The following is a 72,089-nucleotide window of genomic DNA, read 5'->3' on the forward strand; positions in this document are numbered from 1 at the left end:
GGAGATGTTGGGTAAAAGTAGTGGGGGAGGGGGGTGAAGAGCAGGAGTGCGGTTGCTCTCTTTTGGTGGTGTGGGTTTTGGTTAGGGAGCTTTGGATTACCAGCAGGAGGGAGCTCGCATTGCAATCTTCCGTTTCTAGCCTTGGAAATATGGGTGTTGTTAAACTCACGGGAGCTTTCTTTGATATAGGTATAGTATACTATATGTATATACCAGTGACGTGCGGTGAGGTTGATACCTGGTGAGGCTCAGCAGGGCAGCGGTCGGCCTCGGTGGGGGGGGGAATTTGCATCGCGGGAGCAACCAAGCGCCCGGGTCTGCAGCAAAGGCACTTGGTGGCTCCCGCGATGCAAAGTGCCCCGCTGCCCCCCCGCTGTCCCGGCCTGCATCCGCTGCTTCTCCAAGCTCCGCCGCTGGAAGTCCCGGATCGCCTCTGGGGGAAGGCTGAGTGAAAAACGGAGCGAAGCTTCTCTGCGGCCTCCCAGCGCTGCCCAGAGGCTCTTGCAGGAGCATGTGTCAGCGGCCGGCGGCCTGGAGCGGCCCCAGTTGTGAGACAAGGGAGCACTTAAAGCAGCTGCTGCCGCTGTCGCCACCACCACCCCGCCGGGCGAAGGAGGGGTGGTGGCGGCGGCGGCAGCGGCTGCTTTAAGTGCTCCCTTGTCTCACAACCGGGGCCGCTCCAGGCCGCTGGCCGCTGACACGTGCTCCTGCAAGAGCCTCTGGGCAGCGCCAGGAGGCCGCAGAGAAGCTTCGCTCCGCTTCTCACCCAGCCTTCCCCCAGAGGCGATCCGGGACTTCCAGCGGCGGAGCCTGGAGAAGCAGGCCGGGGCAGCGGGCGGCAGCATCGGGGATAGTGGGGCACTTACTTTGCATTGCAGGAGCCGCCAAGCGCCCAGGTCTGCAGCAAAGAGGCAGCCTCCTCCTTCTCACCCACTCCTCTCTCCTCTGAAGCACGCCCCACCCAACATAAGCGTGCTCAAGAAGACACGATTGGCTGCTTCCAAATCTGGAGGCAGGAGAATGAGTGCCTCTTTTCCATCTGAACTTCTTTGCCTTTTAACTCTTTATTAACTTTTAGAAGGCGAAAAATTCCTTATAGAAAAGAGGCCCCGAGTTCTCTCGCCTCCTGCTTTGGTTAACACTAAGCAGACCCCAAGCCACTGTGACCTGGAATCTGGTAGCAACTATCTTGGCTTTAATTATTTAAAAAAAATATTTAAATTTCTTTCTTTTTCCTGAGGAGACTGGTGAGGCTCCGCCTCCCTTGCCTCTAGTGACTGCACGTCCCTGGTATATACTACTATAATATAGGTCAGGAGTCCCCAAACGTGGCAACTTTCAGACTTGTGGACTTCAACTCCCACAATTCTCCAGCCGGCATAGCTGGGAATTGAAGTCCATAGCTGTCTGGAGAATTCTGGGAGTAGAAGTCCACAAGTCTTAAAGTTGCCAAGTTTGAAGACCGTATAGGTTCTTCTGCTTGAGCAGGGGGCTGGACCAGGAGACCTCCAAGGTCCCTTCCAGCTTATTTATTCTAAAGCTTATAAAAGCTCCACTCAATGCTGGTCAAGGTTTGGCGAGCAGAAGTTTAGCCATTGAAACCACGTAAGCATTTAAAGGCAGAATATCTGTGTCATGCAAAATAATTGGCAATCTGAAGGAGATAAGATTATATTGTATGCCTTTGTATGTGTGGATATGTGCACACATAAATCTTGCAGCAGGGTTAACAATGACCAGAGCACCTCTTGGTTAGCATAGCCAATAAGAAACTTGGCCAATAATATTAAGGGAAGTATGAGCAATTATCTATCCATGGTTGCTTAAAAAAATGACACCAGAGTTTCTTGCCATTTCTGGATGGGGACTGGATGAAAACAGTAATACAAATCTTAAAATTGAGATTTTATTTTAAAAAAAGGAAAATAGATTGTACTTCAGTTTTGCTTAGATGTGTGATGTGAGTCAACCATTTTTGATATTTAAACCGCCAAATCTTAAAGCCTATGCAGATGGTTTGGAAGGGGTTAGTAGAAAAGCTAGTGTTGATATTATGGAAATTAATGAAACTGAAAATTACAATGATGTTATTGCAGAGATGTGACTATCCAACTAAAGTTGTTTCTCTGACATTCTAAGACTTAGATGTCTGAGTGATATCAGGATCTTTTTTTGATGGAAATTCCAGAATGGGTGATAAATCCATTTTCAGATAGTGAGGAAGATGGGGTAGTGGAGGAACAACTCATAGAGCTGCAAAATGACATTCAGCTGAAGCCAAAGTTTAAGAAATCGTACCAAGAGTTTTGGTTACAGAAAGAAATTTCTAATTGCTATCCTGCACTATGGACAGTGGTTAAGAAGCTCCTTGTTGCATTTCTAACATCATATTTGGTGGAACGTGGCTTCAGTGTGGTCATCCAACTTCTCTCCAAGCAAAGAAATCGACTCCAGATTACTGAATGTGGTGATTTAAGACTCCTGCTAAGTGACTTAAAACCAGACATTGGGAAATTGGTATCACTTCATCAAGCACATCCATCACATTAAGAATTTACTGAACAGTGAAGTAGTTATTAAATTTTACTGAATTTATAAGTTACTAGTTACTAAGGTTCTTGATAAATGACTATCAGACTTTGAAAACCTGATATCACTGGATCATGTTCAACAATTTTGTTGAATTAGCATTAACTAAAAAGGTTTTTAAATTGGATTTTGAATAAACGTGCAGTTAATTGTTGCAATTTTGAATTTTACTGTTACTATCTTCCTTCCGTTGTGCAAACCGCCCAGTCACATGATTCCCCCAAGCCACGCCCACCAAGCCATGCCCACAGAACCGGTAGTAAAAAAATTGAATTCTACCATTGGGTGGGGGGGGCACTGAGGATCAGTTTGTAGCACCAAGGGGGTGGTGGACTGAAAAAGTTTGGGAACCACTGCTGTAGATCAAGGGATTTAGCATAGGGATGAAGAAGGCATACAGTACAGCAATAATTTTATGCTGATGTTCAGAATAGTTTGAGCTGGGTTGCAAATAAACAAACAAACCTGTTCCATAAAACATGGTCACAACAACCAGATAGGAGGGGCAGGTAGAGGTAGTTTTTTGCTGGTCTCCCAATGAGTTAACCTTGAGCACTGTTGAAAAGATGCACATGTAGGAGATGAGGATAATTAGAAAATTTATCAAAATAATGGTTCCAGCACCAGTGAAACCATATATTTTAGGGGCAATGATGTCTGAGCATGAGAGCTTGAGGAGTAGGAGATCACAGAAAAAAATGATTGATTTTATTGGACTAGCAGAAAGACAAAGTCCCTATCAGGGTGGTATAAATAATGGAATTCAGGAAACCAGCTATGAAGGCTCCTCCTACCATTTTGAGGCATTGGGCATGGGACATGAGGGAAGGATACAGCAAAGGATTGCAGATGGCCACATAACGGTCATACACTGTTGGGGGTTCTGCATTTGGCTATGTAAGAATTGCCATTAATTTAGATATTTGGGGCAGCTTTGCAAAATAATAGAACAGTCTCTTTCTATAATTGTTTCATGAGGATATGTAAAGACATAATGGGTGTTAATATATGTCACTGTTTAAATCTCAGAAACAAACTCTTGGTTATGCCTGGATTATGAGAGGGATACAAGAACATTGAAAGATAGAGATATTCCAACAATTCCAATATTCTGTTGAGAATAACTGTAATGCAGAATTATTGTGGGGGGAAATGGGGGAAGTACCACTGTGTATGGAAGGAGGAGGAGGAGGAGGAGATCACTCTCCATTCAAAAATATCCTGCACTTTCACACAGAGACCCCCTATTCAAAGGTACATATGTATCAGTCATCAAATTTATCATTCTCTCCCCAAAACTGCGTTATTCTCTGCATCACTTGCATCTGTAGTCAACTGATATAAAACAGTCAGGCTGTATCACAGAGATAATTTCCTTTATCTCCCAATTTTCTCTCCGGCTCCCCCTCTCTTTCTCAGGCATGTAACAAGAATAATGATGAATGAATTGCTTATAGACAGCCTACCTGTATGAGCAGGAGGTAACTTGCGTGATAATAGAAATATCTAATAATATTTTCAGAAATACTCTCTTCCTGTGCCTGATTGTATTTGCATCCTTAATCTATCATATGACCGTGTCACTGTATCCCTTCCAGTGCACAGCTGATGTTATTATGCTGGATATCAAAAGTGCTATTGCTTCCTTCCTTGGATACCTTAAATATCTTTTAAAAAAACAACCTGCATGGGAGTTCAAAATTTATGGTGCCTGGGGAATAACATGAATCATGGTCCAATCTCTCTGCAGAATTTGGTGTATTAAAAAGCTAGAAAATCTTTGGATTTTTAATGGCCAAAATGAGGCTATTTCTACAGGTCTCCCAGAGGGGACAGTTCAAATTCATCACCTGATTCATATGATATTCAAAAGTTCCCTCTTTAGTTTCTTAATTGGTTACCCAAAGGATCATGGTAAATGGCTCTAATTTTAGATTGATTGTCACTATTCAATGAATTAAGTATTGCTATCTCCCAAATTGCCATTGAAGATTGAATGAAAAGTCTTACCTTTATCTCCATAAATATACTTTAAATGGGGATATTTTAAAAAATGAAGCAAGGAAATAATTCTTGAAATTAGCTATTTTGTTATTTGTGTTTATGTCTTTACATGATCACCATCATTGACTACACATGTCTACCAATGTTGGGCACCTAGTAGATCATCTATCAGAGGTTTATGCCCAGAGCAGTATTGCATTACCAACAGATAATCATTCATGATGCCTTTAAACATTTCTACCATATTCTCAGGTAGTCACTTCTATTATTGAAAAGGCCTTAGGAATTTTTTTTTTGATGTCCAACTGAAATCTGCTGCCTTGTAATCTAAATACATTGTTTCTTGTCCCATCTTCATGGACAACTCTGAACAATTCTGTACTGTTTTCTATATGATAACTCTTGAGATGCTAGAAGATAGTACTTTTCTTCATTGGAATATGCAAACAATACCTTCAACCATTCTCCATCAATTCTTCCTTTCATAATACTATCTATTGTAAAAGGCCATTAAATTTATTTACCATTTTAATAATAAATTACAACATTTTAGAAGTATTTACAATATTTAAAGTATTTAACAGTTTCAAAGTATAATACAATTGTTACATGGTAAAGTAGAAATTGAGGAACATATCTAGGTGGACTGAAACCTTCTTGACTTAATAATTATTTCAAATGCAAAAATAGATTTCTATCCATTGTTTTCTTCAGTGAATCCTTCACCTCCTTGTTTCTCAGACTGTAAATTAAAGGATTAAGCATTGGGATGTTGAAGGCATAAAACAAAAGAAACAGTTTTATTCTGATCCTCTGAATAGTTTGAACTGTATATAAAGAGGCTTGTCCCATAAAATATGAATACAGCAATCAAATGAGAAATACAAGTAGAAAAAGCTTTTTGACAGCCGATCTTTGAATTAATCTTAAATATTGTAGGAAGGATATGTATATATGAGGTCAGTATTATCAGGAGAGAGCCCAGCATATTAATTCCAGCACAAACAAAAATATATATTTCAGATAAAAAGATTTTGGAACATGAGAGTTTGACAAGTTGGGGGATCTCGCAGAAGAAATGGTTGATTTCATTAGAGTGGCAGAAAGATAAAGTGCCTACCAAAGTGGTGTGAATAATGGAGTTCAGGAAGCTGGCTATGAAGGCTCCTCCTGCCATTTTGAAGCATTGGGTGCGGGACATGAGGGAAGGATACAGTAAAGGATTGCAGATGGCCACATAACGGTCATATGCCATCAACCCCAAAAGAATGATCTCTGTACTTGCAAGAACAACAAAGAAATACCCGATGCCCATGGCTGCCAGGAAGGGGCATCCTGAAAACTAGCCTCCCCAAAGTGTTCACACAGGATCTCCATGGTATTACTTCCAGGGCTGGTGGAGTAGCTCCACTCCCCCTCTTCATCCTCAGTCCAACGTCTCTCACTCCATCCCTGCATTGGCAGGGACTGGTAATCTGGGTCTTCCAGTCCCAATCAATGCGGAACTATGCCACCACTCCCCAGATGCTTGGGACCCAGTCCCATTCCAGGAGCCCCTTTGCCTCCCACTAGACCATCAGTCTGATTCTCATGTTCCTTGGGCCTCAACCCCCCAAAAATGATCTCTGTACTTGCGAGAGCAACAAAGAAGTAAATCTGAATGATGCATCCTGTGAAGGAAATGGGTTTCTTCTCTGCCAGAAAATTTTCCAAGAGGAACAAAAGACCAACTGCTGATTGACAAACTAATCCTAAAGAATTCAAAGAAAAGACAAACCAACCTGTTCAAGGCTTGGATAGACTATAAGAAAGTGTTTGATTCAGTTCCCCATAGCTGGATCAAGAAATGCCTGAAAATATTTGGCATCAGCAGCAACATACAAAAATTCATGGAAACTTCAATGAACCTCTGGAAAATGAAGCTTATAGCTAATGAAGAAGTACTGGGTGAAGTTGAAATTAAACGAGTCATTTTCCGGGGTGATTCCCTTTCACCTCTACTTTTTATACTCTCAATGCTACCACTGACAATCATTTTGAAGAAGATGAACTATGGATACGAACTTGCAAAGAAAGGACTGAAAATTTCGCACTTGGTGTACATGGATGATTTGAAGCTGTTTGGTAAAACAAAAGCTGAACTGAATTTATTAATTGAAAGCACAAAAGAATTTAGCCAAGACATTGGTATGCAGTTTGGAATTAACAAATGTGCAACAATGGCAATCAAAGCAGGCAAGGTCATAGAAGATGATGGAATAGAACTTGAGAATGAAGAAATGATAAAAGCAGTAAAACCAGAAGAAGGCTACAAGTACTTGGGGATTTTAGAGGCCTCTGACTTAATGCATAATAAAGTCAAGGAATTAACATCAGCCAAGAACATTCGACAAATTTGCAATATATTAAAGTCCAAATTGAATAGAGGAAACATCATAAAAGCCATAAATGCCTGAGCTATACCTGTGATTCGATACTCTGCAGGAATAATTGACTGGATCCAGATGGAGTTGGACAATTTCGACAGAAAAACAAGGACGCTTATGACAATGAATCATGCATTGCACCCTAAAAGTGATGTTGACCGATTATATCTGCCAAGAGCAGAGGGTGGTTGAGGACTCTTACAAATAAAACAAACTGTGGAAGAAGAAAAACACAGCTTGAATGATTACATCCAGAAAAGTGAAGAACCAATGATTAAGGAAGTAAATAAAGGAGGCCTTTTAAAGACAACTAAGTCAAAAGCTGAATATAAGAAAGAAGTAATTGAGAAGCGAACTGAAAATTGGAAAAACAAAGCTATGCATAGCCAATACTTGAAAAGTATTGAAGGCAAAGCTGACCAAAAGCTAACTTGGAACTGGTTAAGATCAGGAGCACTGAAAAAAGAAACAGAAGGCTTTATTATGGCAGCTCAAGAACAAGCCTTAGCCACAAACTGCATAAAGGCAAAAATTCAACATTTTACCACCAACAGCAAATGTCGCCTCTGTAATGAGAAAGACGAGACAGTCGACCACTTGATCAGTGTGTGCAGCAAAATTTCACAAATTGACTACCCACAATGCCATGACCGCGTTGCTAAGATCATTCACTGGAAATTGTGCCAAAAGTTTGGATTTGAGTACAGCAAAAAACACTGGGAACATCAGGTTCAGAAGGTTTTAGAGAATGAGAAAGTCAAGATCTTGTGGGACTTCAGAATTCAGACTGATAGGCACTTGGCCCACAACACACCTGACATAACAATAGTTGAAAAAAAGTATGGTTCATTGACATTGCAATACCTGGAGATGCACAAATTGAAGACAAACAGCAAGAAAAAAATCACAAAGTACTGGGACTTGCAAATTGAAGTTGAGCGACTATGGAAAAAGAAATGGTATGTTGTCTTGATTGTAATTGGAGCCCTTGGAGAAATACCTAAAGGGCTACCTCGCTATTTGGAAATTTTAAATTTATCAGACTTGAACATTCTGATTCTACAAAAAACCACCCTACTTAGAACAGCTTATATCCTCCAACGTTACCTTAACAGCTCCTAGGTCCTTGGTTAGGACTCGAGCTGTTGAGCTACCAACCAGCCCCAAAGGCTGTGAATCTCACCAAAGATTAACATAACAACAACAACAACAACAACCAAATAAGAACAACAAACACCTCCCAAAACTCCATCCCAAATCCTCCATCATCATCATCATCATCATCATCATCATCATCATCATCATAGAAACTGATTCTTAAATATGATTCTATTGAAGGGATTTTTTACTAATAGATCCTAATTTGTCACTTTAGACAATAATGTTATGAGTCTTTCTCAATCTGCAAATATAAAATCAATGTCATTGTAAAGGAATACAGCAGCAACTGAGGCACTAGATCGGATTGCGCCTTTGCAGCCTCTCCGCGGCAGTGGATCCAGGAGGGCACCTTGGTTTACCGAGGAACTCCGGGAGATGAAGCGCCAAAAGAGATGCCTAGAGTGATGTTGGAGGGCTAGCAACTCCGAATCTGACCGAACACAACTAAGAGCCTATTAGAACTTATTTAGTGGCGATACGAGCGGCAAAATGTACGCATTTTTCTGCTCTTATTGCGTCCACAGAATCTCGCCTGGCCGCCCTGTTTAGGATAACCCGCTCTCTCCTGAAAGGGGAGGATGTGGGGGAACCCTTACAGGGAAGGGCTGAGGAATTTGCTCAGTTTCTGTCGGACAAAATCACTCAGATTCGGACAGACCTTGACTCCACTTGGACAGTACCAGCGGAGATGCCGAGGGAGGGCCTTGATCAGACTTCTTGGAATGAGTTCCAGTTTGTCACCCCTGAGGAAGTGGACAAGGCCATGGGAGCGATGAGTGCCTCCACCTGTTTACTGGACCCGTGCCCCTCCTGGTTGATCTCGACCAGCAGGGAGGTAACACGAGGCTGGCTCCAGAGGATCACGAACAGGTCTCTGCAGGAGGGATCTTTCCCGCAACCTTTGAAGGAAGCAGTGGTAAAGACCCCTCCTTAAGAAGCCCTCTCTGGACCCAGCTATCCTCAAAAACTATCGTCCAGTCTCCAACCTCCCTTTTTTAGGGAAGGTTGTTGAGAAGGTGGTGGCCCTTCAGCTCTGACGGACCTTGGATGAAGCAGATTATCTAGACTCCTTTCAGTCCGGTTTCAGGCCTGGATACTGCACCGAAAATGCCTTGGTTGTGCTGACCGATGATCTCTGGTGGGCCAGGTAGAGGACATTCCTCTATCCTGGTGCTCCTTGACCTCTCAGCGGCCTTCGATACCATCGACCATGGTATCCTTCTGCGACGACTGGAAGAGGTGGGAGTGGGAGGCACCATTTTACAGTGGTTCTCCTCTTACCCCTCCGGCAGTCACAGTCAGTGTTGGTCGGAGGACAGAGGTCGAGCCCTAGGCCCCTTAAATATGGGGTGCCAAAGGGCTCGGTCCTGTCCCCCCTCCTATTTAATATCTACATGAAGCCACTGGGTGAGATCATTCGCCGGCACGGGATTAAATACCATCAATATGTGGATGATACTCAGTTGTATCTCTCTGCCCCGTGCCAACTCAGTGTAGCGGTGGAAGTGATGTGCCAGTGCCTGGAAGCTGTCAGGGTCTGGATGGGAGTGAACAAACTTGCACTCAATCCTGACAAGACTGAGTGCCTATGTATGTTGCCCCCCAAGGACAGTCCAGATATTCCATCTCTAAGCCTGGGAGGGGGGGGTGAAACTTTACACTCCTCAGAGAGGGTCCACAACTTGGGTGTCCTCCTGGACCCACAGCTGACATTAGAACATCACTTGTGAGCTGTGACCAGGGGGGCCTTTGTCCAGGTTCGCCTGGTGCACCAGTTGCGGCCCTACCTGGATCGGAAGTCACTTCAAATGGTCACTCATGCCCTCGTCACCTCAAGACTTGACTATTGTAACACGCTCTACATGGGGCTGCCCCTGAAAAGTGTTCAGAGACTACAATTGGTCCAGAATACAGCTGCGCGAGTGATATTGGGTGTACCAAGATACACCCATGTTACACCTATCCTCCGCAAGCTGCACTGGCTTACTATTGGTCTCTGAACGCGTTTCAAGGTGCTGGTTATTACCTTTAAAGCCCTACATGGCCTAGGACCCGGATATCTGTGAGACCATCTTCTGCCGCATACCTCCCAACAGCCGATAAGTTCACATAGGGTGGGCCTTCTCCAGGTGCCGTCGACCAGACAATGTCGTCTGGCAACCCCCCGGGGGAGATCCTTCTCTGTAGCCGCTCCGATCCTATGGAATGATCTACCTCCAGAGATCCAGATCCTTCCCACTCTCACGGCTTTCTGAAAAGCTACCAAAACCTGGCTATTCTGGCAGGCCTGGGGCTGTTGACCTCATGAATGAGGTCCAGCCCCGCCTAGATTGAGTGTATGAAGTGTTCTTTTAATCTGTTTTTTTTATTCTCTCTGATTTAATTCTTTATTTTTGGAAATGTATTTCTGTAAACCGCCTGGAGTCCTTCGGGATTGGGGGGGCCTATAAATTTATTAAATACTTAAATACTTAAAGTCAGGTTCATATTAACAGTTTGCATATTTGTAAAATATTATTAAAGTTTAATAATCATAAGCTTTAGGTACTTTTATTTGTAATATGCAGCAATATATTATTTCATGAATTTCTTTTTCAATTTTTATTCCAGGCAGTTTAAAATGCAGTTATTAATGACACAGACAAACCAGTTTTAAGCAATATCTATTTCATAAGGAGTTTAGCACAATTCTCATCATATGCAATGAAGGATGGCACATGTATGATCATCATATCTCCTTCTGGAAGATGCACTGAAGTGTCCATATTATATGATATATTTGTAGAAATCACTTAAGCAGTCTTTCATGAAACAATGGCCTATCATATTCCCTTTTTCCTTAGAAAAGATTATTAGCATATATCTTTTATGGACACATTTATCTTGATTTTGTAAAACTCATTTCATAAATGTTCCAATACCACAGACAATTTTTTTAACTGGTGAGAATAGGGAAAGTCTGTCCCTTGCTCATAGGTTTGGGAAAGATCCTAAACTGTAAAAGAGAAAGGGATCCAGAAACTTCCTTCCATCTGCCTATTGCATTATATGTATTATATGGCAGTGTGGATGCCTCACTTATGAGACATCACTTATGTGCCTCTCCATTCTTCCTCCATACTCTGGGTCCTTGGTTTCCAAATGAGATGCAAAAGTTGCTCTCATCAGAAAAGAGGACTTTGGACCACTGAGCAACAGACCAGGTCTGTTTTTCTTTAGCCCAGGTAAGATGCTTCTGATGTTTGTTGTTCAGGAGCGGCTTGACAAGAGGAATATGACATTTGAAGCCCAGGATCTGTCTGTGGGTGGTGGCTCTTGATGCACTGACTCCAGCCTCAGTCCATTCCTTGCGAAAGTCCCCAACACTTTTGAATGGCCTTTTCCTGACAATCTTCTCCAAGCTGCGGTCATCCCTGTTGCTTGTGCACCTTTTTCTTCCACACTTTCCCCTTCCACATAACTTTCTATTAATCCATGAGAAGAGAATATACATATTATAGTTATGCACACCATTCTATGATTGCTTCTGAATAAAGAGAAATAGTACATTTCTGCATTTTAGCAGATATATGTTACTGCAGCATATGTTTCCTTCTATGTGAATTTTGGATTAGTAGAAAGGTGTTTTTTCCCCTGGAAGTCATTTGCAAAACCTAATTGCACAAGATAACTGCATTGGGTAGGATTATATATTATTTTTGCCACAAAAATATTAGGAGCTTTTTTGTATGTGTGGAATTCTCCATTAATTTCTGTAAATGGAACAGTTTTGCAATGGGTTAGTGAATCCTGTGAATATAGAAAAGAATTATAAAGAGCTCCTTGTTGCATGGTATAAGTATAATCTTTGTTCTCATTGTATTTAAATACAACAAAATTGGTGACAAAAATTAAGGTATATATATACTGTATATGTACATGAATTTTCCAACATTGTTTATTTGGGTTGTGACAGTGTACATGCGCACACCCAAACCCAAGTCATTACACAAACCGCCCTATCAACAGTTGGTAATTTTTTTTCTACCTTATTTAGTTAGGTTCATCTGGTATACTGCTTACACACTGTGCATCCAGCATTCCTGCCTAAGCTACCTTCCATATTCTGAACATATGAATAAGCAAATGGAAAAAAATAGAAATTTATCTAACCTGAGTGAAAATAACACTTCCCCCCTGTAGGACCAGGAAGAAATTAACTGGACAATGGGTTACCTGTTAGATAGCTCCAAATCCATTGCTTCAGTGATGTTATTATAATATCCAGTTAATCCCCCTCGGTAATACCTAACACCCAGTGTTCATAGAAGGTTTGGCTATGCTTATTAATCTCTAGGTCAGATTTACTTTCAAAGACCAATCTGAGAATCATTTCTCCCTGCTGTTAACTAGCACTTTAAATACTTTCAGACAGTATTCTGATGGGAGCCCATAATTTAAATGACTAATTTAACTCACTAACTTGAGAGATATAATGTTTAAAAATAAAGCAAAACACTAGAAGTTTTGAAGTTTTCTTTTCTCCCGCCTTTCCTCCTCTTTCTCCCCCTCTTTTTAATGAGATATAACAGATTGTGTTTCTAATTATCAACTTTCTAACTGTTATCCTGTCTAGTTTAAATCATATAGTTTCATAACATTTGAAATATGTGCACTTTGATGTTTGTATTTTTAAATTATTATTACAATGATTAGGATATTTAATAAAAAATGTTTAAATGATTGAACATTTGAGAAGTAGCTGTTTACTTCATTGCTTCCTTGATGGTGATGATCAAAATGATAGAATACACACTGTATTTATGCACTATGTATGTATTTCTTCAATTCTGTAGGGAATTTAAGCCTCATACAAATTCTCTTTTATTTTGTCCCATCTTGCAAAAAGAGTCTTCACAGACTATATTTACATTCCACAATACTCTAGCAAATTTCAGTTAATTTAAAATGAAACACTAAATTCTGTAGGGGCTTTGCCATACAGACTGAAGATACCCTGTTCTTTAAATTTAACAGAGGTCAATAAGAAATGTACCAAATTGCTGAACTAAGTCAAAAGCAGATCAAAATAGAAACATGGCTGTTTGAAAGACATTAAAGTTGACCTTCAAAGACATCTCCCCCATATTCTTCCCAGCCCTTCAAACCTTTGATCAACTACCCCACGCATTTATTGTGCAAAAAAATTATCTGTACTGTATTTTCTGAGATTGCACTACTTGGTGCCATTGGCACCATGAAGGATGGAATCTGCCTCTTGTTCTTCTAAGAGCTTCCTTCACTTCCTTATTTCTCATGCTGTAAATTAGTGGGTTAAGCATGGGGATTGTTACTGAGTACAACACAGAAACCACTTTGTCCTGATCCTGGGAAGTGCTTGAGCTTGGCCGTGAATATATGAAAAGGGTACTTCCATAGTACAATGTAACAGTGGCCAAGTGGGAAGCACAGGTGGAGAAGGCTTTGCACCTGCCTCCAGCAGAGTGAATAGTCAACACAGTGGCGAGGACAGACAAATAGGATGCTAGAATGAATGCAGTCGTGAGCAAGACGTTGAACCCAACCACAGCAAAAAGAAGTGTCTCATTGAAATGTGTGTCTGAGCAGGCTAGGGTTAGGATTGGAGGCCCATCGCAGAAAAAGTGGTTGATCTTATGAGAACGACAGAATGGGAGATGGAATATAGAGGTGGTGTGTATAACTGCACTCATCACACCCATGAAATATGCCCCAGCCAGTAACCCCTCACAAACTTTCTGTGACATGACAACGGTGTAAAGCAAAGGCTTGCAAACTGCAACATAACGATCATAGGCCATGACAGCCAGCAGGTAGCCCTCAGTGGTAGCACAAACTGCAAAGAAGAAAAACTGAGTGGTGCATCCAGCAAATGAAATGGTCTTTTTGCCTGCTAAGAAATTCACCAGAGTTTTAGGAACAATTGTAGAAGAATAGCATATGTCTATAAGAGAAAGATGACTCAGGAAGAAGTACATAGGCGTATGGAGTCGTGAGTCAGTCCTGATTAATAAAATCATGCCAAGATTTCCAACAATGGTAAAAATATAAATAGCTGAGAAAAACAAAAAAGACAACATTTGGAATGTATACTGATCTGTAAAGCCCACAAGAATAAAATCACTTCCCATAGAGACATTTCCTTCAGACATTTCTGTGATGAAAAGTTTGCACGCAGTCTTTAATTTTGCCAGATGACACCACTGAAACTAGAGAAAAGCACATTTTTTAAATAGACAATATTTAAAAATAACAACAGGCTATAAACTGTTTTCCTGGTTTCTTCTATTGTCATTCTAAGTTGAAATTATAGAATCAACTTCAGTTCAATATTTCCCTCCTTCTCCTGTAGCCCAGCCTGTGCCAAATCTAGTTAAACTATTTACTCTTATTGTTAAAACTGAAATAATAGGAAGCACTCTGATTCACAAAAGATGCACCCTCCAATTTTCAGTTATCTTTCCCCTTCATTGCTGCTCTTCTCCCTTTAAAAAGTCACTCCAGCGTGGAATATAATGCAGAAGTGTATAGGAGACAGTGGGAAAGGTTGACTCTTGGAGGCCTTCTCTCCCGCAAGAAACAAACCTTTCTGAATGAGCAAAGCCATCACCCAGTACAACTGATTAATAGAGGTAATGGTATCAGATGCCACAGATAAAAAGGGAAAATACCTTCGAAGAGGCATGAATGGAGAGAACAGGTCTTCTCATTTTAACCATGATGAAATTCTGCTTCTTGCTGTTATGTACTTGTTTGTCTGGAACTATGAATTGATGAAAATAATTTATTCCTTCCCCAAGTGCTTCTGAATTATGATCTCACTCACTCTGGGGACTCAAGAATAATGTTCAGTGTTAAACTTGCTTACGTCTTGCTTCCAATAGTTTTTACTTGTGATTTAACTCTTTGCGGAAGGGGCCCTGGGAGGATTCATTTAGGAAAACCAGTGAAAATATCTAGATGAGGTTCATACATTGCACCTTCCTCTATGCATCTCATTGGGGACTACATATATGTCATGTTTGTGGCACAAAATGGTTTACTGTGTGCCAGGAAATAATATCATTGTGATTAGGACCAGTTGACAAAAAAGAAACCTTTAAAAACAGTCAAAAAAGTCCAACATTTGCTAATAAAATTAGGATATTTTCAGCAGCATGATGAAAAAACTGTGAAGAGCCATGTGGTATTCTGGCCATAAGGTACCTTTGTAGCTTTTCAGATGGTCATCAGCAGTTTGTAAGATATGCTTGAAGGGCTTTCTGGCAAAGCAGAGGTAATTCTGAGGCCAGTCTGTGATGTGGAACTAGGGCTGTAACTCAAAGTTGAAAACTGTGACTCTGCAGCTGAAGCTGTTTCCAGTGATAGAGGAAAGACAAGCCAATAACTGCTTTGGCCAGCCTTGAACTAGCTAATTTAGAAAATGATGTTTCCTCTATCATTAATTTTCTCTTTATCCTATAGCAGGGTTGTAGTACTCAAGGCCCAGGGGCCAGATCTGGGGCATGGGATCCTTAGATCTGGGCCATGGGGCCACCCTGGAAACAGTGAAGGTCTGACCTGCAGTGCCTCCCCCAACAAAAATGGCAAAAAAACCCATTTTTGGCCATGACAGGCAGGGGACGCAGAGCCTCACCACTGTCATCATGAAAAGAAAGAAAAATGTAAAAGGAAAAAGGCAAGAACTGAGGTCAGGCTGAGCTAGTGGCTGCCAGAGTCACCATGGATGACTCTGCTTAGTGCTTAACTATTTAAAAAAGCCTCTAAAAAGCACTTTCTACAGGAGGAGGCAGGAGAACGACATGCCTCTTCTAGTCTGACTTTAGGCATTTTATGATCACTCGAGCAGAGTTAAGCAAGGGTTAAAAGCCTAAAAATTCCTGATGTAGGTGAGGCATGTCATTATCCTGCCTCCTCCTGTAGAGGGCGCTTGTTTAGAGGCTTTTTTAAACAGTTAAGCAGAGTCATCCATGGTGACTCTGGCAGCAACTAGCTCAGCCTGACCTCAGTTCTTGCCTTTTTCCTGTTACATTTTGTTTCTTTTCATGATGGCAGGCAAGAGCATAGTTTAAATCCTCTCTGAAGCAGCTGGAAAAGGTACGTGTGGGTCGGAGGGAGGGGGAGGAATTCAAACTTCATCCTCAAGTGTAGATCCAAGTGTAGTTTGATTGCAGGCAGAGCCACGTTGCCTTTTCAAACACATGTGCGTGCTCGCGCGTGCGCGCGCACACACACACACACACAGAGCTGGATAAAACTATATAAGCCCAGCTTCACTGATTACAAGTTTGAAAAGGCAACATGGCTCCACCTGCAATCAAAGGCTTGGATCGGCTCCAATCCAACTTCTGTGTTTGTGTTTGTTTGAGAGAGAGTGAGTAAGAGAGGGAAGGGGGTATAAGAGGTAGTCCAATCCAATTTATCAGTGTGCATGTGTCTGTTTGAGAGCGGGGGAAGGAGGGAGAGAGGGAGGAAGGAGGGGGAAGGGAGAAGAAAAAGAATGAAGGAAACTTTTTCACAAAGGAGAAAAACAAATGCTATTGTTTTAAATTGGAAGTGACAATGCCTGGCTGTGGAATTCTGGGAGTTGAAGTCCACAAGTGTAAAAAAATTTGAAACCCCTGTGTCAGTGCCTCACCAGCCATAAACCTCACCACACATCCCTCATCTGTGCAAACTGTGTGATCTATAAGAAGTTTGAGAAAAAGTTTTTGTGGTCACGCCTGCTTTTCTCTCTCTGCCTGCTCCATTTAAAGTGGGAGATTAAAGGTCGCCTATTTTTATTTTTTGCAGAAAAATAAAACTGATCGTCAGTAGCCTCGTGTTAATTGGATTCATCAGATTCTGAGCTGCTTTTAAAAACCTTACAAATATAATGTGGCTCCAGATACATTTCCCCAGCTCTTCAGTCATATTTTAATTCATTAGTTTCAAATTCCAATGGCTGTCTTGCTTCAGCTTATTTGGTATGGATTCTTTGTTTTGTATTTTACTGATCGCATTGTATCAAATTGCATTTTAAGCCATTTTTCTTGTAAACTGGCTGGAGAATGTATGTACAGCTTATCCTCCTTCCATGCTATCCTCTCTCTATGGATTAATAATGTTCTGTTTTCTTCTATCCAGGGGTCTGCCAATAATGCTTTGGGCAATTCGTTCTGCCAAGGGTTTTTAATGGACTCACTAGTCACCTGGTATGATAGCCTGGACGATCTCATCCCATTTACTGTTGTACTGGGGCATATGGGACAGAGCATCGGCTAGGAAGTTCTTGCCTGCAGGAAGTACTGAAAGTACTTCAATTTAAAGTTGACACGTTGGAAAGACTGGGCCCATCAAACCTGTTTTGGAGATAATTCTGTGGTGTTTGTAAAACCTCCAGGTTCTTGTGATCTGTCCATACTTCAAATAGTTGCCTAGCCCCCTCAAGTAGATGTTGCCACATCAGGAGTGCCCATTGCACCACAAAGGCCTTCTCCTCCCAGATAGCCCACCCTCTCTTCATCGGTGTGAGCTTTTGGGAGGTGTGCCTAGGGTTGCAGTGTTCCCTGACGGTTGGCCTGTAACAAGACAGCTCCCACAGCCAAATCACTGGCATCTTCCTGCACTACAAAGGGCCGTGCTGGATTGGGGGGGTGTAATACCAGTTCTTGAGCAAAGAGAGCTTTTAGCACCTCAAATGCCCATTGACACTCCATTATCCAATCTAAGGCCTGTCCTGGTCGGATGTTTCAATATGGCAGGTTTGGTATGCAGTAAATCTGACAGGGGTAATGCCACCTGGGCGAACTCTGGTATAAATTGTGGAACTTGGCAAACCCAAGGGAGCCTTGCAACTGCTTACGTGTCCTCGGCACCTGCCACTCCATTACTGCCTGTATTTTATGAGGATCCATCTCCACCACTCACTGGAAATATGATAACCCAGGTAATCTAGTCTGGTTCTGCTGGGAGCCTGGTCTAATCTAAAATTCAGCCTAGCCAGATGGAATCATGTCTCTGAACCAAGGCCATCCAACCCCAATGCCCATGCTGCTAGGAAGGGGCATCCTGAAAACTAGCCTCCCCAAAGTGTTCATGCAGGATCTCCATGGTATTACTTCCAGGGCTGGTGGAGTAGCTCCACTCCCCCTCTTCATCCTCAGTCCAACGTCTCTCGCTCCATCCCTACATTGGCAAAGATTGGTAATCTGGGACCTCCAGTCCCAATCAATGCGAACTATGCCACCACTCCCCAGATGCTGTGGTTTCCAGTCCCATTCCAAGAACCACTTTGCCTTCCACTAGACCATCAGTCTGATGCTCTTGTTCCTTGGGCATCAACCCCCCAAAAATGATCTCTGTACTTACGAGAGCAACAAAGAAATAAATCTGGATGATGCATCCTGTGAAGGAAATGGGTTTCTTCTCTGCCAGAAAATTTTCCAAGGCTTTGGGGATAATATTGGAGGAATAACAAACATCTATGAAAACTAAGTTACTAAGGAAGAAGTATATAGGTGTATGAAGCTGAGTGTCCATTCTGATCAGCAAAATCATTCCCAAATTATTTACCACTGTGAAAAAATAGACTAGAAGTTTTGAAGTTTTCTTTCCTCCCTCCCTTCCTCCTCTTTCTCCCCCTCTTTTTAATGAGATATTGCAGGTTGTGTTTCTTATTATCACCCTTCTAACCGTTATCCTGTCTATAGGATAACAGATAGTTATCCTATAGTAGGATAGTTTCATAACATTTGAGATGTTTGTGAATTTTGATGTTTGTATTTTTACATTATTATTACAATGATTAGGATATTTAATAAAAATGTTTAAATGATTGAACATTTTAGAAGCAGCTGTTTACTTCATTGCTTCCTTGATAGTGACGTTCTAGATTATAGAATAGAAACTGTATTTATGCAATATGTAGGTATTTTTCAGTTCTATGAGGAGTACATTTAAGCATCATACAAATTCTCTTTTTCTTTGTCCCATCTTGCAAAAAGAGTCTTCAAAGACTATATTTATATTCTACAAAACTCCAGCAAAATTTCAGTTAATTTAAAATGAAACACTAAATTCTGTAGGGACTTTGCCACATAGACTGATGACACACTGTTTTATAAATTAAACAGAGGTCAATAAGAAATATACCAATGTTGCTGAACTAAGTCAAAAACAGATCGAAACAGAAACATGGCTGTTTGAAAGGGTGGCATTTCAAAAACATTAAAGTTGACCTTCAAAGACATCTCCCCCATATTCTTCCCAGCCCTTCAAACCTTTGGTTAACTACCCTACCCATTTATTGTGCAAATTATTTTTTTACCTGTACTGTATTTGCTGAGATTGCACTACTTGGTGCCATTGGCACCATGAAAGATGGAATCTGCCTCTTGTTCTTCTAAGAGCCTCCTTCACTTCCTTGTTTCTCATGCTGTAAATTAGTGGGTTAAGCATGGGGATTGTAACTGAGTACAACACAGAAACCACCTTGTCCTGATCCTGGGAAGAGCTTGAGCTTGGCCGTGAATATATGAAAAGGCTACTTCCATAGTACAATGTAACAGTGGCCAAGTGGGAAGCACAGGTGGAGAAGGCTTTGCACCTGCCTTCAGCAGAGTGAATAGTCAACACAGTGGCGAGGACAGAAAAATAGGATGCTAGAATGAATGCAGTCGTGAGCAAGACGTTGAACCCAACCACAGCAAAAAGAAGTGTCTCATTGAAATGAGTGTCTGAGCAGGCTAGGGTTAGGATTGGGGGCCCATCGCAGAAAAAGTGGTTGATCTTATGAGAACGACAGAATGGGAGATGGAATATAGAGGTGGTGTGTATAACTGCACTCATCACACCCATGAAATATGCCCCAGCCAGTAACCCCTCACAAACTTTCTGTGACATGACAACGGTGTAAAGCAAAGGCTTGCAAACTGCAACATAACGATCATAGGCCATGACAGCCAGCAGGTAGTCCTCAGTGGTAGCACAAACTGCAAAGAAGAATAATTGGGTGGTACATCCAGCAAATGAAATGGTCTTTTTGCCTGCTAAGAAATTCACCAAAGTTTTAGGAACAATTGTAGAAGAATAGCACATGTCTATAAGAGAAAGATGACTCAGGAAGAAGTACATAGGTGTATGGAGTCGTGAGTCAGTCCTGATTAATAAAATCATGCCAAGATTTCCAACAATGGTAAAAATATAAACAGCTGAGAAAAACAAAAAAGACAACATTTGGAATGTATACTGATCTGTAAAGCCCACAAGAATAAAATCATTTCCCATAGAGACATTTCCTTCAGACATTTCGTTGATGAAAAGTTTGCAGTCTTTAATTTTGCCAGATGACACCACTGAAACTAGAGAAAAGCACATTTTTTAAATAGACAATATTTAAAAGTAACAACAGGCTATAAACTGTTTTTCTGGTTACTTCCATTGTCATTCTAAGTTGAAATTTTAGAATCAACTTCAGTTCAATATTTCCCTCCTTCTCCTGTAGCCCAGCCTGTGCCAAATCTAGTTAAACTATTTACTCTTATTGTTAAAACTGAAATAAAAGGAAGCACTCTGATTCAGAAAAGATGCACCCTCCAATTTTCAGTTATCTTTCCCCTTCATTGGTGCTCCTCTCACTTTAAAATGTGGCTCCAGAATGGAATATAATGCAGAAATGTATAGGAGGCAGTGGGAAAGGTTGACTCTTGGAGACCTTCTCTCCCACAAGAAACAAACCTTTCTGAATGAGCAAAGCCATCACCCAGTACAACTGATTAATAGAGGAAATTGTATCAGATGCCACAGATAAAAAGGGAAAATACCTTCGAAGAGGCATGAATGGAGAGAACAAGTCTTCTCATGTTAACTTCATGATGAAATTCTGCTTCTTGCTGTTATGTACTTGTTTGTCTGGAACTATGAATTGCTGAAAATAATTTATTCCTTCCACAAGTGCTTCTGAATTATGATCTCACTCACTCTAGGGACTCAAGAATAATGTTCAATGTTAAACTTGCTTACGTCTTGCTTCCAATAGTTTTTACTTGTCATTTAACTGTTTGCTGAAGGGGCCCTGGGAGGATTCATTTAGGAAAACCAGTGAAAATATCTAGATGAGGTTCATACATGCACCTTCCTCTATGCATCTCATTAGGAGCCATATGTTGTGCTTGTGGCACAAAATGGTTTACTGTGTGCCAGGAAATAATATCATTGTGATTAGGACCAGTTGACAAAAAAGAAACCTTTAAAAACAGTCAATAAAGTCCAACATTTGCTAATAAAATTAGGATATTTTCAGCAGTATCGTGAAAAAGCTGTGAAGGTCCACATGGTATTCTGGCCATAAGGTACCTTTGTAGCTTTTCAGATGGTCATCAGCAGTTTGTAAGATATGCTTGAAGGGCTTTCTGGCAAAGCAGAGGTAATTATGAGTCCAGTCTGTGAAGTGGAACTAGGGCTGTAACTCAAAGTTGAAAACTGTGACTCTGCAGCTGAAGCTGTTTCCAGTGATAGAGGAAAGACAAGCCAATAACTGCTTTGGCCAGCCTTGAACCAGCTAGTTTAGAAAATGATGTTTCCTCTGTCATTAATTTTCTCTTTATCCTGTAGCAGGGGTGTCAAACTCAAGATGGGGGGGCGCAGATCTGGGCCATGGGGCCACCCTGGAAACAATGATGGTCTGACCTGCAGTGCCTCTCTCAACAAAAATGGCAAAAAAATCCATTTTTGGCTACGGCAGTCTCCTGTAACACTCTTGCAGTGAAAAAAAGCTGGCAGTGCTCGAACCATAGGAGCCTCTGACACGAGTGATGTCAAGAAATTGAGCATCAGGTTTCCAAGTAACATGCCCAACCAAAGAACACTCCGAGGCCAACAGTTCCTCAAAATTTCATTTTATTGGAGATGTCATATTGGCACATCTGGGAAAACCTGAATCTGAAAGCCCCCAGGTTCTCCCAATCCAAAGGAAAATCAAAGTCCCTTCCCCTGCACTCACATGTCCATCACATGGTCCAATCAATCCACCGTCCCAACTTGAGAAGTTCCCCAGTCATGCCTCTCCAGTGTAGGCTGAACGTTCTTGACCCCCAGAGAAAAGAATGTTGTTATGGCTATATATCTCCACCAAATCCATGCAACCCCCTCCTTTTTTCTCACAGTATTAAATGTGGCAGCCCTGAAGATCCAAAGAAAAAGATGACCCTCAGGGCTGACATCGAGTTTGACACCCTTGTCCTATTGGATTATTCTTTAAAAAAAACACCTACATTATCACTTGTTCATCAAGAGAAGTTCCTTGATGTGGTATGGCTATTTTCCTCTGGGCCACTTACCATAATTATTATCCCATTAGTTTATTTTCAGAATGACGTAGGCCATTTATAAAATATTCACTTTCTCTGGTTTTGGCAATAAATCGAAGTATACTAAGCTTGGAAGCTTTGGAGACTATAGGTGATCTGAAAATAAATATTTACCAGTAGTCACAAAGAAGAGACTATTGAGTATTGTCAGCCATGCATGCAATCAAACAAAGAAATAAAACAAGTCATTGAGAGGACAATATGTTTAATGGCTAAGGCATTGGACTTCTGCTTGGAAGTCTAGGTAATAATTCTCAGACATGGAAATTTACTGGTTTGGGGCCAGTCATTATCATTCAATCAACATTAACATATATAGTTTTGGGGGGAAATTGAAGGAGAATAAGTGCTGTTTAAGCTGCCTTGAGCTCCTGGAGAAAGAAGCAAAAGTAATGGTTTCTTCAAATCAAGCTTGATTCCTGATGATTTCATAGACACTCTGTGTGGGGTGTGATAGGATTTTCTTGAAGGATGTCAGTGCTATGAAAATTCTTTGTTGTTGCCTTCTTCCAAGATGTTTTTTAAGCTTCCTAATTTTATGACTTATAAGATTTGGGGTTTTCCAGTGTTGTCAGTGGTCACCCATTCAAGGACTAATTGTTCTGAGCATCTTTAATTTTTTCAGTTTCAGCCCAGAGCAGCTAAATGCTTCTCTGCTGCCTTCTGAGAAATGGAGAAAATGTAGACTATTAATATGAAAGGATTAGAGCATACATAGATTAAAACCTAATTCAGCTTTTGTTAATTGCTGCTGGGGTGAGCTCCAGTGTAACCTAATGTGCCAACTGCAAAGATAAAGCCTCTAGGCAAATTGCCAAGTAGCCTAGATAAAGTAACTTGTGAAATGCAAAATGTGAATTCTGCCTGTTTTGCTGTAACTTAAAATGTGCATTCTCAGCAACCTAATGTGTGATAGCATTCCCTAACAAAACTCTGAGTTATGTGCCAGAAAATGTATTTCTTTCCCCTTCTAAAGTCCATTGTTTTCAAAGCGCTGAGAAAATCAAGAGATTTGCATGATATGAAATAATGTTTCTAACACTATGATGATCTGTGCAAGCTGTGTGACCTATAAGAACTTTGAGAAAAAGTTTTTGTGGTCGCGCCTGCTTTTCTCTCTCTGCCTGCTTCATTTAAAGTGGGAGATTAAAGGTCGCCCAGTTTTACTTTTTGCAGAAAAATAAAACTGATCATCAGTAGCCTCGTGTTAATTTGATTCATCAGATTCTGAGCTGCATTTAAAAAACTTACAAATATAATGTGACTCCAGATACATTTCCCCAGCTCTTCAGTCATATTTTAATTCATTAGTTTCAAATTCCAATGGCTGTCTTGCTTCAGCCTAATTGGAAAAAGTACATAGGGTATGAAGCTGAGTGTCCATTCTGATCAGCAAAATCATTCCCAAATTACTTACAACACTTACCATTGTGAAAAAATAGACTAGAAGTTTTGAAGTTTTCTTTTCTCCCTCCCTTCCTCCTCTTTCTCCCCCACTTTTTTACGAGATATGACAGGTTGTGTTTCTAATTATCACCCTTCTAACCATTATCCTGTCTATAGGATAACAAGTAGTTATCCTATAATAGGCTAGTTTCATAACATTTGAGATCTTTGTGAATTTTGATGTTTGTATTTTTACATTATTATTATGTTTAGGATATTTAATAAAAATGTTTAAATGATTGAACATATGAGAAGCAGCTGTTTACTTCATTGCTTCCTTGATGGTGACGTTCCAAATTATAGAATACAAGCTGTTTTTATGCAGTATGTAGGTATTTTTCAGTTCTGTAGGGAATACATTTAAGCCTCATACAAATTCTCTTTTACTTTGCAAAAAAAGTCTTCACAGACTATATTTATATTCTAAAAAACTCCAGCAAAAGTTCAGTTAATTTTAAATGAAACACAAAAATGTGTAGGAGCTTTGCTGTAGAGAATGAGGCTGTTTGAAAGGGTGGCATTTCAAAGACATTAAAGTTGACCTTCAAAGACATCTCCCCTATGGCAGGGGAAAAAAGCAAAAATAAAACACAAAGTGTTGCAAGATGCTAAATCAAGAGGAGGATTCGGATTACCTGACTGGGAGCTATACTACCAGGCAGCTAGTCTCATATGGATCAAGAAATGGATAATGTTAAGAAATGGTAGGCTCTTGAACCTAGAGAGACACGACTTGCTGCTGGGATGGCATGCTTTTTTATGATATAAGGGAACTAAAGCACATGGTTATTTTAGGAGGCACTATATAAGAGAGGCTTTGTTATTAAACTGGGAGAAGGTTAAGAGGCTACACTATTTAAAAATTCCAGTCTGGATATCAACCATTGAAGCTTTTTCATATTCAATAATATACAAACAGGAACAAACAGTTAGATATGCTGAATTATTAAATACAGAGGGTGAACTCAAATCTATACAATATTTGAAACAGGAAGGTATTGAAGTTAATTGGTATTCATATGTGCAAATACATTCTAGATATAATAAAGATCGAAAAAAGGAGGGTTTTTACAATAAAATCTTAACAGGTACCAATGAAAAGGTAATTAAAAAACTCTATGGCTACTTATTAGAGGTGAAACTTCAGGAAGAACAAGTCAAAGAAACTATGCTAGCTTGGGGAAAAAACTTTGGGCATGGGATTGAATTAGAGAAATGGCAAAAACTGTGGACTCAAAACTATAAAATGACAATGTCAACTGCATATAAAGAGAACTTGTATAAGATGCTTTACAGGTGGCATCTATCCCCAACGAGAATTGCTAGAATGTCCAAGAATTAATCCGAAAAATGTTGGAAATGTCATCAGACGCCAGGCACATACTGTCACATATGGTGGACTTGTACTGAAGCTAAAAGATATTGGACTAAAATCGACATGTGGTTGGAGAAAATGATACATAAACACATAGACTTAAAACCGGTACTCTTTTTATTGTGAATAATACCAGAAACATACAATAAGGACTTGAAACACCCGATTTGTAAATGTTTTAACAGCTGCTAGAATTGTATTTGCCAAAAATTGGAAAAATGAGAAAGTACCATCACAGGAGGAAACTATTTGAAAAATAATGGAATGTGCTAAAATGAGTAAGCTTACATTTGAAATTAGAGAACGAAATGACAAGCAATATTATAAAGTATGGGACTTGTTTTACCAATGGTTAAATAAAAAAACCAGAGAATGATATTGTTTACTTATGTAGTAATAGAAATTTATAGTCATTGTTATGAAGTTTTTTCTCCCTCATTATGATATAGAGCACTATTCTCATGATACATAAAGGACAATAATGATCTCAACGTATAAGTGTGGGATGATTTGAACACTTTGGTGTAATTGCATGTAGCGACCATTTTATATTAGAAAAATCTTTGTATATTAAATGGACCAATGATGATGTAATGAACAATTAATATATATATGATTTGAAATACTTAACCACTATATGGATTAATAATTAATAATGGAAAATTATTTTTGGAATTCTGGATGATTGGTGACATTATGGGCAATTGAAAATATGAATGTATATTATAAATTAATAGGAATTCTTTGTTCTAATCTCCGCTTTTTCTCCTTGGAGATAGGTGATATTATAATACTTTAAAGACATTGTTATTTGATAGATAATTATGAATTCAAGAAAATAAGGATTGTTACAAATGAAAGAATATTAATGGTAATTTGAACACATAATGCTCAATGACAGTGAAATATTCAGTTATGTTTAATGCAAAACCAGTGATGTTATTCTTAATCTTAAGAATTGATGCACAAAAACTTGTAACCAAACGACATGCTTGATGAAATGGAGGAAAGTTATTTTTTTCTCTTGCTTTGTTTTGTATGTGTTGTTTTGTTTAAAAAGAATATATATATATATATATATATATATATATATATATATATATATATATATATATACATACATACATACATACATACATACATACATACATACATATATATATATATATATATATATATATATATACATATATATATATATATATATATACATACATACATACATACATACATACATACATATATATATATATATATATATATATATATATATATATATATATTTAAAAGACATCTCCCAATATTCCTCCCAGTCCCTCAAACTTTTGGTTAACTACCCCATCCATTTATTGTGCAAAAAGAAATTACCTGTATTGTATTTGCTGAGATTGCACTACTTGGTGCCATTGGCATCATGAAGGATGGAATCTGCCTCTTGTTCTTCTAAGAGCCTCCTTCACTTCCTTGTTTCTCATGCTGTAAATTAGTGGGTTAAGCATGGGGATTGTAACTGAGTACAACACAGAAACCACTTTGTCCTGATCCTGGGAAGAGCTTGAGCTTGGCCGTGAATATATGAAAAGGGTACTTCCATAGTACAATGTAACAGTGGCCAAGTGGGAAGCACAGGTGGAGAAGGCTTTGCACTTGCCTTCAGCAGAGTGAATAGTCAGCACAGTGGCGAGGACAGACAAATAGGATGCTAGAATGAATGCAGTCGTGAGCAAGACGTTGAACCCAACCACAGCAAAAAGAAGTGTCTCATTGAAATGAGTGTCTGAGCATGCTAGGGTTAGGATTGGGGGTCCATCGCAGAAAAAGTGGTTGATCTTATGAGAACGACAGAATGGGAGACGGAATATAGAGGTAGTGTGTATAATTGCGCTCATCACACCCATGAAATATGCCCCAGCCAGTAACCCCTCACAAACTTTCTGAGACATGACAACGGTGTAAAGCAGAGGCTTGCCAACTGCAACATAACGATCATAGGCCATGACAGCCAGCAGGTAGCTCTCAGTGGTAGCACAAACTGCAAAGAAGAATAATTGGGTGGTACATCCAGCAAATGAAATGGTCTTTTTGCCTGCTAAGAAATTCACCAAAGTTTTAGGAACAATTGTAGAAGAATAGCACATGTCTATAAGAGAAAGATGACTCAGGAAGAAGTACATAGGTGTATGGAGTCGTGAGTCAGTCCTGATTAATAAAATCATGCCAAGATTTCCAACAATGGTAAAAATATAAACAGCTGAGAAAAACAAAGAAGACAACATTTGGAATATATACTGATCTGTAAAACCCATAAGAATAAAATCACTTCCCATAGAGACATTTCCTTCAGACATTTCTTTGATGAAAAGTTTGCACACAGTCTTTAATTTTGCCAGATGACACCACTGAAACTGGAGAAAAGCACATTTTTAAAGTAGCCAATATTTAAAAATAACAACATGTTATAAATTGTTTTACTGGTTACTTCCATTGTCATTCTAAGTTGAAATTTTAGAATCAACTTCAGTTCAATATTTCCATCCTTCTCCTGTAGCCCAGCCTGTGCCAAATCTAGTTATTCATTCAAGATTATAATTTATTTCCTATTCCTGATAGATACAAATCTGACTACTGTATACTATTATTTTCCTCTTTCAGCCCCCCTTTATATCAATAATAAATCTGTTTCCCCACTCTAATTTAAATTTCTTCCCTGCTATCTAAAGTCAGATTTTTTCCAGCTGTACATATCATAAGATGCATACATCATCATAACTATTTACTCTTATTGTTAAAACTGAAATAAAAGGAAGCACTCTGATTCACAAATGATGCACCCACCAATTTTCAGTTATCTTTCCCCTTCATTGCTGCTCTTCTCCCTTTAAAAAGTGGCTCCAGCATGGAATATAATGCAGAAATATATAGGAGGCAGTGGGAAAGGTTGACTCTTGCTGGCCTTCTCTTCCATAAGAAACTAACCTTTCTGAATGTGCAAAGCCATCACCCAGTACAACTGATTAATAGAGGTAATGGTATCAGATGCCATAGATAAAAAGGGAATGTACCTTCGAAGAGGCCTGAATGGAGAGGACAGGTCTTCTCATTTTAACCTCATGATGAAATTCTGCTTCTTGGTGTTATGTACTTGTTTGTCTGGAACTATGAATTGCTGAAAATAATTTATTCTTTCCCCAAGTGCTTCTGAATTATGATCTCACTCACTCTGGGGACTCAAGAATAATGTTCAATGTTAAATTTGCTTACGTCTTGCTTCCAATAGTTTTTACTTGTCATTTAACTGTTTTCTGAAGGGGCCCTGGGAGGATTCATTTAGGAAAACCAGTGAAAATATCTAGATGAAGTTCATACATTGCACCTTCCTCTATGCATCTCATTAGGAGCCATACGTTGTGCTTGTGGCACAAAATGGTTTACTGTGTGCCAGGAAATAATATCATTGTGATTAGGACCAGTTGACAAAAAAGAAACCTTTAAAAACAGTCAATAAAGTCCAACATTTGCTAATAAAATTAGGATATTTTCAGCAGCATGATGAAAAAACTGTGAAGAGCCATGTGGTATTCTGGCCATAAGGTACCTTTGTAGCTTTTCAGATGGTCTTCAGCAGTTTGTAAGATATGCTTGAAGGGCTTTCTGGCAAAGCAGAGGTAATTATGAGTCCAGTCTGTGAAGTGGAACTAGGGCTGTAACTCAAAGTTGAAAACTTTGACTCTGCAGCTGAAGCTGTTTCCAGTCATAGAGGAAAGACAAGCCAATAACTGCTTTGGCCAGCCTTGAACCAGCTAGTTTAGAAAATGATTTCCTCTATCATTAATTTTCTTTTTATCCTATAGCAGGGGTGTCAAACCCAAGGCAGGGGGGGGGGGGTAGATCTGGGCCATAGAGCCACCCTGGAAACAGTGAAGATTGGACCTGCTGTGCCTCTCTCAACAAAAATGGCAAAAAAATCCATTTTTGGCCAGGGCAGCCTCCTGTAACTCTCTTGCAGTGAAAATAGAGCTGGCAGAGTGCCCAGACCACAGCGCCTGAACCAGTAGTAAAGAAATTAGCATCCCACCTCTGAATTGGACCTATTTTCTTGTTAGAGTAATTTTACTGGTCATCCAAGTAGCTTCCTGAGTCAGAGCAATTTAATTAGGCAGAGTCATTGGAATGTACTAACTCCTCCAGCATTAACCTCCTGAAGAAAGAATTGGTACATTCAGCTCTTGCTGTGACTGATGAAGCTGCTTGTATGGGCTGTGAAATGTCTCAAACCAATAAGAAAATAAGTCCAGTTGCCATGACTCAACCTTCAGAGAAATATACATAGGGCTGCTGTGATCTCTCTTTTATCACATAGGAGAATAGCTTGGCTCAGGATCCTGGATGTTAAAGTTTGGAAAAGAAAGCTGGTGCCTGGCTGGATAAGAGGAGACAAAGCTATGTGAAAGAAAAATATGCAACTCTTATAGAAATCTTTCATTGTTGTCGATATTGCTTGAGGAATCCATCCTCTCGAGGAGACAAATTTAAAGTACTTAGAGATCACATCCCAAAGGGCACAGGGATGATTGAAAAAGGCCCCCTCATGCATTCCAGTAGCATTTGCCTTTGAGGTCAGGAAGAGGAGTCTGTTGCCATTGGCAAGGCAACTGCAGGCGTCTATAGCTGCTCTGTTGCTTTCCAATGTCAAATGGCACTTGGTAAGTTCTGGAATAAAATTAAATTTAGCCAATCTAACTTAAAGTTTGAAAATCAAATAGGAGATCTGAAATGTGAAGAAAACATGATTCAATTATTTGCAAGTCAGCATGCAGGGCAAATTTATTCTATTCAAGAATCAATCTAGGTTTTTTGGGGGAAAAGATTTGCACATAGGCAATAATGGGGAAGCTGGTCCTTTAAATTGAACCTTGCTTCAGTTTAGAAACTGCTTCAAAGAGGTAATTTAATCAACGCTTTGTCAAATTGAATTGCCCCTTAGAAGCTTTGCAGAGCAATGCTTAGGACCCTCTTGACAAATTGGAATCCATTCACTTTCTAATCCAAGAGGCACCCTTCAGTCTGAGCCCTGTGAAAACCAGAAAGCTGTCCATATAGTTAAGGGTTGATTGTGATAACTTGAGTAGGGGGCTTTCAACTTTGTTTCTCATTTTGTAGTAATTTGAACATGACAGGTACAGGTTGCAATCAGAGTATTTTTATTTATCCATTTATCTGGTGATCAATGGAAGGTACATGTGCTTGCAACAGAAAAAGACCTAGTAAAATATTATGCTGGGGGAAAATGCCTTTGGAGGCCTTCTCATACCACCAAATTGTTCCTTTCATGGTGCAGAATAGTATCCTACTTTCATCAGTATTCTGTTAGTACTATGGACATAAGGGATTAAAACTGAACAACCAAAGGGAAAACTCCTTTTTGGAATATCCATTTGAATTATTTACAGTCTATGCTCTGGAAAGTTATGCCCCTTTTGATTGATATACATAATATAAATGTGTTCCTATTCATGTCTTTTTCCCCCCTGCTTTTGCTGCCTATTATCCATTTTGCCAGTTAAATGCTTTTATGTCAGCTGATGTTTCATAACAAATATAAAGTTATATTTTTTGTTAGCTGTACTGAGGGATTTATATGCTTGCTCTCATCTGGATGTAGAGATTGACTACTAGTGTATCGGGTGCTAAGTAAATAATTTTCTAACAGCTCTAAATTGGGAACTATGTTTAATATTTCAATTGTTCTCTCTGCCTGTGAAATTCAAGCATTTCCAATCTTCATAGAAACATTGACTAATGTGATGCTACTTTCCCATAATAGCTGGTCCTGATGGATCTTTCTTGCACAGTCCATCATCCAATTAGCAATGGAGTTCTGTTTGACTGCTGTCTCGACTTTATGGTTGATGAGAGAGACAGACAGACAGACAGACAGATCCAATATGATATAGAAAAATAACTACAACTGGGATTGCAACATCATGAAGGATTTTACTTAAAATCTCTTCTCAAATACTTTGATTGGAAGTGATTGGTTTGGCAGTCACATGATGAGTTTTTTTTTAAAAAAAATAATGTTGATAAAGACTCCTTTATTGCTATTTTTTTATTTCTCTCCCCCCCCCCAAGGAGTATCATTCACAGGTGAAAAAAGAAATCACTCTTTGAAGAACAAAATATGATGCAGAAACAAATCGTTATGTTCTTTAGCTGGTTTCTAGGTCAAATGTCTCCTCATACTATATCAAATATGATACTTTCCAGTTTGTAATCTGAAAGGAATGGAGAAAGGAAATTACACACTGGTGACCCAATTCATTCTTTTGGGTTTCTCAGACCATCCAGGAGATCTACAGGTCATTCTCTTTCTGATGTTTCTTGTGATCTACATTATGACTGTGGTGGGAAATCTTGGGATCATCCTGTTAATCAAGGTTGAATCTCGTCTCCATACCCCAATGTATTTCTTCCTCAGCCATCTATCCTTGATTGACATTTGTTACTCTTCATCTATAACACCCAATTTGTTGATGGGTACTGCCTCTGCAGTAAAAAGCATTTGTTTCTTTGCATGTGCAGTTCAGATGTACCTGTTCATCATGTTTGTTGTTGCTGAATCATTTCTCTTGGCTGCAATGGCATATGACCGGTATGTGGCCATTTGTAACCCTTTATTGTATACTGTGATTATGTCCAAAAATGTTTGCATCTTTCTAGTGATTAGTTCTTATCTGTGGGGCATTATTTGTGCTCTAGTTCATACAATCTCTGCTTTTCGGCTACCATTCTGTGGAAATATCGTCAACCACTTCTTTTGTGATGTTGTGCCAGTGTTAACTCTGTCTTGTTCAGACACCCAGCTCAATAAGATGCTGCTTTTCATTTTTGCCACTTTTGTGGAGAGTAGTACCATCATCATTATTCTCATGTCCTACATTTTAATTATCGTGTGTGTTTCAAAGATTCACTCCAGCGAGGGAAAATGCAAGGCTTTCTCCACTTGTGCCTCTCACTTCACAGCAATCTCAGTCTTCCATGTGACAATTCTTCTAATATACTGCCAGCCTTATGCAATCCATGGAAGGGATTCAAACAGAATTACCTCTGTCTTCTACACGATGGTGATCCCCATGCTGAATCCTCTGATTTATAGTCTGAGAAACAAAGAAGTAAAAGGAGCTTTTCAAAGGCTGGTGAAGAGAAAAGTTTTTTCTCCATCAACGTGCTAAATACCATATTTTTCAGAGTAAAAGACGCACTGGAGTATAAGATGCACCAAGGTTTTGAAGAGGCAACTTTAAAAAAGTAGGTAGGTAGGTAGAGGGATAGAGAGGGAGAGAAAGAGAGAGAAATACAGTAGGTGGGGAGGGAGAGAGAGTAGTTAGGTAGGTGGGTAGATAAAGGGATAGACACAGAGAAATAGAGAGAGATAGAGAGAGAGTGTAGGTAGGTAGAGGGATAGAGAGAGAGAAATAGAAAGAGATACATAGAGAGAAATACAGTAGATAGGTAGGGAGAGAGAGAGAGTAGTTAGTTAGGTAGATAGATAGGTAGATTAATGGATATATATAGAGAGAAATAGAGATAGAGAAATACAGTAGGGGGAAGGAGGGAGAGAGTTTGTGTAGGTAGGTAGGTAGGTAGGTAGGTAGGTAGGTAGGTAGGTAGAGGGATAGAGAGAGAGAATATATAGAGAGGGAAATACAGTAGGTAGGTAGGTGTTTCTGCTGGCACAGCACTTGATCAATGTAATTCTCATCAATCAGTAAAAGAGCTTTCCAAAAGGAAAAAAAAAGTTTTTGCACTCTGCAAACCTCCCAAAAATGGCCTGTTTTTCATGAAAATGGGTCCGTTTTTTGTCAAAAAAAAATTGCATGAGTGCTGCTGTGGGATGGAATGGCCTGTTGTTTGCTCATTTCTGCCCTCTCCAGCCCTCAGGAGCTCTCTGAAAGCCTCCATAAGGGTATGCACGGCCATTGTGGTGAAGGGGTGGGGTTTCAGGAGGCAAAAAAATGCTGTATTTGATGTATAAGATGCACCCAGATTTTCAGCCCCTTTTCTGAGGAAAAAAAGTGTGTTATACTCCGAAAAATACAGTAGATTTTCTCATGTACTTGCAGGGCAACCAAGGGATATATAAAGACAGACCCTAACAGCCAAGTGCTCATAAAAACCCGTCCTTTGCATTGACAGAGAAAATGCATTTCTCAAAAGGAAACCTAAAGGAAGTTCCAGAATTCCTATATTTGTGATTGTGTAGCTTTGTAATGCATTTCTTGAACACTACTGGCAGAGAAAGTATTACTTAAAATATACCAGAATAAAAGTCCGGATGTTTTCTCTCATGATGGTCTCCTTTATTATAAAACTATGGATTCATAAGGCTCATGTCCCTAAGAAGGCTTGAGATGGAACATGAGTTCTTCCTGAAAAGAAATCATTGATAAGGCAGGCAGGGGAAATATTTCCTGCATACCAGCAGTGGGATTCATTTACCTTCCCTACCAGTTCCCAAATGTGAGTGCACGTGCCGCATCTGCACATGCGCCCCACCTTCTGTGCATGCACAGTGCTTGCATATTACATTGGGGTGGGTTTGCCCAAACCGACAAGGACCAGCTGAACACCTCCTCTGCTGCATATACTCCAGTGTTGGGATTCAAATAATTTAACACCCGGTTCTCTGCCCTAATGACCCGCTGTGTAGGCGTGGCTCAGTGGTCATGTGACTGGGTGGGCATGGCCAACTCAACATCACTCAGGTCGATGGCTGCTTCGCCTTAGCTGTTACAATGTACAAAGGTTACCGGAGAGGCAGTTTTTGTAGGCAGAGCAATAAAGATTAGACTATAAACAACACCAGAATGTTTCCTTCCTTATAGGATTAGCCCTGTAAAGTGGAAAAAAACAAAAGGAGATTTCTTCCAACAACTGGTTCTCAGAACTGCTTAGAAAGTTAACAACCAGTTCTACCAAATAGGTGCGAACTGGCTGAATCCCACCACTGATAAACTCTGACATCTATTTGTTAATGAATATTGATGAGCTCCTGAGTAACACTAGAAGGCAAATGCAACACCCTTAATAAGTGGAGTTTATTCCTGCTTTTTCTGCCTCCTCCTCTTCTCTACCTCCATATATCCCCTCCTTAATTCTAATTAATTAATTCTGCAAACAGGATGGATTTGAGTAGGGACCAATTTTAGCTGAGTGCCAGCATCTGTTTCTTACTTTCTTGGGGGCATCATCCATAAGAAGATGTTCTGCTGATATCTGGGAGCTGCAGAGGCCAGAAAAATGTTCTCTGCTTTAAAAAGCATTTGAACCCCTTTTTTAACTGGAGCAGAACAGGGCACTATTTTAACTGTTGAGGCAGCCTGGGGCTCTTACACAAAACTGTGCGTGGATTTTGGCCAGTATGTGCAACTCTTAGGAATCACTTTTCCATCCTTTATGGTCATTTGAATGTGTTAAGGCTTGGAGTATAGTATGCTTGAAATGTTAAAATAACACATTCCTAAGTTTAAGAAGCAGGGGGAGGCTATAAAATGTACATTTCTGCAATATATATAGGCCAATCTAGCAACCTGATATATCCCTGCACTTTTCATGGCCAAAGTGGGGAGGGGAGAAAGCATGGCAGAAAATAAGCATGTTTCTCAGCCATAAATGATTCGTTAACAGGGGTGACAGGCAGTATTTAGATGCTACAGTATCCATAATCTGCAGACTTTCCCATAGTCTGTACTGGTGAACCTAGCAGTCTTTGGTTAACATTTTCAGAAGAACAAACAGAGTTTTGAGATATCTGAATGTGTTCCTGAAAAAAACCTTAAGGATAGTGTCAGACAAGTGAGATCAAAATAGTCATGATTTGGCCACAACTCTGAAATCAAAACACTGTCCCTTTTTATATGCATTGCTTGCAGAGCTTTGAATATGTGATTGCAGCTGTCATCTTGATTTTTTTTACATATCTCTCCCATGGGATTGCCTCTGATACCAGGGATGAAATTCAGCAGGTTCTGACAGATTCTGGAGAACCGGTAGTGGAAATTTTGAGTAGTTTGGAGAACTGACAAATACCGCCTCTGGCTGGCCCCAGAGTGGGGTGGGAATGGAGATTTTTGCAATATCCTTCCCTCAGGAGTAGAGTGGGAATGGAGATTTTGCAGTATCCTTTCCCTGCCATGCCCACCAAGCCATGTCCACAGAACCAGTAGAAAAAAAAATTGAATTTCACCACTGTCTGATACTATAGTATTTATTGAGTCCAACAATTCTTTTTTAAAAAGTTTATAATGGTTATTTTGATGTTATAATTATAATATTATATAGCAGTATGGCAGCCTGATGTACTTACTAAGAATTATATTAATTGTAATAAGACATTAATACTATAATTATGCTTTCACACTACCCAAATAGATGGAAGATTTGGTGAAGACTTGAACAATGAAACCTTATCAATTGAACTTCTTTAGTCTTCTGATTGCTAATGATGTAGGAACTTTGTTCTCTTTGCATCTCATTGATTCAAGAGAAATTTTTCAGTCTGAGAATGACCAGGCTGATTGTGTATATATGATATTGCCGACTTTTAATAAGTATAGATTGAGTATCAGGGTTTTGACAAATTTTGCCTTAAAAGATTGATAATATTAGCCTCTGCAAGATCAGATCATGGATTTTAATTACATGTCTTTGCTTTTAGTGATCAGCTGATCTGGGATGACAATCTTCATGATAGGCAGGATTTCTAAAGTTTTAGTATTTTCTTGACAATTTTCACATATTATTTTATGTTTCTGAGTCATGTGCATGCATGTAAAACCCTTTACTTATATAATTCTCCCTTATTCCCCACTTTGGCGATCTTGTTAGTGGCCAGTTCCCTCAGATACAACATATCCAAATAATCAATTATTTTGTCCCTGATCTATTTTGGCACAGGCATATTTCAAAAAATAACTCTCTGGGTTTAGATACATTAAAGCCACTTAACTCTGCTGCTTGTACAATACTGATCAAATAAATATTTTACTCAGATTAATAAATAAGTCTCTGGAAGCTGAGCTCTAGTAGCTGAGCTAACAACACTCTTGGTAACCAATTTACAACCCAGAAATGCTGTGGTTGCATGCATTATCTCTGGATATAAACAGTGGGGAGACTTGTGAACCACTTTTAATCATCCTGAATGTTAGTTGGGAATTAGGCATTATCCTGGGTAATACATATCGTTAGTATCCTGGGTATTAGTAGAGAGAGTTATGAACTTCTACTTTTAATCCTCTTTTAAAAGTACATGCTCAGTAAAGTTATAACCATAGAGTAAGAAAGGAAAAAAGTGTGTGTGGGTGGGTGTGTGTGTGTGTGTGTGTGAGAGAGAGAGAGATAATTTTATAAAACAGTTCTAAAAAGAGTCTTAAATAATCACGGAAAGGTACTCCATGTCCTAAACATCAAAACATACCATTCTCCTCTGCTTATTATTTTTGTATTTTAATTACTGCTCAAGAGAATTGAAAATAAATTTTAAAAAGCTCCTTCCATTCTCTATGCCATTTAAAAGAAATGTCAAGGAACATTGATATTTCAGGTCTGGCCAAGTCTTGACCATGCCTTCTTTTGATCTGTGGCTGACAATCACCTGTAGAGAAAGTCAAACAAGGAATGATGATCTTTCAGTTTGACCAGGGCAGTGGGGAAGAATCTAAGCTACACCTTTATGTATACATGCATGCATGTATATATTTACTTGCTTGCTTACTTACTCAACAAATTGTATGTTGCTGCAATCCAGGAATCTCAGTGATCTCAGTACTTAATAAAATAAAGCCGAAACAGAACATACAGCATCAAAAGACCTCTGGAAAAACATAGTCTTCAACTCTTAATTGTTCTTCCTTTTCTACTAAACTCTTCTGCTAGAACCTAGACATGCAGGTGGGGTTTATACAAGTTTAGATATTGAGTACTGTAATTAGGTTTGAGGCTGTGTAATATAAAAGACCAGCTCAGTTCACATTTTGCCAGTATCCATAATTTGGAGACGAAGATTGTCCACTACACATTCCTACTCTTGAATGTTGAATTAATTGTGTCTGAAATGTAAAGAAATGCACACTCTTTCTAATTGCCTGAGGACCTTTCTCAGCTTTGACTATAAAGGCAAGAAAAATACTTGACAAATAGGCATAACCAGACATCCAATACGGCAGAGACAATGTTCAGAGCAAAAATTGTCTACTGTTATTAAAGATGTAACTGATTTGGGGAGGCTTAACAGGAAAATGGTGCCTTTACCAAGGTTTAGAATTCCAGAAGAATACTGGGGCAGCCAAGAGCAAGCATGTCAGCAATACATAAACTAGGATACTGTAAGATAATAAGATATAAAACTAAGGTATTGATCAAAATAGAAGGTATGGGCATAATAATAAGAAAAAAAAGGAAAGTAATTATAATTAGTTCAGGAATTGGAGATAAGGCTGGAATGTCCTCCAGGTGTGAGAGGAAATAAAGAAATGCTTTGAAAGCTAGCATAGCATCCTTGATACAAATCTGTTGTGGCCCATCAGGAGCCATTGGAGCTGCCACCAGACTCCGACAGCGAGACGCCCTATGAGTCGGCTGTGGAGGATGTGGAGGACCCTGACAGGGTTCTGACTCCAAGCAGGGTGCAGAGAGGCTGGTTGGCCACCAGGAGGCACCTGAGCCTTGGACCAGTGGGGAGGAGACAAGAGAGAGTGAGCCTGACGCCAGCAGTGAGTTGTTCCTGGATGCACGGCACCAGTGACCCAAAATGGGTACTGGGTAAAATCACAGTGGTAACTGGGCCCTGTTCTTATAGGGTCCGATTAAATGATGGATGGATGTGGCAGTGCCACATAGATCAGCTGTGGTGCTGCAACCAGTCGAAAGCCAATGAAGCCACTCAACCACCTCCATTACCACAACAAGTTTAAGTTCCTACTGACAATGAAGCCGTTCAACCAACTCCATTGCAATGCCAAGTTCAAAGACCTACTACCACCTACCAGCTACAAAACACTGCTTCAGAGGAACCACCGTCTCTACCTCCTGAAGCGTTCTTGGCAAGAGACCTACCTGTAGAGTCCAGACGGCCTACAAGTGGGAGGTTTCCAGCTGATGATGTCATGATGGGTCCCACAGCAGAGGAGGAGCCTGGACATGTTTCTTCACCAGCACCAGCCCTGGAACTGAGGTGTTCTGCGCAGAGCCGCCACTGGTCTGCCTACTTACAAGACTACGCTTGCGTGGTCTGGGAGGAAGGGGTCCTTGCGGTTATGACTGCTAGGTGTCAGTCAAGGATAGAAGCAACCCTATTGGTTCCGATGTGGCAGCCAGCCAGCAAGAGAATTGCAGACTTCTGATTGATTATTCCTCTGACAGCTCGGGCACAAAAAGCTGTCAGAGAAACTGCTTGTTATGTTAGTTCCTGATTGTATTAATAAAGATCATTGGGCTCAAATTGCCTCCGATCTCCTAAGCAACTCAGAACTAAATAGTTAGTGTGGAACAGGTAAGAAGTATCTGCTCCAGGGGATATTCTGGATATCTGTTCAGTCATGTCCAATTCTGAAGACAACTCCCTGCGATTTTCTTGGCAAATTTTCAGCATTATTTTATTCAATCTTTGGTTTGCTTTAGTTATCCTTTAAAGCAGGGGTGTTAAACTCCAAGCCCATGGGCCAGATGTGTCACATGCTGGCCATACCCACACCCAGTGTAGTTAAAGGGGTGTGTGTGTGATATGTCACGTGATGATGTGACAACATGAATTTGACACCCCTGCTTTAAAATGTTCTCTTCTCCTTGTTTCTCATGTCAGCTGAAAGACTTTTCTAAGCTACAATATTCTCTGTGGATGCCACCTTAATTTTGTCATTCTGAGTCTCTCCCTTGTCTTCACTATGGCAACCTTCATCTCTTGGTTCCTGAGGCTGTATATCAAAGGATTGAGAAAGGGGATTGCCACAGTATACATAACTGAAACAATGTTATGTTCCAAGAAGAAACTAGAGCTGGTCCTAGCAGGTTCTGACAGGTTTTGGAGAACTGATAGCAGAAATTTTGAGTAGTTCGGAGAACTGGAAAATGCCACCTCTGGCTGGCCCCAGAATGGGGTGGGAATGGAGATTTTGCAGTATCCTTCCCCTGCCACGCCCACCAAGCCACACCCACAAAACTAGTAGTAAAAAAAAAATGAATTTCACCACTGGCTGGGTCACAAATACATAAAGAGAAGGGTTTCATACAGTGAAATTCATTTTTTTTTACTACCGGTTCTATGGGCATGGCTTGATGGGCATGGTGTGGTTTGGTGGGTATTGCTTGGTGAACATGTCAGGGGAAGGATACTGCAAAATCTCGATTCCCACCTCACTCTGGGGCCAGTGAGTGGTGGCATTTGCCGGTTCTCTGAACTACTCAAAATTTCTGCTACTGGTTCTCCAGAACCTGTCAGAACCTGCTGGTTCCATAGAAAAAACTAATAGTGGCCAGATGCATATGAGGATGGTAGATGAGATGTAACAGTAAGAGAGGAGAATTATGAATGTAGTGGTAAGAGCCGAGGTGGCGCAGTGGTTAGAGTGCTGTACTGCAGCCACTTCAGCTGACTGTTATCTGCAGTTCGGCGGTTCAAATCTCACCGGCTCAGGATTGACTCAGCCTTCCATTCTTCCGAGGTGGGTAAAATGAGGACCAGACTGTAGGGGCAATATGCTGACTCTGTAAACTGCTTAGAGAGGGCTGAAAGCCCTATGAAGCGGTATATAAATCTTATTCCTATTGCTATTGCTAAATCCAACAAAAACAAAAACAAGGATTCGATTGAGATGGATATCAGATCAGGCCAGTTTGATTAAAAGTGATGTTGGAGTCATCAATTGATATTTTTAAGGTAAAACTGTTGGATTTAGAAACCTGCATGCATAGGATTCCAATACCAGTCAGTCACATAGTCTATGAGACATGATGACAGTATACAGCAAGGTATTACAAACAGCTACATAGTAATTGTATGCCACAGCACCTATGAGATAAGATTCTGTGGTTGTGGAAACAGCATAAAAATATAACTGGGTCATACATCTGGAATACAAAATGGCTTTTCTCGGCGATAAGAAATCCACTAATAGCTTGGGGATGATGATGAAGGCATAGCACATGTCAAGGAAGGACAAATTGCAGAGAAAGAAGTACATTGGGGTCTGAAGATATGAATCAATCCTTTGTATTACAATAAATCCAGTATTTGCCACCAGAATGATAACATAAACCAGAAGGAATATAATGAATAAAATCAGGGATGGTATTCACTTACCTTCACTAAGGGTTCGCAAATGTGAACCTTCTGTGCATGCACCTTGGATAAAAAGGGGCCTAAATGGGATGTCATAGAGCCAGGGCGGGTGGGCGGAGCTACCTGCAATTTTCGTTCCTGGTTCAGGTGAAACAGTCTGAACCGGCAGTATACCACCTCTGAATAGGATGATCTGTAGCTCTAATTGATCAGTAAATCCCACAAGAACGAATTCATCCAATGTGGTACAGTTGTTGCCATCCATATATTGTGAGTTCAGTATTCTGGGTCTTAAGAAGAAATTAGAGTAACTGGGTGGCTTTTGTTAGGGCAAAGAGATTTAAATTGTAAATGTTATTGCATACTGGATGTGACAAATGCACAATTAAACATAACACACTAAAAGATGTCATTAATGTGATTTTGTGTGTGTGTGTTTATAATATTTATATATATTTATAAATAGTTAAAATGAGGTGGCAAACAGACCAAATACTTCTGCCTCCTATTTTCCCCACCAGAACAACCCTGTGAAGTGTGTTGGGCTGAGAGAGGTCACTCAGCTGGCTTTTATGATGAAGGGAGTCCAGAACTCTTAATCTTTTGGCTTCCATATCCCCTGAATTTAAGAGGCATTAAAAATGCTATAGTTGTTTTGAAACCCTCCCCACTAGTGTTTGTGGTTGCCCCAACCAATAAAATGAAATACAATGAAAATATGCTGTGATACCTTTCAGGGAACAGCGTCTAGTTGACCATATGTGAGTGCCAGAGCTAAACAAATTCAGACCTCATTAGTATTTGGATAGGCTATTATGTGGTGTACTATAACTTTATGCCAGACTGGGAAGCATTTTGGAAGATGGCCATCACAGAATGGAAAATCAAATGGATGTGACATTACAATTACTTCAATTCTGCCAATAGACAATTTAATTCACATTTCTTTTTACTCGTCACAGAGAATTTCTTTCTTGGGTCAATCAGAAATAAGAAATAATGAAATGGAATTGCTTCCAGCTATTTCTGGTGTTATTGTGGAACATTAATGCTGCATTCTCAGTCTACATCTTAGTTTGGTGGAAGGATCTCTTAAACTTAAACAGCCTCTGTCATATCTGTGCTATTTATTGTTCTGGCTGTTTCAATCCATGCTGCCTGTTTGTGTGTGTTTTAACTATTTTAATTATTTGGGGAATTTTGTAAATTATCCAGCATCTAAAGTAATGGAATGGGTGGCCATAACAAATTTAATAAATTGTGTTGATTTTTTTTTTCAAGACGTTACTTCCCATAGGGGGAGTTCATTATTAGTAGTGGAAGTTGCACCTTCACAAATTGTCCCCAAACAATGGCTGCCAAGTTATTCCTGCTGTTCCTTGTAGAGTGGGGGAGAAAAATCTTTTTAAAAAGACACAATTGCCACTACTAATAATGAATTCTCCCTATGAGAAGTATCTTCTTGAAAACATTCAACTCAATGCATTAAATTTCTTATGGCTACCAGGAGAAATGGCCAAAGAATAAGTCTATGCACCAGCTGATAGCTGGTAAAATGAAAAGGTTACATACAACTTTTTGACATATTGTTCTCTGTTAACTCACTCACACATATCATTATACAGTGTGAGAGCAAAACAAACAAACCTTTAAGAACCTAATTTATGTTAAAGTTTCATTTCTGGTTCCTAAGACTAAAAAAATTATCATCATTTTTTTAAAAGGACAATCCATATAAAAATATGTAATTTGGAACACTTTGGTGTAATGAGAGATATAAAGGAGACTGGAAAAAATGGATTGACTATATACAAAATAAATACGGGACCAAGAAATTCCAGTTAGCCTATGCTTAAGATCAGAAATGATTTAAATTGTTTAAAGTTAGCTCAGCAAGAAGAAGCTAAGATCAATGTAGAGATGTCATTAATTTCTTTATTTCTTTTTTCTCAATAGATTTTAGACTGTGTTTGTTAAAAATCCATACTGTGTATGGGTTCTGGGAAGTCGGGGGGGGGGAGGAGGAGGAGGGGGGTTGGGAGGGAGGGGGGAGGGAGGGGTATACATTAGGCTAGACAAGAATTTGGTGGTAAACTAGAACTATTTTGACACACAAAAAAATTGTACTCCGATGTCTCACTGATTGAGGAATGATGAAATGTTTGTTTTAAAAGAAAATAAAACTTTTGGAAAAAAAAAAAAAAAGAAACTCAGCACAAAAACTTTGGAAGGACGAATAAAACATAATTCTGAAACAATTGTAGATTCCCCAAAGTGTGCAAGTCACTTGGAGGTGATTATTCTCTGAAATGTTTTTTTCATGGCATTCCTAACTTCTCTATTCCTGAAACTATATATGATGGGGTTCAGCATAGGAATGATCACAACATAAAAGACCGACACAATCTTGTCTTGCTCCAAGGAATAGCTGGCGCTAGGGCGCAGGTACATGAAAAGAACAGTCCCATAGAAAGTGCAGACAACAATCAGGTGGGAAGAGCAGGTAGAGAATGCTTTGTAAATACTTTCAAGTGAACGCATTTGGAGGACTGTGACAATGATACAGCAATAGGAGATTACCACTAGGGATGTAGTTGCAATCTCATTAAATCCTACAAAAGCAAAGAGTAGAATCTGAACGAGTTGGATGTCAGAACAATAAAGATGAGTCACAGGAGGTCCATCACAGAAGAAGTGGTTGATGATGTTGGAATGGCAGCAGGTTAATCTTAAACGAAATCCCACTTGTATGGATGCATTAAGAAGTCCAGCTATATAGCAGAACATTACTAATGAAATGCAGACAGTTTTGGACATGACAGTAGTATATTTCAGTGGGTTGCAGATGGCCACATATCGGTCATATGACATCACAGCCACAAGGTAGCATTCAGTAGTTGCAAAACAGCAATAAAAGTATTGCTGTAAGAAACATCCAGTGTATAAGATGACTTTCTTCTGTGCTAGGAAATTCATCAGCATCTTTGGGGTGACAGCAGATGAGTAGCAAAGGTCTAAGAAGGATAAGTTGCTCAGAAGGAAATACATGGGTGTTTGAAGGCGAGAATCATTTTTCACAAGCACAATGATCCCAATATTCCCCACAACAGTGATAACATAAATCAATAAAAATATCACAAAGAGCACATGTTGTAGGGTTACATGATCTGTGAATCCTAGAAGAATAAACTCTTCCACCTCAGTGCAGTTTCCTCCAATCATCTCACTGGTTTAGTTGATTCTTCACTGAAAGGGAAAATCATGTAAAATTGGAGAACTAATTGAAGGGAACTAATTGAGAACTACCGGTAATTGAATTTAAAGTTGAAGGGAACTTTCTCATGCGGGTCAAACATTAGATTTAATTCCAGGAAATCCATGTCAGCTCCAAAAAAAATTTGCATTAAATATATTTCAATTTTCTGTTAAAGGAAATGTACATCAATTAATCTTTTTCTTTAAAGAGCTTGGGAAACTCATATTTGGCCTATTAGTTTTCTCAGTGGAATTCAGTTTTATGAATGTTGTTGAAGAAAATTAGATCACTATATTGTTATTTTTTTAAAAAAAAACATTTTTCTTTTCCCCTTTGAAAATCCTTTTTGATTTTTCTAGGTTGGGAAGGAGAATGATAGAGATCATAGCATTAACAGTAACATAGTCTTGTCTTTTGCGCTTACCCACTTGAAAAACACTACATTGTTGACCAACGTCTTTCTCAATTTCTTTTTCCCATTTTTTTTCCTATTCGACCAGGTTCATCAATTGTGGCTACAAGGAAAGAGTTTAGCATGAGATTTATTGCCAGATTAATCAATTCATAAGAAGCTGAATGGGGAAACAACCCTATAAAAATGATGTTTTAAATCATTTTTGTATATTTTTATCATTTATCAATACTCCATGTTTCTGAAGTTCTGAGAAGAATATGAAAACACAACTATACAGAAGAGAATATGAAAAAAGAACTATCTGTGTACAAAATAGTAGTTAGATAAGCAGATTGGATGAAGATCCTTGACTCTAGTTCTTTTAAGTATACTTAGAAAAAACTCTAAAGAGTGTGAGATACGAGAGTGGGAAAGTGATTGAGGACATGGAAAAGGTTCAAAACCAGTTTTGAATCTGCTACTCCCTGTATGAACCTGACAACCATTTCCATATTTTTCCAATGAAATCCAAGTTCTGCTGCAATGGCTGAGATTAATACTGTAATGGACTTAATGTAGGTGAAGAAACTGCATCTAATACAGATAAGACAGAACTTGTTCCTAGCCAGATGAAAAGGAGTTCAGGAAACAATGATTTTATCTGTGCTAGACAAAGTAGTACGTCTCTTGCAACTTCTCCTTAATTATATGGAAGTCTTGAGTTTGGATGCTCAATTTTTGATGGTTATCAGAAGTTTCTTTGTTTCATTAAGACTAGCATGTCTTTTTCTTGGGCCTGTCAGATTCAATCATAATATACAAATCACACTTACATCTCATTTGTACCATTAGAATATACTGCATGAAAGACTGCTCTTGAAATCTGAAACTTCAGGTTATTCATATTGCAGGTCAAATTACTACTGTATTTTTGACTATAAGATGCACCTACATTTACAGAAGGAAAACAAGAAAAAATACTTTTGGAGGGCTCCACACAGCCCATTTTGGGGCTCCCAAGCCTTCTGCTCTTCACATTTTCACCCTATCCAGTCCCCAGAAGCACTCTGCAGGCCAAAAACACAGAGTATTGCAGAGTGCTTCTGGGGGCTGACATTTGACACGTGGAGACCTTGGGAGCCCAAAAATGCCTGTATTTGGTCTATAAGACACACCTAAATTTTCACCCATTTTTAAGGGGGGAAAGGTTTCTCTTATACTCTGAAAAATACGGTAATTGAAACCAATTATAAGCATATACTCTGTTGTCAAATAATTACTAGTTTGTTTCTGATCTGGCATGATTCAAGATGCTGTTTATGCTCTATATGAGGTGGAAATCAGATTATATATATATATATATATATATATATATATATATATATATATATATATATATATATATATATATATATATATATATATATATTATATGTATGTATGTATGTATGTATGTATATATGTGTATTTATATATATGTGTGTGTGTGTGTTTGTGTATATATATAAGGAGTCGAACTCTGTGGCTTAGTGGTTAACACATCTGCCTAAGATGCAATACAGCACAGGTTCGAATCCCAGTAAGGGTATGGCTAGCTGATGAGAGCTAAATAACTTGAAATAGATCTATGCTAGTCTCCCTTTATTTATTTATCAGCACAAATACACACACACACACACACACACACAAACACACACACACACACACACATACACACACACACACACACACACACACACACATATATATATATATATAGATATAGATATAGATATATAGATATATAGATATATAGATATATAGATATATAGATATATAGATATATAGATATATCTGAGATTGAAGATCTTTAAATGAGTGTGATTTTGATTCTAGTGGTGAGGGTGAGGAGTTCTGAAGAAACATTGTAAAGAAACCTTTTTTGAAATGTAATCACTGGTTCTAGATCAAAAAATATTACCACCACCTTGAAAAATATTTCATCAAATGTATTGAATAAATTTGATTTTACTAACCCTACAGTTCAATAGAGGTTTATCTTTGTTACTATATCTTTCCTTTTGACTCATTGTTGTATTTGTCTAAATATACACTGAGTGCCAAATTGGATTAAGAAATAAATGAGCACTTACCATGGTATCCTAGAAACATTTTGGGAGAAACAAAATGTACTTCTTTGATTCTTTTCAGAATTATCTAAATTGGATTAGAATGAGGACTCCCTTTTGAAGAAGTGGCTCTGTCTACCAGGATGTTAATTAGCTGTTTGTTTTTAAACTACTGGGATTCATATTCCTGATAGGCTGTGATACAAAGTTAATCTTCCTATTACTCTTGCCCTGAAAGAGGAGTAATTCCCCTATCCCAGCACTACACTTACAAGGAGCAATAGCTTTCCTTTAGGGGAAAAATTTCTAAGAAATGTCTGAGGATTTTCTCTTCTCGTACCAGCACCAAAGAGAAACCATTTTTCCACCATCTTTTACAGGCTGGAATTTCTCTCCAATTTTCTAGAATTTTTCAGCATTTTAGGTACTGCAAAAAGTAACCAAGCTGCAGTGATAATACAGTTGCATCTTTATTATTTATTTATTTATTAGACTTATATACCGCTTCATAGGGCTTTCAGCCCTCTCTAAGCGGTTTACAGATTTTTTTTAGCAAATTGAGTCAGCAACTTGCCCCCACAATCTGGGTCCTCATTTCACCCACCTCGGAAGGATGGAAGGCTGAGTCGACCTTGAGCCGGTGAGATTTGAACCGCTGAGCTGCAGATCACAGTCAGCTGAAGTGGCCTGCAGTACTGCACCCTAACCACTGCGCCACCTCGGCTCTATCTTCTGGTACATGTAACATTATTGTTGTTGTTTTGTGATGTTGTTACTATTGTTGTCCATGCAGTTCATAATAAGATAGACCTTAATAAAGAATCTCTGGAAAATATTGGATGAAACAGCCATCTGGATTTGGTACAGAGAATTCCGGAGCAGACTGGAGAATTTCTGAACTACTATTCCTTTAGTTACCATTTAATCTTATGTCATTCAAAAAAGAAAGATGAAAGAATATGATAAACTATGATAAGATGTGTCAAAATTTTATGTATGTATGTATGTATGTATGTATGTATGTATGTATGTATGTATGTATGTATATATGGTGGTCTTGTTGTATTTTCCCATGTAAGATTGAGATTGTCTTGGCAACGTTTCGGCGAGGTCTCACTCACCATCTTCATGCTGGGTTTTGAGCTTAAAGCATGGTCGGAGCTGCTGTCTTTCTATAAATCTTGGTGGGGGTGGGTGGAGTGCTGGCTTTGTTTCAGTAAGTAGAATGATTGGTTGTGTGGTTGGTAGTTTCAAAAACTAACGCCTTAGATAAATCTGAACACAAACCCAAACTCTGGCTTAGATATTTTGATGACACTTTCATGATTTGGCCACACGGGAAAGAAAAACTGGACAACTTCCTCACACATCTCAACAGTCTACATCCCAAAATACAATTCACTATGGAAATAGAAGCAAACAACCAACTTCCCAAGCAAACAACCAACTTCCCTTTCTGGACGTCCTAATCTACAAAAAACCCAATGGCTCCCTAGGATACCCCATCTACCGGAAAAAAAACACACACCAACCGCTACTTAAAGGCACAATCCCATCACCGCCCTGCACAGATCAATTCTGTAGCCAAGACTCTCATCTCCAGAACCAAACGCCTAGCCGACAAAGACCACCAGAAAACTGAATTACATACTCTCACAAACATATTAATCTCCAATGGATTCCAAAGAAAAACAATTACCAACCTAATCCAAAGGGAGACTCTCCAAAGAAACCGAGACACAGAACAGGACAATGGCATTACCCTCCTCCCTTACATCAAAGGCACCACAGATAAAATCAGCAAAATTCTCCACAAACACAATATCAAGACAGCCTTCAACACTGACCAAAAAATAGCCAACATCTTAAGAAACCCCTAAGACAAAATCCAGCTAGAAAACCAAGGACAAATGAACAGGAGAATAAATGCATGCATCGCAGAACACAAGAACGCAGTAAGAAAAACAAAGAAAAATCTTCCTCCCTTTTCCAGCACCTTAAAGCTACAGGACATAAAATTAATTTTGAAGGAACCAGGTTAATCTCCAAAACTGAACACTTCAACAAGAAAATAATTATGGAAGCTATCGAAATAGCGAAACAACCCCACAACATGAATAAACGTGATGATACCTCCCACCTACCAGACATCTGGAAACCAGCCCTAGTCAACAAACAAGCCCCACCCACCACCCAAGCCATTACAACATGAAACAACAACGGACACACATCCAGCACCAATCAACACCAATCTACCAATCATGACACAACCATACAACCAATCATTCCACTTACTGAAACAAAGCCAGCACTCCACACACACACACACCAAGTTTTATAGAAAAACGGAAGCTCCGACCATGCTTTAAGCCCAAAACCTATCACCCTGGCTCAGCTGATAAGGAGTCGAACTCTGTGGCTTAGTGGTTAACACATCTGCCTAAGATGCAATACAGCACAGGTTCGAATCCCACTAAGAGTATGGCTAGCTGATGAGAGCTAAATAGCTTGAAATAATCTATACTAGTCTCCCTTTATTTATCAGCACAAATACAACACACACACACACATATATGTTTGTGTGTGTATGTGTATGTGTATGTATATATGTGTATGTATGTGTATGTATGTGTATGTATATGTATGTATATATACACATATATACACATATATACACATATATACACACACATATAGCAATAGCAATAGCAGTAGACTTATATACCGCTTCATAGGCCTTTCAGGCCTCTCTAAGCGGTTTACAGAGAGTCAGCATATTGCCCCCAACAATCTGGGTCCTCATTTTACCCACCTCGGAAGGATGGAAGGCTGAGTCAACCCTGAGCCGGTGAGATTTGAACCGCTGAACTGCTGATCTAGCAGTAGCCTGCAGTGCTGCATTTAACCACTGCGCCACCTTGGCTACACACATATATACATATATATATATATACACACACACACATACATACATATACATACATGTGTGTGTATGTATGCGTGTATATATATATATGTATATGTATATGTATATGTATATGTATATGTATATGTATATGTATATGTATATGTATATGTATATGTATATGTATGTATATATATGTATTTAGTGTCACAACCCCTGGTATGCCCAAATATGGGAGGAAGCCTACTGCTTCCTTTCTATGTCTATCGGCTCGTCACAAGAGAACATCCAGACAGAAACCCAATATTTTTACTGTTGCCTTTATTACATTTATGTTGTATTTGTGCTGATAAATAAATAAAGGGAGACTAGTATAGATCTATTTCAAGCTATTTAGCCCTCATCAGCTAGCCATACCCTTACTGGGATTCGAACCTGGGCTGTATTACATATTAGGCAGATGTGTTAACCACTAAGCCACAGACTCTCCTCCTTTATCAGCTAAGCCAGGGAAATACGTATGCATTGTGTGTATTGGGCAAACCAGGGGTTGTTACCTGATCAAAATCCAGGCACTTGGCAACAAGCTTGTATTTATGACAGTTGCAGCATTCCAGGGTAATATGATTTCCATCTGTGACCTTCTCAGCTGTCTTCTGACAAGCAAAGTCAATGGGGGAAGCTGGATTTGCTTAATGAACTCTCTGATTCACTTAAGTAATTTATTTAACAAGTCTAGCAATAAAGGACATAAAATTGGGCATGATTCACTTAACAAATGTCTTGTTTAACAACAGAAATTCTATTCTCAATTGTTGTCATCTGTCGAGGACTACCTGCAGTAGACTTGTTAAATGCCAAAGAAAGACCCTAAGTCCAAGCTGAGATTTCATATTTTTTTTTCAACTAAGATTTCATTTTTTCCCTCTCAGCTTAGGTTTTATTCTTTCAAATATTTATTCATCTATCATTCTTTATACATCTTTGGATTTTGAACTATATCTAGAGGGCAACCTGACTTAAATTTAAGTTCTGCTTCAATACTAGTCACAATAGGGTCCCAAAAGGAGAGGAATTGAAATGTTTTAGATTTTTTTAATTTTTTGGAAACAAAAATCATTCAATGTTTTTGAAATGTTTGAAATGTTTAAATTTTAAATGAACTTCTAAAATGTTTTAAAATTATGGCAATTGCAAGAGGAAAATATAACCTTAAAAACATAATCATGGAAAAAGAGACTGATAGTTTTGTGATTTGCAAAATATGTTCCATGTATATATGCCTGCCCATAGAAGACCCAAAGGGAACATGCACCAAATGTAAACTAAATGAAATACATGAAGAAAAAATAACCATGCAGGTCTATCCACTCTGAGACGCTTTCAGACTCTGTCAACAAGAAGCGCCAACATCTGGTCAAGAGACATCATCAAGTGTACCAATTGCAGAAAAAAGAATAGATTAGACTTGTTTAAGAAAAAAAAGATGTGTAATGGTGATAGTCAATCCCACAAGAATGAATTTATCTAAACGGTACAGTTGTTGCCATCCATATATTGTGTGCTCAGTATTCTGGGTTTTAAGAAAAAATAGAGTAATTTGGTTGCTTTTTTTAGGGCAAAGAGATTTAAATTATGCAATATTATTGCATACCGGATGTGCAAAACTAAACATAACATACTGAAAGATGCCATTAATGTGAGTGTGTGTGTGTATGTATGTGTGTGTGTTTATAGTATTTATATATGTTTATAAATAGTTAAAATGAGGTGGCAAACATATCTAATACTTCTGCCTCCCATTTCCCCCACCAGAACAACTCTCTAAGGTGGGTTGGGCTGAGAGAGGTCGCTCAGCTGGCTTTTATGGCAAAGGGAATCTAGAACTCACAATCTCCTGGTCCCCTGAACCAAAGTGGTTTAAGAACCACATGGTGTCTACGTAATTGAATAATTGTTTCCAACACTTGCTTTCACCCATGCATCAGAATGCTACAGAATCTTTATAATTGGAAATCCTTAGCTGTCTAGAGTGTGCATTAGAATTTAATATTTGTTTCTCTAAATAATTCTCACTAAAATAATTCATGTACATATGTAGGATTCTAGTTTCATTAATACTGGCTGCCAACAAGGAAAAATAGAAAAAATGTGCTCTGTCTTTGGTTCTGTAACTCCCAAACAGGGAAATTGGTGTTTATTCTGCTCAGTGATATGACACATTTATTGCATGAATGAAAGAAATTCAGCAAAAAATCTTTGGAAGATCAAGTAAAAAATAACTCTAAAATGATTGGAAATTATTATTATTTGAAATGTTTTTTTTCATGGCATTTCTAACTTCTCTATTCCTGAAACTATATATCAGGGGTGTCAAACTCAAGGCCCGTAGCCAGGAGACAGCATGTGCAGTGCTTAATCCTGGTCTGTGGTGGAGCCATAGAAATGGTGAAGGACCATTCTGTGGTGCCTCTGCCAGTGAAAATGGAGTTTGAGAGGGCCATATGTGATCCTCCCAAGCCCCACTTTAGGCCTGGAAGCCTCCTGCAGCTTTCTGCCAGCAAAAAACATCTTCACTGGCAGAGAGCTAGCAAAACAAACTGAAAGCAAAGCAAAACAAACAGAGAAATGTTTCCCTTTTTGCATTTGTGCATCCAAAAAGAGACAGGTAAGGAGAAAGGGAAAGAGGAAAGACAAAGAAAAAGAAGGAAAGATGTGAATAGAGCAAGGAAGGAAAAAGAAGGAAAGAGGGGAAGGAAGAAGAAAGGAGAATGACAAATAGTCTGCAAGGCTCCTCTGGAGGACAAGTGTTTGGCGCTCTCCCTTGTCTCGCCTTCCTCCAGACAATGGATCTCCCTAGCCTTGGCTGAGGTATGCCCCTGAAACAAGTGAAATCGAGCTGGCCACCTCCACCCTGGCCATGCCCCCTGGCCCCCCAAGGTCAAACACAACTGTGATGTGGCCCTCAATGAAATTGAGTTTGACATCCCTGCTATATATGATGGGGTTCAGTATAGGAATGATCACAACATAAAAGACCAATATGATCTTGTCTTGCTCCAAAGAATACCTGGAGCTAGGGCACAGTTACATGGGAAGAAGAGTCCCATAGAAAGTGCAGACAACAATCAGATGGGAAGAATAGGTAGAGAATGCTTTGTAAATACTTTCAAGTGAACACATTTGGAGGATTGTGGCAATAGGAGATTACCACTATGGATGTGGTGGATCAATTAGGATTTAATCCTCATAAAATCCTGCAAAGGCAAAGAGCAGAATATGAACAAGTTGGATGTCAATAAAGATGAGTCACAGGAGGTCCATCACAGAAGAAATGGTTGATGATGTTGGAATGACAGCAGGTTAATCTTAAACGAAATCCCACTTGTATGGATGCATTCAGAAGTCCAGCTATATAGCAGAACATCACTAATGAAATGCAGACAGTTTTGGATGATAGTAGTATATTTCAGTGGGTTGCAGATGGCCACATATCGGCCATATGACATCACAGCCACAAGGTAGCATTCAATAGTTGCAAAATAGCAATATAAGTATTGCTGTAAGAAACATCCAGTGTATAAGATGACTTTCTTCTGTGCTAGGAAATTCATCATTTTCTTCTTTTTTCTTCTTTTGTTTTTCCTTTTTTTCCCCCGCCTTGTTTTTTGTTCTTTTTGTCTTCTCTGTGTTTTGATTTTTTCTTTTCCCACTGGTGTGGGCATGTGTTGCTTAAGTAACAAAAATTAAAAAAAAATTAATTAAAAAAAAAAGATTTATAGAACGGAGATTAGAATTATGCATGAAACTGTAACAGTGAAAATGTCTATACGATTAAAAACAAAGCAATATGGATGGAAATAGGATATTTTTATGTTTGCAAATACTGAATAGACCAAATGTAAATAAATGTGATGGTCATAATGTATAACTTTATATCTTAGTATAGATATTGTATAGTATAGATATATCCTTAGTAAGACATTGTCAGGATGGTTACGCTGTACCCAATGTTTTAATTTGTGTTCAATAAAAAACTTTATAAAAAAAAAAGAAACATCCAGTGTATGAGATTACTTTCTTCTGTGCTAGGAAATTCATCAGCGTCTTTGGGGTAACAGCAGATGAGTAGCAAAGGTCAAAGAACAGTAAAGATGAGTCAGAGGAGATCCATCACAGAAGAAATGGTTAATGATGTTGGAATGGCAGCAGGTAAGATTTCCATCATGTAGATAGTATTTAAGTTGGTTAAAATGAAATTAGCATAAAAAGTTTCTTCCTACATTTTCTTAGAAGAGGCACTCGGAGCCCTTGTAGAAAAAAACATGATTCAATAGGTCCATAAAGACATGACAGAGATTTCATCATATAGGGCACCAGAGAATCTAACTGCAGAGTGTAATACATTCAAATGAAAAAAAAATGTGTATAAAGAATAGGCACCTTAATTTAAGGAAAATCATTTTAAAACTAAGAAGGTGAGGTAAACATCTTGTTGAACTTCTCCACAGCATTGAGAGGTTCTATTAAGATCATTCTCAGTGATACCCTGTAGATGTTTTTTTTTAAAATTAATGAACTTTCAGAAACAACAAAGTGTTTCTTTCATAGTAAAATAAAAATACTTTACAGTGATTCAAATAAACTCAATTTATGAAAATGAAAATAAGGGAAAATAAAATCCATATAGTATCAATGTAAGATTAACTCAATCCCTTAACTGATAATTAAACCTAGATCATAAGAACATATTGCCCCATCTTTTCACTTCTAGTACTATATATAAAGGCATTTCAAAACCTGATAGCAAACATATATCTTGAATATATTCTTTAACTTCAGGAAAATAAGATTCTTTCCATCTGTGTAAAATTATTCTCTTTGCTGAACCCAAGATTAGTAAAGCCAAAATTCATCATAAAATGCTAAAACCTATATTTTAGATATAGAATTCAACATCACATTTATGCCTTAAATATACGACTGTGTTAACATAATTTGTAACTTAAAACAAAAAATGAATTATGACTGAATAGAATTAAATCATATGAGTAAAAATGAAACAACCTATCATCACCTCTCAAATTTCTTGTAGTGCCAACAGAAACAAAACAAAATTGGATAATCAAACCTTTTTTTAACATTATTTGGTGGTCCAGTAAACATAAACTAATTGTGATTACCTTCATTTTTAAATTGTAATATTTCTATTTCTGAAAAGTTGGATCCATTGATTTTCTAAAACTGGGAATGCTCAATAATTATTTCAAGATGTCAGAAGCTTTTTCAAAATGTTTGGTATATGGAAGTTCAACCATCGCTAACAAATGCTTCCTAATAACAGATGTTGCAAAAAATGAAGAATCTGTTTTGCTTGTTGTTACTAAAGGAATAACAACAACAACAACAACAACAACAACAACAACAACCCAACTTGGAACAGCTTATATCCTCCAACGTTACCTTAACAGTTACTAGGTCCTTGGTTAGGACTTGAGCTGTTGAGTTACCAACCAGCCTCAAAGGCTGTGAATCTCACCAAAGATTAACAAAATAACAACAACAACAATAATGATAAAACGATATTAGAAAATTGTAAGAACAGAAAAACAAACTTGAATATGGTCTGGATTGATTACAAAAAGGCATTTGACTCACTGCCACATAGTTGGATCATAAAATGCTTAGAAACAACTGGCATTAGCAAAAATATTACATCCTTTACTGAAAAGGCGATGAAACAATGGAGAACTGAGTTGGCAGTAGGGAATGAGATCTACGGAATGGTTAATATCAAGCGAGGAATTTTCCAGAGTGATTCACTTTCACCTCTTCTCTTCATCATCGCAATGATCCCACTATCAGTAATCTTAAAAAAAATGGACTTCCTGGGAGGAGCCTACTGGTGAAGGCAGCAAAAAATCAGCTGCCTCCGAATTCCTGGCTACGTACCTGTTTAGAGGATCTTCCATCTGACGTCTTATCAGGTTTTCTTATCCTTCAGGCAAGAGGGAAAGAAGAAACTGTTTTGCTGGCAAATGCTCTTCGATTTTTGCAGCTTTTGTGCTTGCAAGGAAAGGGGGGCTAGCCCAAGGCAGAACGGCTGTCCGTGCTGGGAACTTCAAACTGCCTTGTGCAGGACAAAGTAGGTCTCTCCCACTCTGCTCTAAGTTTTGTTTGATTTAATCTTATCACGAGCTGAATCCGTTTACTGCGAGGACAATAATTGCTTATCAACATTTTAGCTTCTTCTCTTTTTCTCCTCCGAAAAATTATTTACTCAGAGGCTTTTAAAATGGCGCCGAGCAGGCTGGTTTCTCCGGTAATAACGAACACTTTTTGCTAATTCTCACAAGACTTCAAAAGAATTCAAAACAAAAGAGATAGCTTATCATATGTTTTGGTTTCACAATAGAAGAATTTTACTCCTTCATTAACTTTGCTTATTTGGAAGTTAAATGGTGACGAATCTGTTGAACGGTCTTGTTACAATGTTTACTCACTGAAACTTTTGCCAAGCCTTAAACTTCAAAATAAAAGCCTCTTTACTTAAAGCTGCATATTTAGGCGATAGAGTTTTATTAACTGCAGGCAGACAAATTTTGAAATGGCCTCAAAACCAAATATTAACTTGAAGTCGTCACCCTCCACTTCCAGGGGCACATCCTCAGTGCCTGGCACAAAGCTGCAGCCTCCGCTTCCTACGCCCCCTGCTGGGGATGTGTTAACGAAAGAATTTTTTCTGAGTAATTTAAGCGAGGCTCTTAATGCACAGACAATTAAAATGGAAGATAAATTTAGAGATAATAGAGAGGAGGGAAAAGAGGAAATAAAAGAAATGAAAGAAGAAATTAAAAGTGAAATTAAAAGTGAAATAAAAGGACTTAAACAGGAGTTGTATGAGAAATTTGAGGCTAAGGTTGATAAAATTAGAGATGACATGCTGAGTCTTGTAACTGTATTAACAGAACATATTTCTGGAGTGGAAGATACTCTAGAGGTTCTTAATGATGCCAATGCTAACTTGACATTGAAAACAGAGGTGGTGGAACAAAAAGTGGAAAATGCTGAAAAAGAAATTATTATGATACAGTACCGACAAATGGAGTTCGCATTAAGAGTAAGGGGGCTGCGTGAGGAGAAACAGGAGAACCTGAAACAGATCCTATCGGAAGCTTTTGACCGCCTGATGGGAAGACCAGGGACCAACCAAGGCTGGCAAATTGACAAAGCTTACCGCGTTAACTCCTGGCTGGCAAAGCAGAAGCAGCTTCCTCGAGACATCGTTATATATTTTACTACAAGAGAGTTCAGAAATATGGTACTGCAAGCGTCTTATAACACTAAGCTTCAAATTGGCGGTGAAGACCTGGCTGTTTTGAAAGAGATACCACCTCAAATGTTAAGAGCCAGAAGAGACTACGCTTTTTTGGTCGAAGAACTCAGAAATCGTCAGATACAGTATAGATGGGATGCACCATTCGGCATCATATTTACATTTGATAAGCAAAGGTACCGCCTCAACTCTGTATGGAAAGCCCGAGATTTTTATTATAATATATTGAAGGCCGGACACCCTGCACCATCTGGACCTAGAGAAAGACCACAAGAAGGACAGGATAGACAGCAAACTATACAACCACCATTTGTATGGGATGCAAGCAAAGCGTATATGAGAGGAGTTTTGATGAATATAAATAAAACACATAGAAGTAAGCAAGGGTTAAAACGAACAGAACTGGAAGAGGAAATTAAGAGAAAAGAGCTGGAGTTAACAAGGAAACCAGACGATACAAAGGTTAAGGAAGCTATTAACATATTAAAATCTCAATTCGACATGTTGATCTCTGACCAGGTAGCTACTAATTTATTATATGCAAAACACAATACTTTTTGTAATGCAAACAAACCTGGCAGATGGTTAGCTTATCAGATTAGGAAAAAAAGGAAAACTCGAAATATATCTAAACTGATTTACAGAGGGAAGGAGGTGTTCCAACAGGAAGAGATTCAAAAGGCTTTCTGGGAATTTTTTACAGAACTGTATAAAGGGGATAAAATTAATGGTTTAGACATAGACAAATATTTAGACAAGGAGAAAATACCTTCAGTTAGAGAAGAACACAGGCAAAAATTGAATCAACCAATAACCTCGGGGGAAATCCTGCAGGTAATTAAGCAATTAAAGCCAGGGAAAGCACCAGGTACAGATGGCTTGACAGCGGTTTACTACAAAAACTTACAGTTAGAAATGGTAGAACCTCTTAGAGAATTATTTAATATGATTCAAACGGAAGGTAAAGTCCCTCCATCTTGGAAGACAGCGTTTATATCTTTGATACCCAAAGAAGATCAAGATACTACTCAACCCAAAAATTATAGACCCATTTCATTACTGAATGTAGATTATAAAATTTTTACTAAAATATTAGCAAATAGGTTAATGTTGGTCATTCAACAATTGATACATACGGACCAAACAGGTTTTATACAAGGGAGACAGATGAAAAGTAATGTTAGATTAATTATTAATGCATTAGAATATTTGGGAAAGAACAACCAGATCCCTGCTGCGTTTATATTTTTGGATGCTGAGAAGGCCTTTGATCGAGTTAATTGGCAATTTCTGTTGAAGATACTGCAAAAAATGCAGATAGGAGATAATTTTTTACAGTCAATTAAAGCAATATACCAACAGCAAACAGCACAAATCATAGTCAATGGAAGTCTGACAGACTCTTTTCAAATTGGAAAAGGTACAAGACAGGGCTGTCCTTTGTCCCCATTATTGTTTATTATAACTTTGGAAGTATTGTTGAATAAAATACGGGGCTTGGATGGTTTAAAAGGGATCAAGATTAGGCAGCAAGAATATAGAGTCCGCGCTTTTGCGGATGATTTGGTCATAATATTGGAACAACCGCAGGAATCCAGTATGGTTTTAATGAATATGATTAATCAATATGGTCAAGTGTCGGGCTTTAAAATAAACTTAGGAAAAACGAAAATATTAGCTATAAATATGAATATTAAACAAAAGGAAGAATTAGGAGTGATGCTAGGATGTGAGGTAGTTAAAAAAGTCAAATATCTTGGAGTTAACATTTTAACTTCAAATGGGAAATTATATAAGCATAATTATGAACCACTTTGGTATAGCATACAGACAGAGATGAAAAAATGGGAGAAATTGCACTTATCTTTGCTGGGTAGGATAGCGGCAGTGAAAATGAACATTTTACCAAAATTTTTATTTCTCTTCCAAATGTTACCTATACTTAAAAAAGATGCGAACCTTTTAGAATGGCAGAAGGGTATCAACAAATTTGTGTGGGCAGGAAAGAAGCCGAGGGTAAAGATGAAAATAATGCAAGATGTACGTGAGAGAGGAGGATTGAAACTACCTAATTTAAAACTATATTATGATGCAGTGGCATTATCTGTAATTAGTGATTGGATTCATTTAACTAATGATAGAATATTGAACATTGAGGGACACGATCTGGTATTTGGTTGGCATGCTTACCTGTTATTCAACAAAAAATTGGATAAGACCTTTAAAAGTCATATTTTAAGAAATGCTTTATTGCGGGTCTGGAAGAAATATCAATATAAATTAAATGACAAGATACCCATGTGGGCAATTCCTAGACACGCAATTGAAAATATGAATACAGCACAAAAACAGGACAGAATTACTTACAGACAGCTTCTTACCTCGGAAAGGGGGGTATTACAATTAAAATGTTTAGAGGTATTAAAAGAGGAGAAGGTAGTTCAAACATGGTTCCAGTATGGGCAATTACAGGCTAGGTGGAAAATAGATCAAAAAATTGGTTTTATTCAAGTTGAGGATAATCTGTTTAAACAAATAAGAGATCAAAGCTTAATGCATATAAAGAGGATATATAATGTATTAATACAGATGGATTCGGAAACAGAATTAGTTAAAGATTGTATGATAAAATGGGCTCAAAATATTGAGGAACCAATAATGTTGGATACATGGGAAAGAATCTGGGTAAGAAATGTGAAATTTACACAAGCTCAAAATCTGAGAGAAAATTTTTACAAGATGTTCTATAGATGGCATTTAGATCCTAAAAAGTTGGCTTCTATGTATCCGAATGTACAGCCTAAATGTTGGAGGTGTGGTTCTCTCGATGCTACATATTATCATATATGGTGGACCTGCCAAAAGGTTAAGGCATTTTGGATAAAAATATGGTGGGTCTTGCAAAATGTTTTTAAAAGAAGGATAAAGTTTAGTCCTCAGTTATTTTTACTAGGTATATGTACTGATTTTACAGTGGTAGAGACCAATTTGACTCTGCACCTGATAACTGCAGCAAGACTGTTGGTGGCGCAATATTGGAAGAAGGAAGACTTGCCTACAATCCAAGAATGGACATTGAAAGTAACAAACTTAGCTGAAATGGCTAAAATATCGGCATATCTCAAAGATCATTCAAATGAGAGATATAAACGAGACTGGAAAAAATGGATTGACTATATACAAAATAAATACGGGACTAAGAAATTCCAGTTAGCCTATGCTTAAGATCAGAAATGATTTAAACTGTTAAAAGTCAGTTCAGTAAGAAGAAGCTAAGGTCAATCTAGAATGTCATTAATTTCTTTATTTCTTTTTTCTCAATAGATTTTAGACTGTGTTAGTTAAAAATCCATACCGTGTACGGGTTCTGGGAAGTCGGGGGGGGGAAGGAGGAGGGGGGGGTGGGGGGGTGGAGGGAGGGAGGGATACACACAACAAAAAAAAATTGTACTTCAATGTCTTAATGATTGACAAATGATGACATATTTGTGTTTGTTTTTTTTTTAAAGAAAAATAAAAAAGTTGAGAATAAAAAAAAAAAAAAAATGGTATGAGTAATCTTAAAAAAAATGAAATTAGGCTACCAAACAGCCAAAGAAGCTGAAAAAATTCGCATTTACTATATATGGATGATTTGAAACTCTATGGAAAGTCAGAAATAGAAATCCAATCATTGACAAACACAGTCCGAGTATTCAGCACCGATATTTCAATGCAGTTTGGCATGGAAAAATGGGCCACTGTATCCATAAAAAGAGGCAAAATCACTGCATGTGAGGGAATTGAAATGCCCAATGGCCAACTAATTAAATGCAATGAAAATGAAGCCTACAAATACTTAGGCATTCTGCAGTTGGATAATATCAAGCATGGAGAAGTAAAAACTATTGTCAGGCGAGAGTACACCAACAGAGTTAGGAAAATTTTGAAATCTAAATTGAGTGGTGGAAATACAATCAAGGCCATAAATACCTGGGCAATACCAGTTATAAGATACACAGCTGGTATAGTTAACTGGACACAAGCTGATTTGGACCTTTTGGACCGAAAAACCAGGAAACTAATGACAATGCACTACAGTTTACATCCACGTGGTGATACTGATAGACTATATCTGCCCCGAAAATCAGGTGGCAGAGGATTATTACAAGTGAAGCAAACAGTTGAAGAAGAAAAACATGCACTGGCTGATTATTTAAAAGAAAGTCAAGAACATCTATTAATTGAAGTAAAGAACAAAAAACTACTGAAGGCCCAACAGACGAAACAAGAATACAGAAAAGATGTGATAAAATCAAGACTGGAGAGTTGGCAGAACAAAGCACTGCATGGCCAATTTCTGGAAAAAATAAAAGATAAAGTGGACAGTGAACAAACTTGGTTATGGTTAACAACAGGTACATTAAAGAAAGAAACAGAGTCACTAATCCTGGCTGCGCAAGAACAAGCTATCCGCACAAATGCCATTAAGGCCAAAATCGAAAAATCCTCTGATTATGCCAAATGCAGACTTTGCAAAGAAGCTGATGAAACTGTTGATCACATACTCAGCTGCTGTAAAAAAATCACACAGACTGATTATAAATTGCGGCACAATTCAGTAGCACAAATGATCCATTGGAATTTGTGCAAAAATTATAATATTAAAACAGCAACAAACTGGTGGGAACATCAGCCTGAAAAAGTTATCGAAAATCAGATGGTCAAGATCTTGTGGGATTTTGTCCGTATACAAACGGACAAAATACTGGCGCATAATACACCAGACATCACACTGGTTGAGAAAAACAAGGTTACAATCATAGACATCGCAATACCAGGTGATAGCAGGGTCAATGAGAAGGAATATGAAAAAATCGTGAAATACCAGGACTTAAAAATCTAAATTCAACAATTATGGCACAAACCAGCAGTGGTAATTCCAGTGGTAATCAGCACACTGGGTGCTATTCCAAAAGCACTGGAATTACATTTAAAACAGTTAAAAATTGACAAAATCACCATCAGTCAAATGCAAAAAGCCTCACTGCTTGGGTCTGCATGCATATTACAAAAATACGTTACGACGTCCTAGGCCCCTAGGTGAGGCCCGACTTGTAATCAATGCCAAATCCGGTGAAACAACTGGCTGCTGTGATACAATTCTGTTTTTGCGATAATAATAATCCACAAAATATTAAAATCAAAGCTGAATGTTGGAAACATAATTAAAGCCATTAATACATGGGCAGTTCCAGTGATATGCTACTCAGCTGGAATCATCAACTGGACTCTGGCTGAACTGGAAAACCTGGGCTGGAAAACACACAAACTTTTGAATAATGTACCACACTTTACATCCACGAAGTGACATCGACAGGTTGTACCTGCCAAGAAAAATAGGGGGCAGGGGGCTATTGCAAATCCATCAAACTGTAGAAGAAAGTACAGAAAAATTGTACTAATTGAAAAAAGGCTGTGAAAATGGAGAACAGCATAAAAACAACAGAAACAAAGGTAGAATATAAGGAGAAACTGCTGGATGACACATTAAATAGATGGAAAACCAAAGCTTTGCATGGACAGCACTTGAAAAACATTGAATGAAAATATGATGACAACTTGATATGGACATAGCTTAAGATGGGATCTATCAAGAAAGAAATGGAAGGCTTAATACTGGCTGCTCAAGAACAAGCACTACAAACTAATGCCATGAAAACGAAGATACAAAAATCCACTGACAACCCAAACTGCCGACTTTGCAATAAAGTCGAAACTGTTTCACATTTAATATGTGAATGCAGCAAAATTGCACAAACTGATTGCACAGCTAGACATGACCAAGTTGTTAAATTAATCCACTGGTCATTATGTAAAAAATGTGATTTACCTGTATCCAGAAAGTCATGGGAACATAAAGTAGAAAAGGTTATGGAAAATGAGAAGGTGAAGATCTTGTGGGACTTTCGAATACAGACGGATCATCATTTGGAGCACAACATGCCAGATATCGTGGTTGTAGAGGGCCAAAGTGTACAGTTTATTGATATCGCTGTTCATGGAGATGCCAGAGTCGAAGAAAAAGAACTAGAAAAAATAATGAAATATCGTGACCTGACCCATCAAAACTACACGGCTATGCATGAAGCATGTAACAGTGATACCCATTGTCATCGGGGCACTTGGCACCATATCCAAGAATTTTACAAGATACATCAAAGAATTGCAGCTTCCTGCAATAACACCAGCAGAACTGCAAAAAACTGTGCTACTCAGAACATCATATATTTCAAGAAGATACTTGGTTGATACCTAGGACACTGGCAGCAAACAGTATCAACCATTAGCACCAGTCACTGGTATTTGTTCAGTTAGCTGAGATTCATGTTAAAGTATATATAATAATAATATACTTTCAAAAGGACAATCTATTTGACAAACTATTCCTATTTGTGTTTAAGAAGCAATGTATTTTATTTTGAAAAACAGAAATTTAGCCTGTTAACATGTAAGTATTGTAGTGCCCTGTCTTGTCTGTTTTTTAATATAAACAAAATTCATTTAGAAAAGACCATTCCCTTTAATATTTTCTTCATACAATTTACAACCTCTTTGTTTTTCAAGCTGTATATTATTGGGTTGAGCATAGGGATTATCATTGTATAGAAGACTGACACTACTTTATCTATGTTCATGGAATAACTAGTTGTAGGACGCAAGTACATGAAGAGAAGAGTTCCATAGAAAAGGGTGACAACCATCAAGTGAGATGTGCAAGTAGAGAAAGCCTTGTATTTGCCCTTTACTGAATCCATTCTGAGGATAGTAAAAATGATGCAGCAATAGGATACAAATACCAATGATGTGGTAGTGACTTCATTAAACCCAACAATTGTAAATAGCAAAAGTTCATTGAGTGTAATATCAGAAAAGTAAAGATAACTTAGAGGGGGGCCATCACAGAAGAAATGGTCAATGACATTGGTTTTGCAACATGTTACTCGTAAACTGAATCCTGTCTGGATTGTAGAATTCAGGAATCCAGCCAAATATGAGAAGACAACCAAAAAGATACAGATCCTTCGAGACATGATGTATGTATATATTAACGGGTTACAGATAGCCACATATCGGTCATAAGCCATCACAGCCAAAAGGTAACATTCTGTAGTTGCTAAACCAGCATAAAAGTAAAGTTGCAAGATGCACCCAGTATATGAAATGATTTTTTTGGTGTGATAGAAAGTTTACAAGCATTTTGGGAGTGACAACTGAAGAATAACAGAGGTCTAAGAAAGACAAATTGCTGAGAAAGAAATACATGGGGGTTTGAAGGTGAGAATTGATTTTCACAACCCAAATAATAACAGTATTTCCTACAACAGTGATAATATAGATGAGCAAAAAGATCACAAAGAGAATGTTTTTCAGGACAGGACAATCTGTGAATCCCAAAAGAATGAAGTTTTCCTTCAGAGTACAATTTTCTCCAGCCATCTATTTGATGTGTATTATGAAGTATGGAGTCTATAAAAGAAAAAATGATGTCATGGTATAACTATTCATCTGAAGAAATATGCTCTTATGTGTGAGAGGAAAAGAGAGAAAGAGGGACTTGTGTTCATCTGAGAATTCCTTAGAATGTCACTATATGAGATTGGACAAGTGAACCTCTGTGCTAATTTTCCTCATGTGTAAAAGAGGACCCTTATAGTAACTGTGGGACTGTGACATGGAATAATTCTTTAAGTTGGTCTTCTGAAACCTAATGTTTTCTCAATTAGTTTGCTGGTAGCACAAATCATCCTAACCACCATGGCATTTCTCATACTGTCTGCAGATTATGACAATTCTATTTCAATAAATCTGGAATTCATCAAGATGAGAAAGGCTGCTTTCAATATTGCAAGGCATTTTTATGTGGGTAATAAAATTGTGTCCTGTCATGTCTTGGGAATCATTTGCCTCTGATTTTCAACAACAACATTATAGATTGTTCCTTAGTTTTATTAAGGGTTGGGGAGATAGCTTATAAAAATCAGAAACATATTTGGATAGATAAGATGACGCACAATGTTGAAGCACAAACTTCTTTGCACATATTGTCTATATAATCTATTTTTTATAAGAAACCAGCCCAGATTTAGCCTTGTTGACTTTTATCCAGAATTAGCACTATTTATTGTTTATAATGACTGTTCTATTCAGCATCTGATTCAGAGTGGTACACATTTATAACAATTATTATTAAAAGCAATACAATTCAAAACAATAGCATGTAAACATCCAATCTTGTAAATATCCAATCTTTTGCAAATCTTCCAAAAGAAAATAAAAAAGTTATTAGCATGTTTTTATCCAATTGCAATGCTTATAAAGCACTAGTCTATAAGCTTCAGGATTCTAACCACATAGCAATAAATTATTATTTTATAAATATTGAATAATATGTAATGTTCTTACTCTTATTAATAGACAATATGGGGAAATGGCCTTACAAAACAAAGTTTGTTTGCGTCATAAACAGCGGTCAGTAGTTAGGTTACTAATTTATTAGTATTGGATTTTACAGATTGGGATGAGAAATTCACTTTTTAAATAGTTTTCTTCCTACAATGTCAAAACAATCTGGTTTTGTCTTGAGAATTACAAAATTAAGATATACAAAAGAATGCAAATAATTGAAATCATAGCAGTAATTAAAATTATTAAAACATCAGTTCTACGGTAAATGGAACATAATGTTTAAAGCATTGACTTTCATTGTTTAAAATGTTTAGTAGTAAGTACAAAATTACTGTATTCAGGATTTAATTCATATATTATAACATTCATTTTTATTTTTGAGATCTTCCTACAATCTTGCAGTTTTGCTAAAAAAACAACCATCCAGTATTACTGAACAGATGGATTGGTTGGTATAAATCCAAAGAATAGATGGTAATTAGGCTTCATTTTTACTTTTGAAAGAAACATAATAGATATTACAGTTCGATTATTCTGACATCCGTACCACGAGCTTAGTGGAAAACCAGACTTGCTAAATGTAGTGCTTAAGAAATAATAATTTAGAAGCAATAATGTTTGCTGTAACTCCAAATTTTTCAGTCAACATTCTATACATACTACTCTACAATCAAGTTGTTTTTGATTAAAGGTGTACACATTTTAAAGATGTATACATTTGTACACAATGTGTACAAGTATGTACACATTTAACAGTACTTGGTCATTCACAACATTAAATAAAAGGACTCAATATTCTAGTCTATCTAAAAAAAAAAACCACCCACAAACTGAGTCCTTCCTGATGTGTTTTGAACTATAACATGTTGAATGTTTTGCCTATATTAGAGGAGGCTTAAACAGCTAGCAAAATTCTGAAATATATTTGATTCAGCTCATTACACTTCCTACCTTTCACTTCTGCAAATAATAGAGACTTCAATAGGAAAGAATAAGACATGCTCAGTTTTTTTATTAAATCAGAAGGGACATGACTACATTTAAAAAAAAAAACTAATGTCAAATGGCTATCTTAAATGTATTTATTATAATTTCTACCCCACAATTCCATTCCTTGATTTCTGTAAACCAACAGGCAGAACAGTAAATCCATACTCATTTTGTTGAGGTGTAAAAAATATAGATTATTTTGCTTTGCAGGCTGGAGACAGACATCTTCTCTTAGCCATCTTAAAATGAGAGATTCCCAAATGATGATTATATCAGGAGAATATTGGGTTTGTTTGTTTTTAAACCTCTGGGAATGCTGCTCCTAATTGATGTCTGACTCTATTAACTCAAATCTATAATGTTCTTTCTGATTTTGATGATTAGCAGACTGACAAGCAGAAAGTTGTAGACAAAATGAGAAGAAAATAGAATGACCCTGTTGGCTTTTTGATGGACAATATCAGTCAGTATGTCAGACTGCTGATCATAGTGTCATTTTGTGGCACTAAACTTCCCACAGAAGAGCTAAAGCAATTACGAAAGAATTTCAGCAAGTATTGCACATCAAATGGAAGCTTTATTTATAACAAATTACATTAAACTTTTTTCCAGCCTACTTCTGCCTTCTTCAAAACTAAACTAGCAATGACTCTGTTCTGGGTGGAAAATACAGGGTTTTGTGATAATGGCATGGTGTAGCATTAAGTTCTTACTTTTGATTATATAAGAACTAGCCATCACAAAGATGTTCTCTGTAAGGAGACAAATGATTTATTTGCCATTAAAGCAAAAATAACAAATAACAACAATATAGCTAAATTTGCTTGTGCTTATCAATATTTATTGAAGTGTTTTTTAAGTATTCATTTACTTACAATTCAACATCATCCATTCATACTTAAATATCCCCTATCCAACTCCTGTTGATCAGAATTTCAATGAAAGGTATGGTTTCACTCAGGGGTGGGTTCCAACAGGAACTACTACCAGTTCGCTTGTGGGCATGCTGGATGCGCACACACTTGATGTGCACTATGCGCACATGCACTGTGTAATAAAAAATGTTCTGTGCATGCGCAGAAGCAAAAAAAAAGATGGCGCCGCCTAGGGTGTCACTCAGAGAACCAGTTTGGGGACATGGCAGGCCTGGGTCGCTGCCGGTTCCTGTGACCCAGGCCCCCAAACCACTACTGGTTCGGCTAAGCTGGTCCAAACTGGTAAAACCTCTGGTTTTACTTCTCAGAAACCCTGAATATCCCCAGTGTACCTGTTATGCCCCTGTCAGAGTCTGAATCTGAGGGAGGAGATGAACTGGAACAAGAACTGACAGAGATGGAGAGGCCGGCTCCATTGACCTTGGAGGAAAGTGGGGAAGGGCAGAGTCACTCCACTTTTCTGAATTAGTAAGGCCTGAAGAAAGGGAGAGCTCTTGAGAAGAGCAAAGATTACCCTGCTCCCGATCCGAGAGCTAGGAGGGAAGAAAGATGGTGAGATCAATGCAGATTGAGCCAGCTACAAGTGAGGAGAGTGCCCTGCCTCCTTTCACAAGGCACACCTGGGGACTGAGATGTAAGGAGGTGCTAGTGGGAGGGGCATTTGTCAGGAACAAGCGTTGAATCTGTGGAGCCTTATGCGCACTTGCCAAAGCCTGGAGATTGCTGTACTCTGTCTTGTGGGGCTTGCCAGTTTGCCTGCTTCACTGAACTTCTTGCCCTGGTTACTGTTTAGCTAACCTGGCTTATTGGACTGCTGGCCTTGGTTGTTATTTGATTAACCTGACTTACTGAACTACTTGGAGCCAGAGGCTTGTGAAGGTGCATATGAGGAATGTTTGGGGGCAGAGTTGGAGCAATAAAGGGGAGTTAGACTTGTTCTCTGGTTGTCTTGCATTTGTGCCATGCCCTGGGTCATCACAGTACCCTACCAATTACAAAACATAGCATATAACCAATCCCATGCTTATTTCATACTTTATCTGTTTAATAATCAAGACATCTGGCATAAGAATGGGCTGGGATTTGGAGTGACATCACATCCCTGACAAGTACAAGACACCAGTTCAAGAAAGAACTAAATAGTTTTTATACAAAGATAGGAGCCAAAAGTTTCAGTCTGATGTCAAGTCCTTCTAGAACTGTGATGGTGAACCTATGGCACATGTGCCCAAAGTGGCATGCGGAACCATGTCGCCTGGCATCCATGGCATCACCCATTCCTCTTCTGGTTTTCTGGATGTTTCTGCATGTGTGTGGGATGATCAGTTGGCCTTTGTGAGTGCAGCAGTGCTGGAAACCAGAAGAGCTGGTCTTCCATTTTCCAGCGTGAGCATGCACGCCAGCCAGTTGATTGGTGTGTGTGCATGCACAGCAGTAACCAGAAGACTTGCTGGCTGGCATGTCATGTCCATGCTGGAAACTGGAAGTTAATTTTCCGATGCGCGCATGCTCCCTGGGCAGTTTCTCTTCCTAATCACTGCCCAGACAAGAGTGTGCACATGCACAAAGCATGCATGCATATAGTGCTCCCTTTTCAGCACTCAGTGCTGCACATGCATGCATGTGCTCCTTTTTCAGCACTCAAAAGTTTCACCATCACTGCTCTAGAATCTCTAGCCAAAGTTTAGTTGATTTTTAACCTAGCAATAAACTTTAACTACATGAAATAAACACAGATAGTTTTTCCTTTACACTAATAAAAAGCCAGTTTATAAGTGAAGAGTGAACACATTTAATTAACCCAATATTGCAAATCTGGGATAAAATAGATTTTTTAATTGTATAATATTTTCCACAGTTCTTTATTTAATAATAGAGTCTGCATACAGAGAGTCTGCATATAACATACAGAGAGTTATTTTTTTTAGTTTATCTACCTACAGGATTTATTGATTGTTACAATCAACTGACTCTGAGTAACGTACAATTCCCCAAGTCCATTGTGAGTTAAAACAAATGCATAATAGTAAAAAATGAAATGAAAACCAAAAATATGCAATAGAAAGAATCATATGTCCCAGGAATCAAGCATTCCAAAGACACCATGAAAAACTTGCAAACCCTGAGACATGGTTATAATAGCTGTGCCCCCAAGGCTTTTCCAATGGTCCAGTAATTTACAGGCAATATAATATAGAAATGGGCAAGACTGGCATATTGCTATCTATATCTTATGAGAAGGAGAGTCCAAGAATAGGTGCTCTATGCCTATGTTCCTGGGAAGAAAGGCAGAAGGAAGTGTCTAACCATAATTCATACTAAACAAATATAAATATAATGCACTTAAATAAAGGTAAAAAGATAAAGGTAAAGGTTTCCCTCACACATATGTGCTAGTCATTCCCAACTCTAGGGGGTGATGCTCATCTCAGTTTCAAAGCCGATGAGCCAGTGCTGCCCGAAGATGTCTCTGTGGTCATGTGGCCAGCATGACTAAATACCAAAGAGACATGGAATGCTGTAGGGGGTGCAGCAGCAGTGAGGAAAGAAGAATGGGGGCAGTGCTTTTGTGGGTGCTGAGGGAAGGAAGGAATGAAGAAGAGCCTAGCTGAGGGGGAAAAAAAGCTCTGCCAGGCGGGGGAGTGGGGGTATCACTCCATGACGGGCTGATCCCGCCACCGTGGAGCCTTTTATTATTTTTTTCTCTTCCCCTCATGAGAATCGCGCTGACAGCAGCAGCAGCAGCAGGAGCAACAACCTGGCGCGTGCTCCTGATCTGGCCTGCTGGAAGAACAGGAGTGGAGTTTGGCTGTTTGAAGAAGCCACGTGGGGCTTTTTCAACAACCAAACTTCCCTCCTGTTCCTTCTTCACCTGTTTGAAGAAACCATGCAGGGCACGTTCCCTTCTCTTTCACAGCTGTCTCATTTCCAATTGGGGGGTGATCCATGCAGAGGGTGGAAAAGATGGATTTCTTCCCCCCCATTTGAAAACAAGAGAGATGTCAAAGAGAAGGGAGTGTGGCTTCTTCAAACAGGTGAAGAAGAAGGAACAGGAGGGGAGTTCGGCTGTTGGAAAAGCCCTGTGTGGAACTCCCCTCCTGTTCCTTCTTTGGCTTTTGAAGAAGCCACATGGGGCATGCTCCCTTCTCTTTGACGGCCACCTCATTTCCAATTGGGGGGGGGGAGAAATCCTCCCTTTGCATGGATCCCGCACAATTGGAAACAAGGCAGCTGTGAAAGAGAAGGGAACGTACCCCCTGTGGCTTCTTCAAACAGGTGAAGAAGGAACAGGAGCCGAGGATTTGTTGGACACATCCATGGGAGTGCGCTGCTCTCTCCTATGACAGCCGCCTTGTTTCCAATGAAGGAGGTGGGGAATTTCCTCCCTCTGCATGGATTCCCCACCACCTTCATTGGAAATGAAATGATCCCTTTGTAGCTGAAATGCTGCTGTAGTCCAGCTAATCCAACTACTGGAAAACTCATAGGGGAAAACATCTAAAAGGAGAGGAACAAAAACCTTGTATTGACCCCTGGAAGAGTTTCCTTCTCAAAAAAAAAAAAAAAAAAACTAGCTGCATGAGCCACGGAAGCTCATTATGTGACTTCAGAGCAGACAGGGTCTTTCAGCCTGACCTATCTCACAGAAAAGTATTGAGAACATTTATTTCTTTTTTTAAATAAAATTGTTATTTTCAGACAAACACAAACACACAACACATATAACATAAATGCCTCTTCAATTACACACAGTGTGTCGATTGGTTACAAAGTCTTTCTGTGTCCTTTCCATGATCCTCACTTGAATTTTATCGAAGTTCACATATTGACAATCAAGATATCTTTGTATACATTGTTATTATGCTTCCTCCTATTCTAAGCCATTCAATCATTTTAGCATTGATAACATTCTCCAATAGTTTCCAATTACATGTATTTACCCCATTATTAGTATCATCAATCTAATATACATGTATACAAATTCTTATACTTATTAAGCATCCATTAAGCCCAACTATTATTACATCCTTTCAACATAAGTCATATTAAATTTGAAGTAAATTTATATTATAACATTTTATTACATTATCCTGAAATCATCCAATGATATTATGTCTTTCTAATCTATTCTATATAGAATTGTTTATCTTTTATAAAAAGGCTTTTCAACATCATCTCCATAATCCTCATTTACAGGTTGTATAAGATTTCATATTATCAATCTAGTATATATAAATGCTTTGTTATCATTTTAATCATTTATTTGGCTATAGCTGTTATTACGTTATGCATTACACTCAAAATTTAACTATATTTAACTAAATTTATTGTGACATCATTCTATTATTTTAGCATTGATAACATTACCTAGTAATTTTCAATTCCATGTCCCCCCATTATTAGTATCATCAATCTAATTTACTTGTATGCAAATTGATATAATTATTAAACATCCATTAAGCCTAGCTATTATTACATCCTTTCAACTTAAAGCATATTAAATTTAAAGTAAATATATATTATGACGTTTTATTACAACACCCCTGAAATCATCCAATGATATTACATCTTTATATTCTATTCTACATAAAATTGTTTAACTTTTATAAAAAGGCTTTTCAACATCATCTCCATATCCTCACTTACAGTATTATATAAAATTTCATATTATCAATCCAGTATATATAAATGCTTTGTTATCATTATTAATCATTTCTTTGACTACAGCTATTATTATGTTGTACATAGCACTCAAAATTTAACTACATTTAATTAAAATTTATTGTGACATTTCATTTCATCATCCTGTATCCTTCCAGGGATAGTGTACATTTTCATTTATGTAGAAAACATTTATTTCTGTACTTGGGGGGAAATGCTTATAGTTTAATTACAACACAATGCCCACCCTCTCCAAAAAAAAATCAGGAAAGAGAGCCAGGTTGGTGTTGTGGTTAAGTTGCTGACCTACTGGGTGACTTTGGGCCACTCATTGTCTCTCGTAAGGTAAAT

At 38.4% G+C, this 72,089-nt stretch overlaps 6 protein-coding genes and 2 pseudogenes across 6 annotated transcripts; 1 reads left to right on the forward strand and 7 right to left on the reverse strand.

Moving 5' to 3' along the window:
* Positions 1–5,262: 5,262 nt before the first annotated feature.
* Positions 5,263–8,303, reverse strand: LOC116504893 (annotated as a pseudogene).
* A 2,360-nt stretch (positions 8,304–10,663) lies between these two features.
* On the reverse strand, positions 10,664–14,362 carry LOC116521042 (olfactory receptor 8D1-like). Its single transcript, XM_032235649.1, has 2 exons — positions 13,430–14,362; positions 10,664–10,696 (listed from the first exon to the last, which is right to left on the reverse strand). The coding sequence occupies exons 1-2, from the start codon at positions 14,348–14,350 to the stop codon at positions 10,664–10,666; spliced, it is 954 nt and encodes a 317-aa protein (XP_032091540.1). The 5' UTR covers positions 14,351–14,362.
* A 4,889-nt stretch (positions 14,363–19,251) lies between these two features.
* Positions 19,252–20,510, reverse strand: LOC116504902 (olfactory receptor 8D1-like). Its single transcript, XM_032212142.1, has 2 exons — positions 19,579–20,510; positions 19,252–19,327 (listed from the first exon to the last, which is right to left on the reverse strand). Exons 1-2 carry the CDS (start codon positions 20,484–20,486, stop codon positions 19,252–19,254), a joined length of 984 nt encoding a protein of 327 aa, XP_032068033.1. The 5' UTR covers positions 20,487–20,510.
* Positions 20,511–26,779: 6,269 nt separating this feature from the next.
* LOC116504663 (olfactory receptor 8D1-like) lies at positions 26,780–27,742 on the reverse strand. The gene has a single exon (XM_032211865.1). It carries the CDS (start codon positions 27,713–27,715, stop codon positions 26,780–26,782), a length of 936 nt encoding a protein of 311 aa, XP_032067756.1. The 5' UTR covers positions 27,716–27,742.
* Positions 27,743–31,648: 3,906 nt separating this feature from the next.
* LOC116504909 (olfactory receptor 5D18-like) lies at positions 31,649–32,599 on the forward strand. Its single transcript, XM_032212154.1, has one exon. It carries the CDS (start codon positions 31,652–31,654, stop codon positions 32,597–32,599), a length of 948 nt encoding a protein of 315 aa, XP_032068045.1. The 5' UTR covers positions 31,649–31,651.
* Positions 32,600–42,987: 10,388 nt separating this feature from the next.
* Positions 42,988–43,926, reverse strand: LOC116502719 (olfactory receptor 1020-like). The gene has a single exon (XM_032208622.1). It carries the CDS (start codon positions 43,924–43,926, stop codon positions 42,988–42,990), a length of 939 nt encoding a protein of 312 aa, XP_032064513.1.
* Positions 43,927–44,590: 664 nt separating this feature from the next.
* Positions 44,591–53,510, reverse strand: LOC116504917 (annotated as a pseudogene).
* A 9,732-nt stretch (positions 53,511–63,242) lies between these two features.
* On the reverse strand, positions 63,243–64,182 carry LOC116504927 (olfactory receptor 5AS1-like). The gene is given in 2 exon segments (XM_032212176.1): positions 63,243–63,923; positions 63,925–64,182. Coding segments are annotated over 2 exon segments (939 nt in total).
* Positions 64,183–72,089: the final 7,907 nt, after the last annotated feature.

This window comes from Thamnophis elegans, chromosome 1 (assembly GCF_009769535.1).
Source record: "Thamnophis elegans isolate rThaEle1 chromosome 1, rThaEle1.pri, whole genome shotgun sequence".
In the NCBI taxonomy this organism is placed as follows: domain Eukaryota; kingdom Metazoa; phylum Chordata; class Lepidosauria; order Squamata; family Colubridae; genus Thamnophis; species Thamnophis elegans.

Bases quoted from the DNA above. Each gene is read 5' to 3' on its own strand.
- LOC116521042 (XM_032235649.1), bottom strand. From the start codon at position 14,350: ATGTCTGAAGGAAATGTCTCTATGGGAAGTGATTTTATTCTTGTGGGC. The intron at 10,697-13,429 runs TTCCATCCTTCA...TTAAACTTTAAT, and splicing joins TTAGAAGAACAAGAGGCAGA to AATATTTTACAAATATGCAA.
- LOC116504902 (XM_032212142.1), bottom strand. From the start codon at position 20,486: ATGTCTGAAGGAAATGTCTCTATGGGAAATGATTTTATTCTTGTGGGC. The intron at 19,328-19,578 runs AACAAGAGGCAG...CAACATTGGTAT, and splicing joins GTGAAGGAGGCTCTTAGAAG to ATTTCTTATTGACCTCTGTT.
- LOC116504663 (XM_032211865.1), bottom strand. From the start codon at position 27,715: ATGTCTGAAGGAAATGTCTCTATGGGAAGTGATTTTATTCTTATGGGT.
- LOC116504909 (XM_032212154.1), top strand. From the start codon at position 31,652: ATGGAGAAAGGAAATTACACACTGGTGACCCAATTCATTCTTTTGGGT.
- LOC116502719 (XM_032208622.1), bottom strand. From the start codon at position 43,926: ATGATTGGAGGAAACTGCACTGAGGTGGAAGAGTTTATTCTTCTAGGA.